We start from the raw sequence: 72,089 nt of genomic DNA, 5'->3' as shown, positions 1-72,089 counted from the left end.
TAGATGACAAACTCAAGTTCCTAGACTCACTGGTGGATCTCAGGGACAGACATGTAGGAATACCTTGGATCATGGGAGGGGATTTCAATATGATCAAATCTCTTTCTGAGAAAAAAGGAGGAATGAGGATCCTAAGTAAATACTCTTTGGAATTTCAAACCTTTATAGACAAGATGAACCTAGTAGACATTGAAACGAATACTGGCCTCTTTACTTGGAATAATAAAAGAGGTGGAGAATCTCAAGTAGCCTCTAAGTTAGATAGATTCATGATCTCAGAGGATCTGATGCTAACAAATAAGGAAGTAATAGCGGAAGTTCTCCCCTTTGGAGGCTCAGATCACTGGTCGGTTCAACTGGAGATCAAAGGTATGGGCATTCTCAGAAACAGACCTTTCAGATTTGAAAATATCTGGCTCTCCCACCCAGATTTCTTCAACAATATTAAAAATTGGTGGACAAAAGATTTACAGATTCAAGGAACAAGAATGTTTCTTCTTCATAAAATATTAAAGCATATCAAACTCAGACTAAAGGATTGGAACATAAATGACTTTGGCAATATTTTTGTGGAGAAAAAATCAGTTGAAAATAAAATGAAGGAACTCAACCAAGCTCTAATCAAGGAAGGATTTGATAAAGACAAAAGCAATCAAGTGGATAAATATCAGCATGAATGGGATAATCTGTGCAAACAGGAGGAAGTCTTTTGGAGACAAAAATCTAGAGTCCAATGGCTAAAGGAAGGGAAGCGTAACAAAAAAAAAAAAATCATAGGTCCACCATGGCAAATAGAACGCATAACAGAATATCTTCAATCAAGAACAAAGAAGGGGATCTTCTTACCTCCCATGAGAATATTGAAGTTGTGTTAGTTCAGCACTTCCGAAGCATTACTCAGGAAAATAATTTTTACAGAGAACAATTCATATGTGAGGTAACTAGAAATATACCAAATATGGTATCCAGAGAGGATAATTTCAATCTAAATAGGTCAGTTTCTAAAAAGAAGGTAGATGATGTCCTCAAAGAAATGCAAAATGGAAAAGCACCAGGCCAAGATGGTTTTAATGTGGATTTTTTCAAGGCATGCTGGAATATTGTCAAACAGGATATTGTGAATGTGGTGGAGGATTCCACAGTGAAAAGAACCATTTTGAAAGTGCTAAATACCTCCATTATCTCCCTTATCTCTAAGCAGAAAGATGCTCAAACTCTGGATAAGTTTAGACCCATAGCTCTTTCTAATGTGGTTTACAAAATAATATCCTAAGTAGTGGCAAATAGAGTTAAGCCTTTGCTTCCTACCCTAGTTTCAGGGGAACAATCAGGCTATGTGGAAGGCAGACAAATTTTAGATAACATCATTCAAGCTCATGAGGTAGTTCACTCGTTAAAAATCAAAAAGTAGGCCAGAATGATCATGCAATTAGATATAGCCAAAGCTTATGACAAAGTAAACTGGATCTATATGAAAAGGGTACTTATTGCCTTTGGTTTTGATCATAATTGGGTCAGGTGGGTAATGGCCTTAGTTACCTCCTCGAGCTTCTCTATTTTGGTGAATGGCTCTCCCTCTGAGATTTTCAGTCCTTCCCGAGGCCTCAGACAGGGAGACCCACTCTCTCCATTTATTTTCATTCTTATGATGGAAGGACTTGGTAGGTCCATCAAGTAGGCTAAACTTACAGGCAATATTAAAGGCCTTCTACTTTCTGAGAATGGTCAAGCTCTTACCCATCAACAATTTGTAGATGATACAATGCTACAAGGAATCCCCACTGTCAAAGACGTTATAGCTTATAAACAAATTCTGAACGTTTTTGCCATTGCCGCAGGTATGGAAGTTAACCTCTCTAAATCAAAAATCTTTTTCTTTAATACCAATATGGCAATCCAAAGGGATATTTCCAGAATTCTTGGTTTTCAAAGGGATGTCGTTCCCTAAAAATATTTGGGAATCCCTTTAACATTTAAACCATTGCTCAAAAGCATTTGGGAACCCTTGATGAATAAGTTGCGGGATAAAGTTAGTAAATGGACCTTCAGATCTTTAAATCTTGCAAGCAGGTTGGTTCTCACTAAAGCTGTTCTGCAAGCCATCCCTATTTTTATGTTATCTGCCCTCCCAGCTCTGAAAGGAGTCCTTCAACAACTCAGAAATATACAAAGAAATTTCCTTTGGGGTAAGGAGGAGAGGAAGAAGAAATGGGCCTTAGTGTCTTGAGAGAAAATTTGGAGACCCAAAAACCACTGAGTGCTTGGCTTGGACGATCAAGAATTACTCAGCAAGGTTTTAGGGGCCAAACTATGGTGGTGCTGGGTTCAGAATCCAAAGACTCAATGGGCAAATATCTGGAAAGAAAAATATGCTATATCCTGGCAAACTAGTGATCTCATAAGAATGTCAGGAAACATTAAGGGCTCATACATCTGGAACAAAGCCTGGGAAAATAGAAGATTAGTTCAAGACAATAGTTTCTGGGAAATTAGAGAAGGGAATCAAGCTCTCTTTTGGGAAGATAAGTGGCAACAGGAACCAATACTGTTAAAAGAGAACTTCCTCGATCTTAAACATGAGACAGATTCACAAGGCTTAATTAAAGTAATGGACTTCTAGGATAATACTCAGCCGATGGAGAAATGGAGAATCTGGAAGAATATTGATTGCAGAAATAATATCCACTTGAAAAATAAAGCAGAGGAGCTAAGGAAAATGGTGGAACAAAGGATGATCTTAGTTTCTGAGGGGCAAGACCAACTAAGATGGGGCAATAATAAAGAGGGCACCTTTAATCTCAAAGAAGCCAAAGGCATTCTCCTTGAGCTGAATCCCCAGGTTCTGGACAAAATCTGGAAGAAGCTTTGGAGGCACCAGGGGTGGATGAAAATCAAACTCTTCATGTGGTTGGTTTACCACAGGAAAATCCTGACTTGGGACAATATTAGGAAGAGAGGTGTTCTGGGGCCTTCTAGGTGCCTTCTCTGTGGAGAGCAAGAAGAAACAATGGAACATCTTCTCAACAACTACTATTTCACCTCCTGGTTATGGGACATATTTGCCAAAATCTTTCAACAATCTGACAGGGACAGAGGAAGCATCTTCAATACCCTCATTAGTTGGAGGGGAAATTTCTCAGATCATGAAATTCTCAACTCAGCATGGACCCTTACACCAAGCTTTATTATATGGAATGTTTGGAAGGAGAGGAACAAAAGAATATTCAAGGAGGAAAAAAATCCCCCATATCTCCTGTTTGAGACTATTTTGAAACAACTTAAGGAGACAATGGGCTCCATAGTTTGCAACCACCATAATAATCCTCCCTCAGATTTGGAAAGGAAAATTCTCAGACAGCTAGGGCTGCAGGAACTAACTCCTCAAGGTCTTAATAGAAAGGTTACAGTAAGGGATAGGGAGCAGGATTTCTGGCATCCTCCCCCAGAAGGATATCTAAAATTCAACATTGATGGAGCGTCTAAAGGAAACTTGGGAACGGCTAGTTATGGGGGAGTACTCAGGGATGCCAAAGGAAGTATTATCTCCATTTTCCATTGTCACCTAGGTATAGCTACTAATAACATGGTTGAACTAATGGCTTTGGAGCAATTCCTAGATTTTCTAAGTCAGGATAATTGCTGCAATGTGATAGTAGAAGCCTACTTAGAGCTAGTTATTAACTCAGTGAAAAGAATTAATAGTGGAACAACATCGAAGAAAGTCTCCAAACACTAGAAATTAATCAGGGTTTTCCAGAGAATTCCAGATCACCTACAAAACTTGTGCACTGTCAGCTTCCAACATGTTCGTTGAAAGGCCAACAAACTGGTATATCTGCTAGCCAATCATGGGGTCAACAGCACAGAGTCAAAGTTTCGATGGGATGGCAGGAGTTGAGACAAAGCAGATTAAAAAATCTTTGCAGTAAACAAGAGAAGGAAGATATTAGAGTGTTCAGACACAAAGCCATGGAGGCAAGCTCTTAATTTCTTGGCCTTCACATGTGTTATCAGCTTCAAGCTAACAGGTCCTTGAGGAGGGGACGAACACTGATGAGTGATAGATACCTGAGTAGCAGTGAGATAGTCAGCATTGTTCTTCAGGGAATGCATGTTCAGGCTAGAAAGATGAGTAGACTTGGAAGGGATCCCTATTTCATCGGCAGCCGGAATCTTCATTTTTTTGGGTCTCGGAGAGAAAAACCGCTTCCTTGGCGGTTTTTGGATGTTCGCACAGCTTTAACAGGGAAAGTGGTTTTAGCAATTTTGCAGCGATCCCATACATCTTCCCACACGTGGCAGAGGGAGGATTTGGAAAACCACCCTTTATCGCACATTAACGTCTGGTTAACTTGGGCAATGCGATATTATGGTCAACCTTTGGATCCCGCTGTTTGGATCAATGGTCTTGATTGGTCGTGCAGATTTGAGGAGCGCCATGTTAAACCTCGGTCAGCTTTGTTGTGTGATATCTTCCAAGACTGTTGGTTTAGGTGTCAGAATACAAGGCTCAGATCAAAGAATCTATTCAGGGGTCTGTTGGGCGGATGTTGTAGATCTAACCCAGAAATATATGATAATGGAAATAAACCCAGAAACAATAAGATAGAAATAGATATAAATGCTTCTTTATTGATATCAAAACCCTTATGGTAGGGCAACACCATACATTCGCTCCTTAAGGAAGGAGAACACTCCACAAGCCATATGCATGTTCATACAATAATCCTTGACTATCTCCCATGTGGAGTCTCTAGCCTCTATATAGGCCTCATACATACAATACCATGGATCATTACCATGGTTCCCTCATACCATCAAACTAATACCATGGGCCCATTACATTATTATTAACTACTTGTGGTCCCTTACATGATATGGGTTAACCACCTTATTTATTACTATGGCCCATCCCATTATTACATTATTACCTTGGGTACCTCCATTGGTACCCCATATTATCCCCCCTAGGTATATAACATTCCACCCCCCTAAGCATGTTTCGTCCCCGAAACATGGGAAGAACACAAATAATAAGATCTACTCAAAGGAGTAGTCCACTGGTACCATGCATGTGCATCTAGCCATCCAAGAGAAAGGTGAACCCTCGATCTCGCTGGTGCCTCACTCGCTTGAGATGGAAGTTGACCATGGCAGCTCTTCTGTGCTGATGTGTAGTAGGTGGATCTTCGCTCCTCGCTATCCATCATACAGGGGTTGTTGTCCTTGTGGCTAATTGGTTGCCATCTTGTTGGTTGTTTTCTTGCGTGGTGATGTGGGTGATGATATGTTGAAGTTTTAACCCACAGTGTCTTTTTCTTTAATTCTCCCTACTGTGGTGCTTGTTGTGGTGTCTTATTTTCCAATATGACTTCAACCACTGAGCCCTCCTCTAATGTATCATCACCTGTAACCTTTTCTTCTTCAGCCTCTGTTTGTGTTTGATTGTTGATCATCAAAGGCTCATCATCTGATAGGTCAGTCCCTGGAACATCTTCTGCTTCCGCCTCCATGTACTCTACCTGTTTATTGATGGAAATATCCTGTAATTTAATTTTCTTCTTTTTATACCAGAGCTTCAGGAATTTCCTCTGCACATTGATATTGATTGTACCCGCAGATTCCATCCAAGGATATCCCAAAACAACATCCATATTATCCATATCTGAAGCATAAAAATCACCATGAAACACATACTTATCCATAGAAAGCTTCAAATCCTTATAAACTTGAACATCCTCATCATCAACCTGTGTATTTTCAATTTGTTTTGCTGGAACTTGCAATTTGTTTGCCAAATTAACATTGATAAAATTATGCTTACAACTAGGATTGATAGAAACAATGATCTTCTCTTTCTGAATTAATCCATGAACCTACAATAAGGATATACCAGTAGGAAATAACCCCACATGTTTCTCTTTATCTTGTTTTCTAGCATGAGACCATCTGTCTAAAACTAATTTTTCAAATTCTTCATCGGGCAAGTGGAACACTTCTTTTGGTTAAGTAATCCCCACCATGTGGTTGCCTCATCTCTAAAGTTCTGCACTATCCACCATTTCCAATTGTTGTTCCATAACCACTTATGTTTTTTTATGTATTCTTCAATAGTAGGACCATTATTTTTTCCTGTAAATAATAGAACCTTGCTAGAAGCCATGAAGAGGGTTTTGAAAAAAAAATGGTGAAAATTTGAATTTGTCACAATTCTGTCAATATTGCTCAGAAACCCTATTATGACCTGTTTTTAGAAATGGAACAATCATTCTGCATCTACCCATGTGATAGAAATCTTGATCCAGACACTAAAATTTCAAATCTATGCTGCAACTCTCCCGCCGTCAACTAAAATTTCTGAAAAAAGATCTGATTTTAAATCAGCGATATCTCCTTCATCCGGACTCCGATTTGACTGATTTTTTTTTGAAATTGGGTATTTTTTCACAAAGAATCCAGATCTTCAATTATATTTTTCAGATCTTGTGCCAAGACGTCCAGATCTGCACCGCAAATTCGCTGCCCCGAAAAATTGTCTGCAACCCCACTGATTTTTAAATCAGCGATATCTCCTTCATCTGGACTCCGATTCCCCCGATTTTTTTTTAAAACGGGTATTTTTTCACGTAGAATCTAGATCTGTAATTAGATTTTGCAGATCTTGCACCAAAACGTACAGATCTGATCTGCAAACTCGCTGCCCCCGAAATCCTACAAAAATTTAAAAAAATTCTCCACTTTTGCGCCCAAGAAAGTGCTCTGATACCACTTGTTGTAGATCTAACCCAGAAATATATGATAATGGAAATAAACCCAGAAACAATAAGATAGAAATAGATAGAAATGCTTCTTTATTGATATCAAAACCCTTATGGTAGGGCAACACCATACATTCACTCCTTAAGGAAGGAGAACACTCCACAAGCCATATGCCTGTTCATACAATAATCCTTGACTATCTCCCATGTGGAGTCTCTAGCTTCTATATAGGCCTCATACATACAATACCATGGATCATTACCATGGTTACCTCATACCATCAAACTAATACCATGGGCCCATTACATTATTATTAACTACTTGTGGTCCCTTACATGATATGGGTTAACCACCTTATTTATTACTATGGTCCATCCCATTATTACATTATTACCTTGGGTACCTCCCTTGGTACCCCATATTATCCCCCCTAGGTATATAACAGCAGAAGATATCGCAGGCTTCTTAGAGCGAGTTGTAATGGCAGAGCACCCAATTTTTGGGTCAAGATATACGATTATCTTCCGGGCATGTTGTGCAGGGAGGATGGCTTAGAGAGATTTCAGGCGAACCATATGTGTGATGTTTATTCTACATTGCGGACCCGAAATCAGTTCAGTTGGGTGTCTATTTTTTCATCGGGTCCGTTTTTGGAATCAAAGAATATACCCTTCTCTGACCCGATATGATTCTCAACAGTTATTTCTTTCCAAACAGTTCGGTGGGTTGTGGCATTGGTGTGGTTTTTCTGGTAGTTAATGGGCCCTTGGCTTGGCTCCCAAGACCTGAGTGGATGGTTAATGTTTAACCCTCAGGCCTCATTGGGTAGTTGTTTTATATGTAACTTGTGTCTTTGTTTATAATGAAAAGAAGGTACGACTCTTGCTTTAGCAAAAAAAATATAAGTCAAGAAGCCAAGTTGTGGATGATAATAAAGATGTCCTTATTGTTCTACAAACCCTAAATCAATCAAAGGAAAAGGAAATACAAGCAATCAACCTTTTATCATATTGTTATTAGTAGAAAACTTGTCTTTTCATCATTTTATATTAGAATTTTGATCTTCAATAAATCTGATATCTCTTATAGTAATGAATTAATTAGGATTGAAACCACAATACCTTGCAAAAATGTGTGTAATGGATTGTAGAGAAGTTAAAGTATGTGGTTTGATAAAGGATTTTCACATAATACTGGTAGTTTACCTAGACATTTCATTGCTATTGGATGTAGTTGTGGTAGATGTTTTAGATTCTTGGGGAATGATTTTTATCTTATAAGTGGTTTGCTACCTTTCAAAAAAACATTCAAATGGACTTATCTTATGCTACCAATCCTACTTGTGAAAAATGCTTTGGCTCATGTCCAGTCTGAAGCCGACAGGGCTAACAACTTCATTGATCACATTCAGCACATCCGCTAGCGGGTCCATGAAATATTGGACAGAGCCAATGCTAAGTACAAGTAGCGTCATGATCAACATTGGGTGCCACACAAGTTCGAGGTGGCAACAAAGTTTGGTTACATTTGTAGAAGGAACGCCTCATTGGGCCCCACCGTAAGCTTCGTCTGCTCCGATATGGGCCTTACACCATCACTAAATTTGTAGGGGACAATGCTTTCGAGCTCATCATTTCACCATTCCTTGGCCTGCACCCAGTGTTCAATGTGGACTGCCTTCGACCATACTTTCCACCATTACTGGACACATCAGACATTGTAGAACAACTCACACCAACTTAGTTAAATCTTAACTGCATGGAACAAGCCACAACTAATCGGATCATGGACACGTAAATCAATAACACTCGCTGATAGAAGATCCAATTGTATCGAGTTGTCAAATTTTTCCAACTCTTGCACCAAGGCAAGCAGCTCACTAGGGACCAAGTTCAGCAGAAGTTTCCCCATCTCATGGAGACACTCAACGCAATGGGGACCATTGCTTCCTAAGGGCGTAAGAATGATCCATGTGGATATTGGTGATCACCCTCCTATTCCACTTGGACCTCCATCGTTGTTTCTTTTCAGTTTTCTCAATTGTAGCACAACTTACTATTTTTGGAAATGTTTCGGGTCCTAAGCTTAGGGAGTCGTTTTGAGGGACTAAGAGATGTTTTAAGGTAAAATGAAATACCGAAAAAGTCCCAATCTAGTTTACTAATTTGTTTTCAGACTCCTCTTTGAGATCATCGAAACAAGGTATTATGATAGCCAAACACAGATTGTATGCCAAAGTTACGACCCTGAGAATTGATGTACCAGTTTAACCAAACGGGGCCCACAATTTTGGTGTTTCATCTCCTAGGGATAAGTTTTGGATGTTTAGGGTTTTCCATTGTTTCTCAATAATAAATAGGCCTTTGAGCCTCACTGTAACACAGTTCAAAGGCATGTAGCCACCACATCTCTTCTCAAAGATAAATTACCATCATCCGAGCCAGTTTATTTATATTTCCATATATAAGCATATTTCAGTTCTTTGATATTAATGAAACGAATTTTTATTTCCATTGCATCTTTGTGTCTATTTGTATATTTTTACTTTATTGCATTCCTCCATAAGCCCAGATCAATTAAGTAGCCTCCATTTTGTAATAGATATTTTCTTAGCTGAATAGCAGCTCAAGAAGGCGGGGGTGAGAGGAGCAACTAGAAAGAAACTCAAGGAAGGATGCCCGAGAATGGACCACTCATTGTATAATCAGACCCATTTATACAAAGTTATGTACTAATGGAAATTATGGGGCGATCCTTTGTCCACTCTATGTCTACTTCTATAAATTTGTGTTAATCCTCCATGATCAAGGAAAACTGTGTGCATGCTTATCTGATTTGAGTGAATGTTGCAACATGAAGTCACTAAGAAATCATGTATACCACAGAGGGAGGGATCCACTTCTAATTATTGTCAGATTTGTTAGCCTCCTGCTACAGCAGGTATTCATCTTTCATGATCGACATTTTTACATGCCAAATATGGCATACTTTGCATGCTGCAACGTTCCATATTTGTTACAGAAGCCAGATAATTGCTCAGGAGGATGTGCTAGTCTAAGTGTCGCTGCTATGTTCCATTTTGATGAGTTGATCCATTTTTGATGAGTTTTTCAGTTAAGGGAGGGCCAAATAGCTTAATATTGGTCTCCCTAGGTTTCAATTTCCTGTTGTAGAATATAGAGAATAATTATCTGTCCAAACAGCTTAATCTTGGCAGATATGTAGATAGGTAGTGAAACAAGGGTGCTCAACCACTTAATCTGAGCCCCTGGACGAAATAAGTGTAGATGTAGATAGGAGGACAGCAAGAAAAAAAGAATGAAAAGCTGGGTATGCTAGTTCAAGTGCACCCAAACCAAAAGAAGAGAAAATGCTAGGCAAGTAGGCTGGGTAGGTAGTTTTGTGGTTGCAGAATCATGGCTTGTGACCCATTTCATCTTTCCAAGTGTCATATCTATTCAGATCACAAGTGCAAAGCAATTTTCCCTTGGAGGACTTCAAGCGAGGCATGACTAACTCCCCCTTCTTCTTGTTCCCCAAATCATTCACTAGCCTCTCCAACGAGGTCAAGATCTGCTTGATATCTCTTAAGCTTCATCATTTGCCATATCATTACCTAAGTAAAGATCTGCTTTGCTTAAATATGCTTATATTTCTTATACAAGTCATTTTCCCCTTTAATGGCCTAAGATTTACATACTTAGCATTCTCTAATCACATTTCATATTTCATATTAACTTTATTATGTAACTCCCTATCTATCTCCCCTCCCCCTACTAAAACTATGTTAATAACTGCCCTATATATTGATCCCTTCCTCTGGTTGAAATATAACCATAAGTATGCTTGGCAATTACTAAGTTCACTTAAAACTTAGTAAGAACCCTCATGTCGCTCAAAAAACCATCTTCCTAAGGTGTTTGGACTCCTTCCAAAACACAAAAACCCCCTTCAACTGCTATTGGACTCCTTCCGATGCATCAAGAACTCTTCCAAAGCTTTAAAAAGCCTCTTTCGATCACATTAACCCTCCTCCGATGAGTTTTCCTCTCCTCCGGCGTGATATCGTTGTCGGAGGTCGCAACATTCATTCATCGGCCCACCCCCTTTTATACCTTCCCGATATCACTTCGCCGATGCAATTTCGCGATCGGTAGTCGCAAGTTTTTGTAACTACATACAACTGCCCCCTCTCTCATCCGCCAATGCGATATTACTATCGCATCCAAAAGCATACCGCATCGCAATTCATTCATTTCCGCAATATTTCCCATTCTTCGCGCAGCCGCATGCCTTATCGCTCTTCCGATATTGGCGATCGCTCCTGTCGCATCACATATATAAAAGCCACTATCCCTTGTCTTGGCCGATTGCCGATCTCCGAGTTAATCCCCGCCGTACTGCCACATCACCCTGCCACGTCACTGCCATATTGGGACCCACTACTGACGTCATACTGACATCATCACTAAGGAAGGCGCGAAGGGCGCAAATTGTAGCAAAAAGAGCCCGAAATGAAAAACTGAGGCAGTTTTCGATGCGCGATTAGCATCGCGCATCACTAAGAAAAAATGACCAAAATGGAAAGCATCATATCGCTCATCTACCAAAAGGCCCGAAAATTCGCAGTTTTCACAGGATTTCTTCATTTATGTTCGTATTCAAATCGGCCAGTGCCTATAGCATTCCAAAAGCCACATAAATCATTTGCAGCAGCCATTCTTTCCTTGAAAGGGCAAAAAAGGGGCGATTTGACAGTTTCAAACACGTCGAGGGAGAGAGAAAATGGCCCGATTCAAGTGTCAAAGAGTATCAGAGGAAAGATGAAGCCTTGATTAAATCAAAGAATATCAGTAAAGCGGCATAAGGTATCAGATCGAAGCGGGCAAACATTAAAGGCCCTCAAGCAAAGTCAAAGAAAGCGGTAAAGCCATTTAAGGGCTCTCAGATCACAGTTAATGCACATCAAAGCCACTCAAGAGTAGGGGATCAAAGCCCAAAGCACAGTTATGGCTAAATGAACTGCACAGAGCCATAAGAACAGATTTCGACTCATTTTTTGAGGCAGCTGCCCTATCGCAGCACTTAGATGTCTTCTTGCATTAATTCCATGACAATATTAGATTAAAAAACTCATTTCCCTCAGATCTGTTTAAGATCTGCTGTAATGGATATTTTTAGATATTTCCCAATATAAACCACCCTAATTCATTGTTTAAAGGGTTGGTTGGTTGATTTGCTCCACTAGAGACTTGCTCTGTGTTACACAGTAATTTGTCACTGTCTCCCTGTCAGTCACCCTACTGTCACAATAATCAAGTTCATGCCTTTTGAACTGGCCAAAAACCCACTTTTCCAAAGTTTTCCTCATCAGCGCGTCTGTTTCTAAAATATCCGCGATGACTGGCGCTTCATAACAGACCACGTGCGCTGCCAGCGCGGAAGCACACGACTTTTCCGCGCTGATCGAATTTCATGACCAGCGCAGTCCCTGTTCGTATCTACCCGCGCTGACATAGCCTTTTCCATTATGTCTTTGCGACGTCAGCGCACCAGACCAGTTATGCACCCGCGCTGATCCAGTTTTGGCGAATTTGTTCCAACAGCTGGCCTTCCAGATAACTCCAGACTTGGTTGTTGGCCTTGTGAGTATCGACTCCCTTCTATGGCATGTCTATTCGACCCTTTGCAACTACTTCCCTTAAGGATAAGCTCATCTTTCCACCCTTTTAGGAGGCTCCTTCTCCTATATAAACTTCCACCATTACCATGAGCAGCTAGTTTTGAATAGCTTGGATTGTGTAGAGCTTATAGTGCTCAGATTGCTGCTACTATAGGTATTTGGTGTGATAGGTGTGGAAGTGCATGATAGCTTAGGGAAGGTTGTGTTGTGTTGCTTGTGTGAGAGAGAGAGTTTCTTGTCTTGGGAGAATCATTTCCAAAGGTGAATGCTTGAGACACTTGCTGACTGGCCCCTCCTGAGAAGGATACCGACGTCAGAACATTTGGTTGTACTCTTCTCTGCTTGATTAATAATAGATGACTATTATTATTGTTCCATTCTCATTTGTCTATGCAATGGTTAAATGTGAATTACATCTTTTCTGACTGATGTATGGTTTCTTTTATTAGATTTCACGCTTGTGTTTGTTTCCTCTTCGTGTGTGCAGGTGTCTATTCGCGGAGATCGCGGAGGATCGTGACCAGCCAGAGCGAAGGAGTGAAGGTGGCATCTCTTCATCAAACAACAGCACTGGAATCCAAGTAGGTGCTCTTTACCTCTTGTTTAATTGCAATTAGGAACTTGCATAGTAGCATTGACTGATTGTTGCTAGACCCTTGCTAGGCTAGTAGGGATCTCCTCTATCCGTAGAGGGGATTTACCTCTCCAAAACTCTGTATACTTGATGTTTTCATTAATCAAAGACTGCTGAAAAGCTTGGAGGATGGACTGTCTGCTGTGCTATTAATGTGTTGAAGAATGAATATGGAATTCTTGTGCTGCAACACGACTCAATAAGTGATTTCTATCTCTGTTTTCCACTGATTTATGCTCATGTCATACATGTGTCGCCATCTAAATAGCAGATAAAAAGATTAGCTTAGAACTTGCTTAACTGCACTCTACGCTCAATTTCTGTTGTTTCTTTATGTTTTCCTCTGAATTGGTAATGAATATGAATTCCCTTTGGCTCATATTTCCCCTAATTCACCCATGTTTGACAGTTATCTAGGGATTCTTTACTGCTCCTAGATAGAGTTCATTGACCTTCCCTCTGTTAAGCTGAAAGAGAGATTCTTAATTGCCTCTCTTTTCTTAGCCTTCAATCCATCTCCATTTAGCTTGAAAGTTGTTTCATGTGTATCTATCTTGCTCCATATTCCTCTTGTGACCAAGAAAACGCACCAGCAGTCCTACTCCATGACTCCATGCCTAATGATTTGAACTTTATCATGCTATGCATTACCTCTCTACTTGAAAGCTTCATCCTTCCCACCAAAACTCAAACAAAACCCCTTGTACTCAATAACTAGCCTAAAATCATCATCAACAAAGCTAAATCATTAAGAGAGAGCCCTCTCTGATTGCAGGTGGGCTAGAACCTGCAGTCCAAAGATTGGTTTGTGGTTACTTCGGTCGTATCCCTTAAGGAGCTTTGGGACAACCTGAGTGATAACATAATGGTGACTCCGCTAGGGAACATCCTCAGATAATCTCACAAATCAATGATAAAGCTCCGCTGGGGAAGAATCTGACCTTCAAAAGTTTCTTTCTAACCCATTTTCTTAGAAAAATCCCCCAAAAAAAAGTTAGAAGCTGACTCCTAAGAAGAAAATACATAATACCAAGTCAAACCCAGACCCAAATCCACCATCTGTTTTTGAAAATCCGAATTTAATCCCAAGAAACCTCAGGAAATTAGAGCGAAAAGAAGATTTTGCTGATTCTAGTCCTGAGATAATTCGGCCAAGCTGTGTTCCCACCCCTGTCAAAGTTTTATTTCGTTCAACCCCTAGTTCCCCTTGCTCTTTATCCACCTCTCCAAGCACCTTTTCCACACCTTCATTCACTGCGCATAATACCACTACTACTCCTATTATCCCAGTTGTTCCAGCTGTTCCATTTATCGTGGTTGCTCCACTTATACCCGTTAATATGGCTAATAGATATGCACCCCTACATCTTCCTACTAACCTCGGGGCTATGCCTCAGGATTACCAGACTAAAATAACTTATTTTGATGGCACAAGTGCCTGCTCAGCCCCTCAGCATACAAAGAAAATGCAGGATTACTTTGAAAGCTATGAGATTGATGATGATAGCGTGAGAATGAATATTTTCGTCCAAAGTTTGACAGGTGATGTCAGGACTTGGTTTAGATCACTCACAGCCAATTCCATAGCAGACCCAGAAGCCTTATACCAATCATTTATCATAGATGGGAGAAAAGGAAAGACCCCTTGCACATACTAGCAGAATACGATACAATTAGAAGAGGCCCTCAAGAGTCTGTTTTGGACTATTGTGCAAGATTCAATAATGTTTACAATGCAATACCACAGAACTTAAGGCCTCCACCTGACCTTGCCTTATATAAATTCCCTGATGGTTTCGACCCAGATAGGCCTACCAGTTAAAAGAAAAATCCCCTAACAGCCTTGCCGAAATGCAAAATGTGGCTGTCACTATGGAGGCAAATTTAATTGCCAAAAGAAACAGAGCCAGAACAGAGAGAAGAACAACCTTTAAGGAAGAACCCTCAGCCATAGACCAAAATCTGGATGCTCTTATCAGTGGAATGCATAGGCTGGTAGATAGAGTGGAAAACGTTGAGAAAAAATCATCTTGGGACAGGTAGCAAACCAACGCTGTTAGGAACTCGAACTTCAGAAGGAATCAAAACCCAAACGCTGGAAGAGTGAGCCCAGATCATGAAATAAGACCTCCTTTCCAAGAAAATTACGCTGAGACATCAACAGCTAATGAGCCCATGGAAGAAACTCACATAAACCTAATGGGTTTGAAGAATGAGCAACATGTCTTCTTAACTAAAGAAGACCAAAATAACGATAATATGCATCAATTCCAAACTCAAACCCAAGAGTCTTTCGACTTTGAACCAACCTATGACCCAGCCGTTTATGAGCTAAACAAGCAATATAAGCTAAGAACCAGAATGATCGATGTGCCCAAGCCCATCAAACCAAAGGAAAAACAACAACCCGATAAAATCAAAGGCAAGGTTGTTACAACAGAATATGTTGAATGACCTGTCCCAAACCCACAACACGTAACCATAGATGATATAACTGTCGAACAGCCTTCTAAAAAACAGCCTGTCGTGCCTTTTTCCTCAAAGGAAAATGTGCACAGTGTTCCAAAAAGCATGCCCATAACTGAAAAAGCGCAAGCGATCACTCTCCATGACACTGGCAAATGACAGCAAATCGCTGATAATTCAAATGAAAAAGAAAAATCTTCCATCATCAACACCAAGACTCCACTAGAAAGGCCATTTAATTTAGAGGCAGAGATTGGAAAACTTAAGATATCCATTCCCCTCTCAGAACTTGCCAAGCATGATGTTTATAGGCAGCAAATACAAAGATGGTTACAAATGCCAGAGGTTAAGGATGATGTAGATGTTTTAGATGATACCCCAAAGCTGCTCTTTGGCCCATAAGTCAATGGAAAAATAGTCAATGGAGCAGTTTTGCCATTTTATATCAGTTTGCATATCCATGATAAAATTTTACATAATGCAATGTTTGACTTAGGTGCATCACACAATCTTATGCCCAAAGCGGTAATGGAAAGACTAAACCTTGACATAACCAGGCCATACAAAGATTTATTCTCCTTTGACTCAAGTCAAATCAAGTGTTTAGGTGTAATCAAAGACTTGTGTGTCTCCTTAGTCCAATATCTTAATAAGACAATCCTCATGGATGTGGTGGTTGCTGACATTCCACCAAAGTACGACATGCTCCTATCAAGATCTGGGGGAGAAAAACTCCAAGGATCACTCCAATTAGACCTATCTTACACCACTATATCAGTCTTTGGGCAACCAAAAAGGCTATATAGAGAAACACTCATGAAATATATGGTGAGTAGCGAGGATAAGCCACAAAACTTCCCCATCTACTCAATCCATACTGATATGGATTCATTTATTTTTTTTAATAATGATAGCCGCCCTTTAACTGATGTCAAGCCTTTGGCTCTAGAACAACAAGCACACATCAATGAAGAATCGGTTGCACATACCCATGAGGCTGTCACAACAGCTAATGCAACCAGCACACAAGAAGCACCTTGCCAAACACAAGACTCAGGTCCACCCAATCCTAAAATGATTAAAACTCTCAATACTAACCACAAGCAAGAAATCACATGGTATTTAGAGTTTGATGGTTCAGTCAACAAGTTAGGAGCAGGGGCTGAAATATGGATCCACAACACACATAACAATCATGCACAAGGTCATGCATATAGACTGAATTTCAAATGCACCAACAACATGGCTGAGTATGAGGCACTCCTCTTAGGCCTTAAGCTACTCAAAGCATTAGGAGCTGCCAAAGTGTCTATTTTAGGTGACTCTGACCTAGTAATCCAACAAATGAAAGGCAACTTTGTCACTAATGACAATAGAATGAGGGCCTATAGGACTGCTGCCATAAGTATACTCAATGCATTCACTAAATCCAAGCTTGCCAAGATCTCAAGAGATCATAACATTCATGCATACAGCCTAGCCACTTTTGCTAGTACGTGCAAGCTTCCCTTTGAGCCAAGTCACCATTTCACTGCCGAGATAAAACATAGGCATGCTGTCCCAAATAATGTTAAAGACTGGCAAGTATTCAAAAATGATGCCCAGATTAACAATTTCCTCACTCTTGAGCATGAGTTCTCAAATATTAACATTGACATGGATGCTATGACGGATGAACAACAACAAACAAGTGAAAATCAGCAGGTTGTAACAGCGGTAATAGCCAAACAAAACCTAAACCCAACTATTGCTGACAATGCAAACATAAGAGAGTTGAAACAAATGCATTTGGAGGAAATAGCCAAAACAGAGGTCGAGATTATTGATCTAAAGGATAGCTTTCTCCCTGCTGGCGTTACTCCATTAGAAGATATGTTTGATGCTAATGAAGTCCCCAAAAAGCCAAAAATGAAGCCCTTAAATGCCGCTATAGAAGAACATAACATTGGGACAACAGAGAAGCCCAAAATAATTAAATTGTCCAAAAATCTGCCACCTGATCAAAAACCAAAATATGTTGATTTGTTCAAAGAATTCCAATATGTATTTGCTTGGAGCTATGAAGACTTGAAGTCCTATGACACCTCAGTGATCCAACACACCATTCTCTTAAAACCATATCAAAAACCCTTCAAACAGAAACTAAGGAGAATCAATCCTGTGCTTCTCCCTTTGATTGAAAAGGAAGTGAAAAGAATGTTTGAAGCAGGTATCATAGCACCCATTAGATTTTCTGAATGGGTATCCAATCTTGTTCCCACAAGAAAGAAGACAAGTGAGATTAGACTATGTGTAGATCTAAGAAATTTAAACCAAGTCTCCCTAAAAGACCACTACCCATTGCCAAAAATGGACCACATCCTACAAAGAGTAGTGGGGTCATCTAGAATCTCTTTGCTAGAAGGCTTTTCAGGTTTCAATCAAATACTAGTTCACCCGGATGACCAAGACAAGATAGCCTTTACCACACCGTGGGGAACATTTAAGTATGTGAAGATGCCTTTCGGACTTAAAAACACTGGTGCTACCTTTCAAAGGGCAATGGATATTGCATTTGCCAAGGAAATCCATGATTTCCTAGTTGTCTATCTTGATGACCTTACCCCTTTCTCCAAATCTGATCAAGAGCACCTAAAACATTTGAGGCAAATATTCATGACATGTAGGAAATATGGAATTTCCTTGAACCCCAAGAAGTCTCTCTTTGGCCTTGAAGAAGGCAAACTTCTTGGCCATATCATATCAAAGGACGAGATTAGAATTGATCCTGAAAGAATTCAAGCCATCCTTCAAATCCCATTTCCAAGAAATATAAAAGAGTTGCAAGCATTCATTGGAAAGATCAATTTCCTAAGGAGATTTATCCCAAATCTAGCCGAGCTGATAAGATTGTTAAGCAACATGTTAAAAAAGGATGCCAAGGTAAAATGGTCTCTCGAAACCAAACAAGCCTTTGAGAGTATCAAAATTGCCTTAACCCAAGCTCCAGTCCTCACAAGTCCACAATTTGATAGGGACTTCATCATATTCTCATTTGCATCTGAGCACACCATAGATGTTGTCCTTTTGCAAAAGGATGATCAAGGAGCTGAAAAGTCAATTGCATTTTTTAGCTGAGCCTTAAGAGATGCTCCTTTGAAGTACCAAATCATGGAGAAGTAGGCCTATGCCCTTGTTAAAGCAATCAAATATTTTTGAGTTTACATTTTATATTCACATGTGATTGCCTATGTCCCAAATGCTGTTGTAAAAGACATATTAACCCAAGAGGGGCTAGAAGGCAAAAGAGGCAAGTGGATTGCTAACATCCTTGAGTATGACATAGAAATAAAACCAATCAAGCTCATAAAGGGACAAGGTTTAGCCAAACTAATGTCTGAAACAAAATTTCAAGCCTTAGACATTAACCAACTGGAAAATGAACAGGAGTTGGCGACTCCACAGATCAGTGAAACCTTTTTGCAATTCCCATGGTATGCTGATATATGCTTTGTATTTTTAAACCTGTTTGCTCCCCCAGGATTGTCCTGAACCAAGAAAAGATTTGTAAAAATGAAGGCTTCAAAGTTTTGTGTCATAGATGGTGCATTATTTTGGAAAAATCATGAAGGCATATTTCTTAATTATTTAACCATGAATGAAACTAACAATGTCATGAAAGAATTCCATGCAGGGGACTCTTGAGGACATCTCTATTGGAAGTCCACCGCTGATAAAATTTTAAGGGCTAGTTTCTATTGGCCCTCTTTATTTGCAGATGTAAAGAAGTTTGCTATCTCATGTCATAAATGCCAAATCTTTGAGGACAAAAGAAAGCTGTTGCGTTTGCCTCTTAAGCTCATCTCAACCGAAAAGCCTTTTCAACAATGGGGTCTTGACTTCATTGGAGAAATCCACCCCTCTTCCTCAGGCCATCACAAGTGGATTTTAACAGCCACTGACTATTTCACCAAGTGGATTGAGGCCATTCCATGTAGGCAAGCCAATGATACCACCATTATCCAATTCCTTGAGTGCAATATCCTTTCTAGATTTGGCTGCCCTGAGAAGATGATTACTGACAACGCTTCTGCCTTCAAATCCAAAAAGATGATCAATTTTTGCCATAAAATTCACATTACTTTGGGCCACTCCACAGCCTATTACCCTCAAGGTAATGGCTTGGCCGAATCATCCGACAAAAGCCTCATTAACATCATAAAGAAAGTGCTAGAAGAAAACAAGAAGAATTGGCATAAAAAGCTCACAAATTCCCTATGGGTAGACAGACTTTCAACAAAAAAATCCATTGGGATGAGCCCTTATGAGCTGGTGTATGGCATGGAGGCCAGATTTCCATCTTCTTTGGGCATTTCCATTATCAAGCTGTTACAAGAGGTCCAGGCAGAACCAAATGATATTCAAAGAAGAATAAATCAGACCATTCATCTCCAGCAAACCAGAGAGCATGTGTATGACAGAGTTCAAATTGTGCAAGAGAGGCTAAAGAAAGCATTTGACAAAAGAACCAAGGCTGAGGATTTCTGTATTGGCGACAAAGTTCTAAGGTGGGATTCACGAAGAGAAGACAAGGGAAAGCATGCCAAATTTGACTGTCTATGGAAAGGCCCATTTGTTATCAGTGTTGTGCAAGGCAATAACACGTATTTTCTCAAATCTACAGATGACGACACAGTGGAAGACGGCCCTGTAAATGGTTGAATGTTGAAACATTATCGAGATCCCTTTTAAGGGATACAATGCCCCTGTGTATATATTTGTATATTAGTATTTGTATATATGTCAGTGCTTTCCTTTTTATGTTTGTATAAGCAATCTGATTGCTTGGAACGAAGCAACGCTGTTATATCAAATCAAATTCAGTTAGAATTGCTACAATCAAGCTTTCCACTTCAGTCAATAGTATCAAAACAGAGGAGCGTTTTTTAGGTTTCGTATCAGCACCCTTGGTCAAAGCAAAAACAAACGAAATACATCAGTTTTGATCCATGTTTTGACACTATTTCAGAAGGCAGGTCTCAAGCAAAAATGTATGTAATATCAAGCACGCAGAAGAAAGCAGGCGACGCTATATAGTTCACAGTAATTCAATTAAGGAGAGCGCTGTTCAGATCTCAAGATCCCAGTTTTTTAACAGCCAACAAAGAATTGTTTTGAGTTCCACAGCAACAATAGAAGATTAAGGCAGTCTGACCTGCTGTTCTTGGCTTTTCACAAGGAAAATGCATCCCCAAGTGGAGCCACTATTAGCCTCCTGCTGCAGCAGGGATTCATCTTTCATGATTGACATTTTTACATGCCAAATATGTCATACTTTGCATGTTGCAATGTTCCATATTTGCTACAGAAGCCAGAGAATTGCCCATGAGGGTGTGCTAGTCTAAGTGCCACTGCTATGTTCCATTTTGATGAGTTGATCCATTTTTGATGACTTTTTCAGTTAAGGGAGGGCCAAACAGCTTAATCTTGGTCTCCCTAGGTTTCAATTTCCTGTTGTAGAATATAGAGAATAATTATCTGTCCAAACAGCGTAATCTTGGCAGATTTGTAGATAGGTAGTGAAACAAGGGTGCTCAACTACTTAATCTGAGCCCCTGGACGAAATAAGTGTAGATGTAGATAGGAGGACAGCAAGAAGAAAAGAATGAAATGCTGGGTATGCTAGTTCAAGTGCACCCAAACCAAAAGAAGAGAAAATGCTAGGCAAGTAAGCTGGGTAGGTAGTTTCGTGGTTGCAGAATCATGGCTTGTGACCCATTTCATCTTTCATTCAGATCACAAGTGCAAAACAATTTTCCCTTGGATGACTTCAAGCGAGGCATGACTAACTCCCCCTTCTTCTTACTCCCCAAATCATTCACTAACCTCCCCAACGAGGTCAAGATCTACTTGATATCTCTTAAGTTTCATCATTTGCCATATCATTGCCTAAGTAAAGATCTGGTTTGCTTAAAGATGCTTACGTTTCTTATACAAGTCATTTTCCCCTTTAATAGCCTAAGATTTACATACTTAGCGCTCTCTGATCACATTTCATATTAAATATTAACTTTATTATGTAACTCCCTATCTATCTCCCCTCTCCCTACTAAAACTATGTTAATAACTCCCCTATATAATGATCCCTTCCTCTGGTTGAAATATAACCATAAGTATGCTTGGGAATTACTAAGTTTACTTAAAACTTAGTAAGAACCCTCATGTCGCTCAAAAAACCATCTTCCTAAGGTGTTTGGACTCCTTCCAAAACACAAAAACCCCCTTCAACTGCTATCGGACTCATTCCGATGCATCAAGAACTCTTCCAAAGCTTTAAAAAGCCTCTTCCGATCGCATTAACCCTCCTCCGATGAGTTTTCCTCTCCTCCGATGCGATATCGCTGTCGGAGGTCACAGCATTCATTCATCGGCCCGCCCCCTTTTATACCTTCCCGATATCACTTCGCCGATGCGATTTCGCGATCGACAGTCGCAAGTTTTTGTAACTACATACAGTTGCCCCCCCTCTCATCCGCCGATGCGATATTACTATCGCATCCGAAAGCATACCACATCGCAATTCATTCATTTCCGCTATATTTCCCATTCTTCGCGCAGCCGCATGCCTTATCGCTCTTCCGATATCGGCGATCACTCCTATCGCATCACATATATAAAAGCCACTGTCCCCTATCCTGGCCGATTGCCAATCTCCGAGTTAATCCTCGCCGTACTGCCACGTCACCTTGCCACATCACCCTGCCACGTCACTGCTGTATTGGGACCCACTGCTGACGTCATACTGACATCATCACTAAGGAAGGTGCGAAGGGCGCAAATCGCAGCAAAGACAGCCTGGAATGAAAAACTGAGGCAGTTTTCGATGCGCGATTAGCGCTAAGAAAAAATGACCAAAATGGAAAGCATCATATCGCTCGTCTACCAAAAGGCCTGAAAATTCGCAGTTTTGACAGGGTTTCTTCATTTATGTTCGTATTCAAACCGGCCAGCGCCCGTAGCATTCTAGAAGCCTCGGAAATCATTTGCAGCAGCCATTCTTGCCTTGAAAGGGCAGAAAAGGGGCGATTTGACAGCTTCAAACACGTCGAGGGAGAGAGAATGGCCCGATTCAAGTGTCAAAGAGTATCAGAGGAAAGATGAAGCTTTGATTAAATCAAAGAATATCAGTGAAATGGCAAAGAGTATCAAATCGAAGCGGGCGAACATTAAAGGCCCCCAAGCAAAGTCAAAGAAAGCGGTAAAGCCATTTAAGGGCTCTCAGATCATAGTTAATGCACATCAAAGCCACTCAAGAGCAGGGGATCAAAGCCCAAAGCACAGTTATGGCTAAATGAACCGCACAGAGCCATAAGGACAGATTTCGACTCATTTTTTGAGGCAGCTGCCCCAGCGCAGCACTTAGATATCTTCTTGCATTAATTCCACGACAAGATTAGATTAAAGAACTCATTTCCCTCAGATCTGTTTAAGATCTGTTGTAATGGATATTTTTAGATATTTTCCCTATATAAACCACCCTAATTCATTGTTTAAAGGGTTGGTTGGTTGATTTTCTCCACTAGAGACTCGCTCTGTATACTTGATGTTTTCATTAATCAAAGACTGCTGAAAAGCTTGGAGGATGGACTGTCTGCTGTGCTATTAATGTGTTGAAGAATGAATATGGAATTCTTGTGCTGCAACACGACTCAATAAGTGATTTCTACCTCTGTTTTCCACTGATATATGCTCATATCATACATATGTCGCCATCTAAATAGCAGATAAAAATATTAGCTTAGAACTTGCTTAACTGCACTCTATGCTCAATTTCTGTTGTTTCTTTATGTTTTCCTCTGAATTGGTAATGAATATGAATTCCCTTTGGCTCATATTTCCCCTAATTCACCCATGTTTGACAGTTATCTAGGGATTCTTTACTGCTCCTAGATAGAGTTCATTGACCTTCCCTCTGTTAAGCTGAAAGAGAGATTCTTAATTGCCTCTCTTTCCTTAGCCTTCAATCCATCTCCATTTAGCTTGAAAGTTGTTTCATGTGTATCTATCTTGCTCCATATTCCTCTTGTGACCAAGAAAACGCACCAGCAGTCCTACTCCATGACTCCATGCCCAATGGTTTGAACTTATCATACTATGCATTACCTCTCTACTTGAAAGCTTCATCCTTCCCACCAAAACTCAAACAAAACCCCTTGTACTCAATAACTAGCCTAAAATCATCATCAACAAAGCTAAATCATTAAGAGAGAGCCCTCTCTAATTGTAGGTGGGCTAGAACCTGCAGTCCAAAGATTGGTTTGTGGTTACCTCGGTCGTATCCCTTAAGGAGCTTTGGGACAACCTGAGTGATAACAAGATCAATCGTGATCCACATATATGATGACTTGTGCATGAAACAAGCCCTCTATGTTGAAATGGTGAGGCTCAATATTGCTTTATGTTGAGCAATACTGCAGATTCTATTGAGATATTAATCTCATTGTTTGCTAGGTGTCATCAAATTTGATTTTGTTGTTTGCTAGGTGTCATATATAGTTTAAATTAACTTCAATTTAGTCTAGTTCTACTCCAGTCATTTATTGTTGATGTTTTCAATGTAATCTATTTGGCAGGGAAAATTTTAGAGGTTAATATTCGCAGATGGACTATTTTTCCAGGCTTTTTCCAAAAAAAAACTCGCCAATTCCCTTTTTCCCTAAAAATGATTCACCCAAATTTTATAAGAAAAAATATTTTACTTTAAAAATCACCAAAATTTTATAAAAACTATATAAAATCATTAGAAGTTTGAATACCTTTACTAAAATATCACCAAGCATTGTATAGTTTTCATGTTATGGATTAGTAAGATTCGTCAAGGTTTCTAATCTTTTAGATAAATTTTCACCTATTTGGCTATTTTGAATATTGAGAAGAGCAATCTATGTTCCACGCTTTCCTTTTCATTCTATGTCATAATATCAGAGCACCAAGTCACATAAGACTCCAGAGAGAGCAACATAGACCAAAAATTCGAAAAGTCAATAAGATGAAAATGATCATTAAACGAAGAGAACAAAATAAATCATTATCTCAACTAATCATATGGAATTTTTTTATTTTTTTTTAAGATTATGCCCAACACACCCATGCTCATGCTGACCGAAGCAAGTGCGTTGATCCACTGAAACTTAAGAGAGTCGAAAAAAGAGCGCTCAACCGACGGGTGCAATGACGAGAGGTGCGTTGAATTCGTTAGTCAAAGATAGGCTCCTCGTAACGACGACACGTATTATCCATAAAAACCCGCTACGCAAATGACAAGCGCGTATGAGAAGGCTCTACAACTCTGTTGAATCCAAGGGCGTATTAATCTGTTGAATCGGTCGTTGCATCTGTTGACTGCTACGTAGGAAGTTTCACTTTTTTTTAAACCTTACAAAGCTTTAACGTGAGCTTTTATTTGTTTGAATTTTTTTTAAAAAGGGTTATCGTTAAAGGGTTCTTTAAACATAGTTAAAATAGTTTTACATTTAAAACAAAATATTGAATGGACTTTCATTTGAAAGGAGACGAGTTGATTAAAAGAAGGAGTTTATTTTTTTAAGTTAAAAAGAAACCACTTGAAACTGTAAAAAAAACAAAAGAGTTTTATTAAAAATAAAAATGGGTAAAAAAATGGATTTGAGATAAAGTTTGTAAAGGTGTTGTATTTTTTTAAATATTTGGTTTTTTTTTTTTATTTGAAAAGGATATTTAAAAAAAAGAGGTCACACATATGTATTTGAAGAAATGGCTTCTTCCATCGTCTTGCCACAGACCCCAACTATGTTTTGGCAAAAATTACAAGTTTTGGTCTTTAAAATTGAAGAATTTTTTGCAAGTCAAAGAATGTTGGGATACTGTGTCAAATGGTTGCGTAGAATTGACCCAAGAACAATTAGCAACCATGAACAATAATTAGAGGAATGTCGTTGCAGAACTAAGAAAGAAGGAGCATGTAGCCAAATGTTGGATACAAAACTCAGTGGATAACTCTATCTTCGACAAGATAACCAATTCATCAATAACAAAAGAAGCTTGGAATATTTTGAAAGTATTGTATCAAGGTAATGACACAATGAGCACAGTTAAATTGCATACATTGAGAGCATGGTTTGAAACCTTGAAGATGATTGGCATAGAGAATTTGGATCAGTTCATGACTAGAGTCATGGGAGTAGTCAATCAAATCAAACTCATTGGTGAAACCATTAGAGATCAAAAGATTGTTGAAAAACTCCTTCTTAGCCTACCCAAGAAATATGACATGATTGTAACAACCATTTTGGAATCCAAATATTTTACATCTTTCTGAGTATAATATTTGATTGGATCACTTCTGGCACTTGAAACAAGGCTCAACTTGGTAGAAGATTCCATGGAACAAGTTTTAAAAGCACAACTCTCTTTTGGAAGAGGCATAGCTAAAGGATATAGAGGCGACAACAAGTGAGGCGGAGGCAGGTCATAACATCATCACGCAACAAACCAATGGCAACCTCCACAAAACCAAACTCAGTGAAGCATAACATGGAGCAAATTTAATGTCCAATGCTATTACTTCAAGAAATTTGGGAATTATGAACATGAATGCAGAAAGAAACAGTTAGATCAACAAAGAGGCAATGTGCATCTCTCTAACAATGAAGAAGAATCCTCAGAAATAATGTTTATTTCGTGCCATCTTTCTGAAGACACTCATAGTGAGGATCTTTGGTTGTTGGACAATTGCTGCAACAATCATATGACAAGTAACACAAATATGCTTTCTTATTTGATGCTTCCATAACATCAGAAATTACACTTGGAGATTGTTCCTATATTAAAGTTGAAGGGAAAGGTATTGTCCTTATTCTTACTAAAAAGAATCATCACAAATACATTCCTGATGTTTATTATGTTCCACATCTTAAGCATAACCTTATTAGTGTAGGACAATTGATGGAACATGGTTATGATGTAATATTTCAAGGGAACACATGTTATATCTATGACAAACCTCCGAATAGAAGATTGATTGTAAAGGTTAAAAAATACAAGAATAGGATGTTTCCATTGACTCTTAGAAGTTGAAATCTATCATAGTCTTTAGTCCACAATGTGTCAAGAACAGATGAGTCTCAACTATGGCATTATAGGTATGGCCACATTCCATTCAAGAGTCTAAGTCTGCTTCAAAAACATTCAATCATCATTGGTCTCCCTGTTATGAATGAAAAAGGTTGTAATTGCAAAATTTGTGTTCTAGAAAAGCATAAAAGAGATAGCCTTCCAACATATTCCTCTAGAGAAAAATATCCTTTAGAGATAGTCCATAAAGATCTATGTGGCCCAATGCAGACACAGTCAATTGGTGGAATTCTTTATTTTCTTACATTCATTGATGATTATAATAGAAGATATGGGTGTATTTTCTCAAAAATAAATCAGATACTTTCTCACAATTTAAAGAGTTCAAAGCAAAAGCAGGAAATCAGAGTGGAAAGCCTTTGAAAGTACTCAGATACGAAAGAGGAGGAGAATACAACTCTAATGAATTCTAAAAAAAAATCAACAACAAGGAATCATCATGTAGAACACAACAAGATATACTCCACAATAGAATGGAGTAGAAAAGAGGAAAAACTAGTAGATCGTGAACATGACCAAATGTATGCTTCGTGAGAAGAAGTTGTCAAATAACTATTGGGTTGTAACAATTTCAATGACAATGTATGTTCAAAACAAATCTCCAACAACTAGTCTCCAAGATACAACACCTCAAGAAGCATGGGATGGAAAAAAGGTAAATGTATTTCACTTTAGAATTTTTGGATTAGTAGCATTTTCACATGTTCCTCAGCAGCTAAGAAAAAATATTGATGATATGAGTGAAAGATGTATTTCCGTAGGCTATAGTGAGCAGTCAAAGGCCTACAAACTTCACAATCCAGTTACCAAGAAGTTTTTTTTTAAGAAAAAACGTTGAATATTTTGAAAATAAATATTTGTCTGATCATGTTGATGAAGCTCCAAATCAAATTTTTTATCCACCACAACCAGCAAGATTGCAGGTTCAAGAAGAGCCAGACCATTTTAAAAATGGTACATCTTCAAGCAGTGAATCCACCATTGATTCAACATCTTCAAGAGACAATCAAAAAATAAGAAGCATTAGAGAAATATATGAACAAGAGCATGAGTTTGACCAACAAAACATGTTTGCATTCATTTCATCTCAACCAACCCATTTTGAAAAGTCGGTTAAATAGAAACATTGGGTTGATGCAATGAACCAAGAAATTGTTGCCATAAAGAATAACTAGACTTGGGAATTAGTTGATCTCCCAAGAGACAAAACCAGAATTTGTGTGAAATGGGTATATAAGACCAAGTTCAATGAAAAAGTAGAAATTGAGAAACATAAGGCAAGATTAGCTGCAAAGGATTCTCACAACAATTTGGCGTTGACTATGGTGAAACCGTTTCTCCAGTAGCAATGTTAGACACTGTTAGAACCATTTTATCCACGACAGCTCAACACAAATGGAAAGTCTATCAACTTGATGTAAAATCTACGTTCCTGAATAGTATATTGCAGGAAGAAGTTTATATATAGCGTCCTCTTGGTTTTGAAGATCCAGGACATGAGCATAAGGTATATAGATTGAAGAAATCCTTGTATAGCTTGAAACAAGCTCTAAGAGCTTGGTATAGTCACATCGACACCTATCTCATAAAAAGTGTTTTTTGTAGAAGCATCCATGAGCCAACTTTGTGTACCAAAAGTCATAAGGTAAAATTCTTATTGTATGCCTTTACATAGATGATCTTCTTTATACAGGCAATATGATGTTAGAAGACTTCAAAGCAGCAATGCAAATAGAGTTTGATATGATTGATCTAGGGGCCATGAAATACTTCTTAGACATTGAAATTCAGCAAGCTACCAATGACATCTTGTTGGTCAACAAAAATATGTCACTGACATCATCCAAAGGTTCAAAATGACCAATTGCAAACTAGTCGATACACCTATTTCTCAAGACACCAAGTTGAGCAAAGAATATATAGCACTACCAGTTGATCCCATATTGTACATTAGTCTAGTTGGTAGTTTGTTATATCTCACTGCAACTAGACCTGATATCATGTTTACTGCTAGTTTTATCTCTAGGTTTATGCAATCACCTAAGATTTCTCATTGGAAGGTTGCAAAAAGGATCTTAAGGTATATCCTAGGGACCATAGACCATGGTTTGTTCTATACACATTCTTAAATTGTTCACTTCCAGGTTATAAAGACAATGATTATCCAGGGAGTTTAGATGATCACAAAAGCACCTCAAGGTATGCTTTTCATCTTGGAACCAATTTGATTTCATGAGCATCCAAGAAACAGTCAATCGTTTCAATATTTTCTGGAGATGCAAAATATGTAACAACAAATTCAGCATCTTGTCAAGCAGTGTGGTTGTGAAGATTATTGAAATATGTTCAAAAGGAGCCAACTCCTATTTACTGTGACAAAAGTTCAACAATTTATTTATTCAAAAATCATGTTTTCCACAAAAAGAACAAGCACATTGACACATGTTTTAATTTCATGCATGAGTTTGTTAACGATGGGGACATAGTACATTCTTTTTGTGGTTCCAAAGACCAACGCGTAGATATTTTCACAAAGCCATTAGGCAAAATGGTATTTGAATTTCAATGAGAGAAATTACGCAGTGTAAGTGTCTACTTGTAACAATTGAGATTAGGAGGGGATGTTGAGAGATTAATATCATTGTCTGCTAGATGTCATCACATTTTATTATGTTGTCTACTAGGTGTCATAGACAATTCAATTTTACTCTAGTTTAGTCGAGTCCTACTCCAGCCATTTATTGTTGATGTTTTCAATGTAATCTATTTAGCTATTTTGAATATTGAGAATAACAATCTCTACTCGACGTTTTCGTCTTCATTCTTTGTCAGTTTCAATCTAGAAGTAAATCTTGGGTTGAGTGTTGGCAATAGGTTGAGATCAAGGTGTTGATTAATGGAGAACCATCCCCATCAACATCCCTCGGGACTTCGTGCCATCGAGAAGTTGTTTTAACGCATTACCAGAAGGCCTCCATTGCCTAGTGCTCCACCTTCCATTCAAAAGATAAAAAAGGTTGGGATCCGTCAATGAGTGGCAGACAATCCCAGCAACTAATGAGTCTGCAAGATAAAAACATTCTCGTTGATTGAAGTCCATCTCTTGGCTCTCAACCATCAAGCCATTGGGAAGTTATGTAGTGTTGAGCAAACTATGTTGTGAGCCGATCCAAGAACTATCGGGTTGATCCGTCATTTGACGGGCTTGATAGAGAGGAAGTTTTCCCATCACATATTGTATCACTTATGAGAACCATAAGAAGATTGTGGTAATAGAGATTGAGACCCAATAATGAAGTGAGATCCAAAATTCCACTACCGAGATCTATTAGTTGTTGTAAGCAGGAAAGGTGATTGCTAGTTAACGTAAATCATTGTCAAGCATTATAAGGCCATCAAATCAAGAGTGTAAGTGTGATTGATATAATGGGGAAGTTCCAATAAGCAAGCACACAAGATATTAGTGCTTTTTTGTGTAAGTTTTGTGTTATAACTTATGACTATGGTCGTATGCCTAGATGTGATAAACCCTAGGTGTTAAGGACTATACGTTTGAGGAATGCATGAAATTGTACATTGAAACTGAGGCCCCAGTAAGGCATTGGGGGTTGTGTTGTGTTGTGGAAATGGTGTAGAATTACAACTCCTATGGGAAGTCAACATAAAGTACTGACCCATAGTCTTCATTGGGACAAGATTCCACCTAGGCTGAAAATAACTTGCTTGCGAATGGGCAGTAAATGCGCAGAGGCTGTATATGCCCACCATTGGATTTTGACAGATTAGTTATCCAACAATGAGCATATAGAACCACACTCATTTACTCCTCATTGCCAAGCCAATTATTTATTGCCATCAAAAAATTAAAAGAAAAGCTAAAAATCATTACATCTCTAAAGCAAACACCGTCATATTTAAAAACGAAAAGCTTTCATATATATGATTTCTCTACCAAACATTCAGTGACAATAAAAACCACCTATACACATGACCTTCCTCCATACTTAGTTATGGATCAAAATTTAAAATTGAGCCAACAAAACCTTACGTAATAACAATAGTAACTCATCCTACATGTTGGATCCTAAATACTCGAACCCTATGCAAAAGCGGTGCCATGATTGATCTAAGTTTCAATCTACATAAAGTGAGATGTTGGCTATCTTTTTAATTTGTTCAAGGCCAACAACATACCACTAAAGGTAAGTGGTAGCCAATGGAGTGGCTCTAAGGACAATGTCCATCACTAAGGCCCATTGACATAATGCAGGCCATTCCTTCTCAAGAAAGACACACAATTTGAGATATGAACCCCATGTGTAATGATAAAAAGGCACCAAGAAACTCAAAGATCCAACGGTCCTAAGAGTCAAACGGTCAACGGTTGTGTCGGTGGGTTACTCCACATATGTACGGAGATTCTGATGAGGACAGTGGCAGTTGGAAGAACAGTGCCCTCGGGTAAGTGAAAGGGAGAGTTGGTGCAAAAAACATAAAATATGGCATGCATAAAAGATGAAAGGTTTATCATCTTACAGTGATCATTAACTCGTTGGAATTATTTTTACGGTACTTTCAGGCACACAATATTTACTTCACAGTATTTGCAATTTATTTTCGTTTACTCTAACTGAGCATGTTGTGTTAATGGGCCTACTAACATTTATTGTTCTCCGGACTGGCTGAGCCCCGGCCAATGGGTTTGTTTAAAGCAGTATATACACAAAGTATATAATTATATTCCCATCATCACGATGGACCAATATGAGCTGAGAATTATTTCTGCATTTGCCTGAACAAATGTCAAGTACTTTGTCTTCCAACGACAAAAGACAGGATCTGTTTATCTCTGAAAAAGGGAGCTCTATATGCATGACTGATCAATTATTCCACTTTCATGTCATGTGGCAGCTAAAACATCTACGTCGTTCCAGAATGCAATAGCGTGAATAGCATCATGCACATGCATGCATAATACCTTAAATTTCCTGAACTGGGTTGTTGATTTGAAAGAGCAAAACTATCGTTTACAGGATTCTCATCCCTCAAAACAACTGGAACGGATAAACGCTGAAATTCTTGCTTAATTTACTTTTCTTCAAATATAGTTGCTCGAGTCCGCTCTTCTGCCTTCGCTCCCTGTGACCAAATGCAATCTCTCCATTCATAAGATATTTAATATTTAAATGAAATCCTCCGTGTAAAACTACTTTGTCTTATTTTTAAGATCATTATTTAATGACATTAATTGGGTGGTTTTGCAATGAGCATTGTCATTGCGTCGGAGTCGGTGCCATTCATTCTATGAAAAATGGCACTTCACTCATCTTGTTTTATTTGTTTATCCAAAATTACTACATAACCATTGCTAATTAACTTGCCAAAAAAAACTACTAATTAAATATGTGAGTGAAAAGTTTTTTTTTTTTTTTTTTTAAATCAGGGATAACTAGCTTGGGTGATCCGGAGTTAACTATAATTATTAGATGTATATTACTATGTTTATAATTATTAGATGTATGGACACATTTTATCATTTACAAGTGGCACTTCAATATTCTTATTCTCATTATACGGTTAACCACAATGAATTTTAAAAGTTTAATGGTCAATATATAATTTAATAATGAATTTATTTTCATTATCTTATATAAAAAATATTTATTTTATTATTTTGGTTGTTTAGTGTCATATCTTTGAATGATGAATAACATTAATAAGGTTTTAAGAGCAATTCAGAAGGGCCACACCATGAAACTAAAATTATAAAAAAGAAAAAGAGAATAAATTTTTGAAATGGAAAAAATAATAATAATTTTAAGTTCAAAATATATATTTAATTTTTTTTTAAATGTTGCATTGAATTTTTTTATGTGTTTTTTAATAATAATTTTGATAATAATAATATTATTTTTTAAGAAGAGTTTTTCTGTAGAAATTACATAGTACGAAATTTTGCCTAAGCATTTCGAACCAGCCTCTCGTTCATTTTCTCATCTTAATGATGAAACACACTAGCTAATTCTAAACATCACATAAACTTGAATTCAAAAATATTATTCATATTTTTATAATAATAATAATATTTATTAATATCAATTACAATTATGATAATTATTATATTGATTCAAATTAATTTTGACTTATTAAAAATTAAAATATATATATATATATATATATATATATATATATATATATAATTTGCTTCAAATTTTATCAATTATTTTTTTAATTTAAATTATAAATATTAAAATTATTATTTGTATTTTAAAATATTTTAATATTTTAAATTAAATTTTATAAACTCAAAATATCAAAGAATTTAGACTTCTGTGATCCATAACGTTTGTTTAGAAAAATCTTTGGCGAAATCACATAATTGATCATTTGTCGACGCGTTTCGAACCAACTAGTGTGGTTCATCGTCAGGACAAGTTGAAGATACAGATCCAGTATAGCGAGTTAAATAGTCCAAGCAGAGACTCCAACGGCTAAAAAGACTAACGGCTATATTTCAACGTAAGGACCCAGTCAAACCCCTTTAACTAAATTAATATTAATATTCTTTATAATTATTATTATACTACTAGAGCTAAGTAAACTGGTTAAAAATTAACTAGATCAGAGATTATTAATCTATTTATATATTTAATATATAATTATATATAATATTTTTCAATACCTAATATAATACTATATTTAATATTTAGTTTTTAAATTATTAGAAAACTATAATTTTTACTAAAAATTGAATTAGATCAATGGTTAGTTATCAAACTAAATCATTTATTTATTTAAAATAATATATATATATATATATATATATATATATATATATATATATATATATAAGTATATATATAAATTAATATATTACCATACCTAACATTCTAATAATATTATATTTAATGTTTGAATATATATATATATATATATATATGTGTGTGTTTTTTAATTATATATATATATATATATAAATATATCAATTTAAAATTCTTTAATAACTAATCATTCTAATAAAATTTTTATTTAAAGTATAGATATTAAAATATTATATCAATTTCTATTTATATAATTAAAAAACTTTTTTTAAAATTTTTATCCTACACTATCTCTTAAGGTTAGTTCAATTAACTAGAACTAACAAAAAATCAAAATTAATCAAATGAATAAATGAAAAGTAATATTGATTAGTTAAGAAAAATGCATATTTTAATTATACATGTATTTATAGCATAAGGATGTTAAAAATATAAGGTTAATAAAAAGTAAATAATTACCGTACAATCTAAGGATAGTTCAATCATATATTATGTTAAATATTCCCAGGTTGCCAAATTTAATAATCTTCGAATATAAAGGGAAAAAGAGGGGACTAAATCAAGATCATAAGGGCGATAATTAAAAGGAGAACAAATCAAATCAAGAGAAAAGCAAGCAAATAAACCACAAACACAGAGGAAACAAATCTTAAGGAAAGGAAACAAGAAACACAGAGACCATACCAAGCAAGGACCGCGGAGGCTAGGAAGATAGGGCTGGGACCCAGCAACTGCTGATCTTCCAGCCATCATCCCTATTAAGATTATTCGGCCTTTTTTTCGATTTCCAGGGCCTCCCTAAACTTGCGATGGTGAAACTGAGCAACTCTAGCAATGACTTGAGCCTCTTCGATACATACATGATGCATCGTCTTCTCGGCATGCTCTGCCAAGGTTGAGGATTTGGTCCTACCATGCCTCAGGTCGGCTGAATGCTCGCTAATCCTTTGATTGATAGAGCGTCCTGTCTCACCAATATATGGAATCCCACAAGAACAAGGGATGACATAGACGCCCTTCATGTCTTTAGGGTCAATAGGATCTTTTACAGACCTGAGGGAGCTACGGATAGTATTAAGAGGTCTAAAGGTTGCGGGCACATCAAATTTTTTCAGAATCCTCGCAATCCTATCCGTGGTCCCTTGGATATAAGGAAGGTTAACTCCCATGACACGATCATTAGGATCCCTACGAATTGACGGCTCCTTTTTAGCCTTGAGGAAGGCCTTTTGACCCAGGTGCCTATCATAACCATTTTCCAAAAAGACATCAAGGAGATGAGCCTTCTCCTTTTCCAAGCTCTCTTCATCAGAGATTCTAACAGCACGGGTGGCAAGAGTGCTTAGAACACCTAACTTTTGAGCTGGGAAATGATGGGAAGAAGCATGCAAGTATTGCTCAGTATGCGTCTTCTTCCTAAAGACTTGATGAGAAAAGGAACCATCCGCTTTCTTAGAGATGAGAACATCCAAGAACGGAAGACAACCATTGTCTTATTTTTCCATTGTGAATTTTATGGCGGCGGACTGGTTATTAAGATGATTGAAGAAATGATCAAGCTCATCAGGACCATGAGACCAGACAACACCAGTGTCATCAACGAACCTTTTCCAAAGCTTCGGAAGGAGACGAGACGAGGCCAAAGCCTTAGACTCAAAATCCTCCATAAAGAGATTGGCGACTACCGGGGACAAGGGGGAGCCCATGGCAACCCCACAAGTCTGCTCATAGAATTCTCCTTCAAAGCTGAAAAAGGTGGAGGTAAGGCAAAGCTCAACCAATTTCGCCGTATCATGGTCGGTGAGCTTATAAATCACCTTCATGGCCTCATTGATAGGAATACAGGTGTAAAGAGAGACCACGTCGAAACTTACCAGAATGTCCTCGGGCTCAAGCTTAATCCTTTTAAGATCATCAATAAAGGAAGCTGAGTCTTTGACGAAGGACTCAGTCTGACCAACCAAGGGCCTCAATTTAGCGGCAAGGAACTTGGCTAGGAGGTAAGTCGGACCACCTATGGTGTTGACAATGGGTCTCAAGGGGACCCCCTCCTTATGGACCTTTGGAAGGCCATAAATCCTAGGAGCAATGGCGTTTCCCTCAATAAGCTTCTGGGATAGAGGAATAGTGGAATTGCATGATTTGATCGCAAGAGCGAATGCTCTGGATACCTTCTTAAGGGGATTCTTCGACAACTTCTTGTAACTTCCACTATTACAGAGATGATCGAGCATCTTATTTCTGTAATCACTTCTATCCATAATGACGGCAGCCCCACCTTTATCAGCTTTCAAGACCACGATTTCACGATTCTTGTTCAAGGCCTTCAAAGCCTCAAACTCAGTCTTGCTGATATTGCTACGGGGAGGCTTAGCTCTCCTAAGGGCCACGGCACAATCTTGCCTGATCGTGTCTTTAATCTTATCCGGAAGGTTCTTAATGCCAAATTCTACATCACAAATGATGTCATCCACCGGGATTTTCCTGGGTGCTAAGGCAAAGTTAAGACCCCTTCCTAAGAGACTAAAGACCGCAGGCGGAAAAGAAAAACTAGACAGATTTAATACCTTATTGCCCTGACTCGAAACACTCTCAGAACTACCCTTGTTTCCAATACTATCAATACGACTACTATTCCCATTTACAGCTCTATTTTTACGACCCTCTTTATTAATCTTAAAATTATTAAATTTACAAATCATGTTATCAGTGACCAAACCATAATCATCTTTATTACCTTTCTCATAATATTTACTAAGGCAATCTTCATTAATATTATTAACAAGCCTATCTCCAATAGTATCATCGCCCTTATCTTTACCTTTAGTATTATAACCCTCTTTATTATCATACTTGTTGGTCGCTCTAATTGTTTTCACAATTCGAGCTCCACATAAATTGTCAACCCGAGAAGGTCTTTTTATTCCAAAGGTAATAGCGCACTGTATGTGCTCAATTTCAAAAGCAGTTCAATGTTGTAGTAAAAGAAAGTCACACACAATTGTTAAATTCAGTAATCTATCAATTCACAGTCTACTTAATTAAAGCTGAAGTCAATTAACTTATAGCAGACACGATTTCTCTGTTACAGCAAAAGGAAAATAAATGTATAAAGAAAGAAATCATTCAACTATAGCAGGAACAGGACCCTATTCCTTGGTGGGAACTTCAGCACCTGCTGCCTGGCACTAATCACACTGCAAAAGAAGTAACCTTAAGAGGTCAAGACCCTATTCCCAGGAACAGGAATCTTCAGCACTTGGCCTCTCTGTTCTAATCACACTGCAAGTAAAAGAAAGCAATCAATGGAGCAAGACCCTATCCCTCTGTACCGGGATCTTCAGCACATGCTCTCATCATCCACTCGTGCAATCAATACATGTAGCGCTAAGAAACAGAGTATCACAAACCATGTAACTAGTGTTTCAGCAACAGAACTAAACACAACGCAAATACATAAGAAATGAACAACTACAGGAATGAAGGGGTGAATCTTGTGAGGAAGGCGGGCCCTTTCCTTCTCACAAGATTCCCCAAGAGAAAGAATTAAACTGGAATGCTCAAAACAGGTCTTTATTCATCTGTCTAGAAAACTGGTACATACAAAAGAGGAGACTAGCTCCTGTCTCACACGATGCTGTTCTCAAAATTACAATTTGATTGATTCCTTCTAATGATGATGTCTCCTCTTTTTAAAGAGGAGGCATCATTTACAATTTTACACAAGAGCGAAGATCTCGATTCTGTTCTAAACAAAACTATTCTGTTCTTTCTTAAAAAGAGATACTGTTACAACCGAGACAACAAAAATGCTATCTTCAAGATAATTCAGGTAACCGTATCTTCTGGCTGCTGCTATTATCCACAAAAAGTTCTTCCAGAATCGCAAAAACGCATAGCGGGAGTTGCGTGCTTTGACGGTTGTTTTAGCAACTGCGTTGGCTGTTTCAGCAACGGGGCAGCTGTTTCAGCAACGGAGTTGACTGTTTCAGCAATGAAGTTCAGCTGTTTCAGCAACGACCACTCATTCCCAATAAGGCATATATTATCTGCGATCTTTGACTTTTGTTAGCAACAATGCACTTCAATAATTGATAAAATATAAGAGTATTATGGAATTAAATGTAAGACAGATTAATCATATAATAAAGAGAAGGTTTCCATATACCTTAGGATATAGTGAATGAAAAAGACATTGGAGCTTATGGTTTTGAGAGTAAAATGATATGAAAGTATATAACAAAATGATACATATTGGAGTCCTAACATACCCCCCAGCTAAAAATGTTGCATGTCCTCAGGCAACCCCTTCGTCTGAATCAGAGTCTGAGTACTGGGACTAGCAATGCAAATTACTCAAGCAGTAGCTGGAGAAAGTGGCGTCTGTAGGAGCTCGGAATCCGCTGTTGAGCTGTAACCGTTGCCATGCCGAGGCTTCCTCTTCGTCAGTCAACAGGTAATGATTTTGATATTTCTCTGATGGCAGCCATAAGATTGGAAAACGGAAATGATACCCAATCCAGTTGACTCCGCAATGCTGAATGCAATTGACATACTTAGGGACTCTATACAATGCAGCGTGAAAATTGAGAGGGTTAAGAGGATGATAATCCTGTCTTTCCTTATCTGATTGCTGCCAAAAGAGATCATTGGCCTTCAGTGCAGCAGGACCCTTCAGTCGAATATGCTCTTGACAATTAAAAAGGATGGAAGCCTGTAATTGTTCTATGTGCTCGCTCATACCTGGCTTCTGCAAGAATTCATAATACTGTGCTATGAACATGGCTGGGATTACCGGCTCTGGCCTAATCCACAGGAGTTTATTCTCCTCATTATGACTGCTTGTATTGAACGCAGTCTGCCAAGTGAGCTGATTAGACAAAAATGAAGCGAATGCCCTTATTTGTATATCACCTGCAATTGGAGTAAGATTAATTCTTCTTTCTTCAGGCATGGCTTCATTATGCAAGTAGAGTTCGCACAGCAGATGCTGGTCGCTTTCAGGGGCCTCCTTTAAGGTCTCAACAAATTTTTCTGAAGTCAGTACTTCATGTGGTCTACCATGTGCTATTGATTTAATTTGAAAGTAAGCTAATCGTTCAGCAAGAAAAAGAGCATAGTTTACAGAAGGTTTCCGTGTAACCATCAACTTTCGCACCAATGAAAACATCAGGGCTATCCGTTCCTTAGACCGTCTGGCTTCCTTCTTATATTCCCTGTGCTCTTGCAGTAATTGTTCCAAGTTCTCCCAGTTAGTGTATACAAAGTTTTGCCATTGCAACTTATGCTGTTGTAATATTATATCCTGGTTCTCGGCATGTTCCTTCTTCCATCTGTTGAATTGTTCCAATGGGTCCCATGGCCGAGTCTGTGTCTTTTTAACAGAAGTAGTAGGCTTGGGCACTATTTCCTCTGTTTGTGTGGCTGCCTCAGAAGAAATGCACTGAGGCATTATTTCTTCTGTTGGAATACTTGCACCAGTAGTGTGCTGAGGCAGTGTCTCTTCTGCCGAAACAGCTGTTTCAGTGGTAGTATGCTCTGGTGATGTTTCCTCGGCTGGAATATCTGAATCAGTAATCATGTGTTCTGGCAATGTTTCTTCTTCTGGAATATCTAAATCAATAGTGGTGTGCTCTGGCAGTGTTTCTTCTGCCGGGATTGCTGCATCTGTCCCCAAGGGATGAGATATCTCTTGTTCGGTTTCTTCTTCTTCTTCTTGCACCACAGAAGGTCCTACTGGTTCTTGTGGAGCAGTGGGGCATTCCTCCTGTGTTCCCTTTGTCATAATTGTCTCAGGGAGTGAAATTTCAACTACTTTATAGCCTGCATTCTGATAAATAATGCCACACTCTTTGCACATATATTCTATACATGTCTCCCTGTTCTGCATTGAGGCTACTTGTGCTAATGTATGGAGATTGAGTTCTTTTTCAAAAGCCTCTCGAGCCATGGCTAACTCAGCTTTGTAGGCTTCTATTTCAGACTTCAGGAATTCATTTTCCTGCAGTAGGGATGCCATCGTATGTGGGCCTTGTATGCTAGTTGTTTCTGCTGGAATATTTTGCTGGTGCACAGTGGTGGCTGGTTGTTGCACCACAATGGGTGCCTCTGGTGTTTCATCCATCATGCCAGGAATGGATTCTTGTTTGTCAGAAACTAGTTCTGATACCACAGTAAATAGTCCTCGTGCTCTGTCTGGAATGAATCCTTGTTCCTCAGCTACTAGTTCTGACATTTGAATCTCTGGGCATTTCCGACTATCATCTTGCTTGTTGTGTTCTTGTGACTCAGTGACTGGTTCTTGTGGAACAGTCACTGGGCATTCTTCAGTATTGATCCGCTCTGTGAATTCTTCTGCCTCAGTGACTGGTTCTTGTGGGACAGTCACTTGGCGTTTTTCAATATCCTGCTCTGTAAATTCTGCTGCCTCAGTGACTTGTTCTTGTGGGACAGTCACTGGACATTCTTCACTAACAATCTGCTCCGTAAATTCCTCTGCTTCAGTGACTGGTTCTTGTGGGACAGTCACTGGACATTCTTCACTAACAACCTGCTCTGTAAATTCCTCTGCTTCAGTGACTGGTTCTTGTGGGACAGTCACTGGGCATTTCCCGTCATCAACCTGCTTGGTGTATTCTTCTTCCTTAGTGACTGGTTCTTGTGTTACAGTCGCTGGGCAAGTGACTGGTTCTTGTGGAGCAGTCACTTCTTGATCCATAATCATTGTCGTATTATCCCGAGGTACTGATTTTTGTGGGACTGTGTCTTCGGATGAAGCCGGCTGAGGAGTTCGGGATGGGGATAAGGGTTTCAATACAATAGTGGCAGGGTTAGGGAAAATGGAGGTAGATTCTGCCTCAACAGTCTTTGTCCTCTTTCTTTTTGGTAGGAAGGCAGCAAAATCGCTGCCTTTCCTTTTTCTTGAATGGGAGTGCTTTTTCTTCAGGACAGGGTTTTGCGGAGAGGTAGGAATTTGGGATGTGGACCTTGTCCGTGGTTTGGAACTTGTGACTGCTGGGGTTTTCCTTTTTTTCTTGATGGGTGAAGAAGGGGGTGTTGGAGAGTCGTCACTAGGGACAGGAATAATAGAGGGTGTTAGCTCTGCTAACTGTGGCGAGCTCGGGGTTGGGTTGACGGGAGAATTCAGGGTTTCCTCCTGTTGTTCTTCATGAGGATTTTCAGACAATTGGGACGTTTTCTCTTGTTGAGGAGTTTCGGGTGGGGTTTGCAAAGGGACTTCAGGTGGGGCCTGCGAAGGAATTTCAGGTAGGACCTGCAGAGGGATTTCAGGTAGGGCCTGCAGAGGAGGATTTTGCTGAGCAAAACCCCTCTGTATTAACAGCTGACATAGGCGATGATGGGTAAGGGATGTCATGGGAGTTTTGGCTTGCTTACAATAATACGACATGTTCTTAATACAACCAAGCAGATAATAAGGGATATTAACCAATCTTCCATTTCTCAAATGATTCAGCAGAACAAAGTCGTGGTTGTACACTACCTGATAACGCCCTTCGCATGTGAGGTAGTGTTTGACGAATTCTGCCACTGATGGCCATGGTTGAGGAAGTGAATGCAGACTGACCCGGCGGCCTCTAGGTTCCACTTGCTCGTCCGGGCGCAAAAAGTCTTGTTGGGCGTTAAGAACGACCGTCTTCCTGCTGAACCAGCGAATGCCCTCAGCTGGCAACCCTGATACCTGAACTATGTCATCCTCTGTCACTGAAATGCGAACCCCTCGGACCGCTGAGAAATTGCCTTCAAAGTTCTGTGCAAATTCTAATACTTCTTCTGCGTTAAAATCTCCCAACCTTTCAAAATATGCTGTCCACCCTGCTTGTTGGAAGATCTGATATGCTTCCGGAAAGAACTGTAGAAGACTTATGGAGCCGGGCTCACTTCTAATGGCCGCCTTTCCCATGGCTAAAGCTCTGAGTTTTTCCGCAGAGGCACAATTCAGTATTCTCAGACCCTGATCAGACTTAGTTGTTGCAACAATGGCCGCGAAGTCTAAATGACGGCAAAAATGGATATGATAACAGGCGGCAGGTTGGTGCATGCGAAATAATCATTCCATTTTTGGAATTCCCCCCCCCTACGTATGGTATAATTATGATTGGACGTGGGGAGATATGCAATCATTATGAAATGAAATCCTCTCTTTTAATATGATTTAACCGAATTACATAAAAACCATATACCTTATACTTTACCTTTAATTAATAATTCGAAGTGTTGGTTGCAATAGCCTTGCGTGATCATGGAAGGGTCTGCGGATTGAAGGTGTAACTGAGTCTGGCATATGCCAAATAATTTTCACCAAGAGTATCGTGAAGAACCAGAAAGCTTCTGTAAGAACCAGAAGGGATATTACTTTGATGATAATCAATTGCTGAAACTGTTGTTTAAGCAACTGAAAAATGAACAATGCATTGCTGAGGTAAGTGTTTCAGCAATCGGAGAAATTGATAATGTATTGCTAAACCAGGTGTTTCAGCAACGAGTGGAATCAATGATATGTTGCTGAAACAGGTGTTTCAGCAACGGGGAAAAATCTGGGGTTTTAGCACGGGAAAAATCTGGTGTTACGTTGCTGAAACAGGTGTTTCAGCAACGGGAAAAATCAGAGAATTGGGATAACTGACTTAGGTCTGTGAATGGTAAGGGATTATTTCAGCAGTAAGGGGTGGAAAATACTGACTGAAGGAGGATGTTTCAGGAGTGGTGGGAGTGATAGAAATAATGTGGGTATGGGGGAATATTGCTTTTTAGGAAAAAGGGGGGTAAAATGAATGGGAGAGCTTCTTGATTTAAAACTCCAGATCTTCTCAGGATGAATCTATCCTCCTTATTGCCTTTCCAGGATCTGCAAAATTCCATTGTAATATGCCAATCCTTGACAGGAATTATTAGTGCTAAATCTAATCTACTACTAAAAATATAGTGCAGAAAATTAAGTGCTGTGAGGAGCAGAAGACTCCCCTGGAAAAGATAATGAATATCAGTCATGCAAGCAGTCTTGAAATCTTCTTTAGAAACAGGGCGTTCGTATAAACGGAGCCTATGGCCATTGACTAGTAGAGGTGTTTTAGCATCATCAATTGTTACAAGTCTTACCGTTCCGTTTGGAAAGACATCTTCTACTTCATATGGTCCAAGCCAACGTGTACGTAGCTTTCCCTGAAAATTTTCAAACCGAGAATCATACAGCAAGGCCCAATTACCTTTTTGGAACTGCTTGTGTTTGATAATTTTGTCATGCCATTTCATTCTTTGTTGCTGAATCATGTTTGTTTGGTGAATGGCATCCAATCTCTTTTCATCCAACTCCAAAAGTTGCTGCAATCTAGCTGTCTGCACATCATTCAAATCAAGATTAACAGCTAAGGCAGTCTTTAAAGTTTTAATTTCAAATTCCACAGGAAAAATAGCATTTTTACCGTAAACCAATTCATAGGGAGAAAAACCGGTAGTGTTTCTCCAAGTAGTCCTGTAAGCCCATAATGCCTCAGGGAGCCTTTGGGACCAATCCTTTCGGTTGTCCTTGACTGTTTTAGTCAGAATGGCCTCTAAAACTTTGTTTGTGCTTTCCACCTGCCCATTGGCCTGGGGGTGGTATGGTGTGGTCATTCTATGTTGAATATGATATTTGTGAAGAGTAGATTTGAAACCATGAGAATTGAATGGAGGTCCTCCATCAGTAACTAGCTCTCTGGGGATTCCAAATCTAGTGAAAATATCTTCAAACAAGAAAGACAAAACAGCCTCTTCATTGGCTCTAATAAGTGCTTTGGCTTCCACCCACTTAGTCATATAGTCTGTGCAGACTAATATATAGGTTCTTTGATTGGATGGAGGGTTAATGGGTCCTATGAAGTCCAAGGCCCATCTTTCAAATGGTTCAGAAACTACCTGGGGGTTTAGTGGCATTTGGTCTCTATGATTGGGTTGACCCATTCTCTGGCAGCTATCACAAGCCCTTACATACTTCTTTGCATCCCTGAATAATGAGGGCCAATAGTAGCCCATCCTCAGAATTTTATGCGCTGTTCTTTTATCAGCAAAATGGCCTCCGCAAGGACCATCATGACAAGCTTTGAGTATGTCATACACTTCATCTTCTCTAATGCATCTTCGAATCTCCTGATCAAGCCCAGTATAGAAGAGACATCCGCTGATCCAGCTATACCTGGCACTTTGTTGAACAATTCTTCTTTTTTCCCTATATGACAGGTGTGCTGGTAGTTTTCCTGCAACCAAGTAGTTAGCAATATCTGCATACCATGGAGAATGAGCAGAAACTGCAAACAAATATTCGTCAGGAAAACTATCATCCACTGGAATATTATTATCAGTTTTTAACCGTGAAAGAAAGTCAGCCACCACATTTTCTTTACCAGGCCGATCTATAATTGTAATATCAAATTCCTGCAATAGTAATAGCCATCTGGTAACTCTAGCATTTGTGACAGATTTTTTCATTAAGTATTTAATAGCTGAATGATCAGTGTGCACAAACGTAGGATAACCAGTAATATAGTGTCTGAATTTATTAATGGCATAGATTACTGCAAGGAACTCTTTCTCGGTAACTGTATAGTTAAGCTCAGCAGAGGTCATGTTCTTACTGATAAAGTATATAGCATAAGGAAGATGATTTTCCTCTTGTCCCAGGACTGCTCCAATAGCGTTGTCTGAAGCATCAGAGGATATGTGAAATGGAAGATTCCAGTCAGGCCCCCTCAAAATAGGAGCAGTAGACAGCTGATGCTTCAGTTCTTCAAAAGCTTTTTGACAAAGACTATTCCACTTGAATTCAGCATTTTTCATAAGCAATACAAACAATGGAGAAGCTATTTTAGAGAAATCTTTAATAAATCTCCTATAATAACCAGCATGTCCTAAAAAACTTCTCACATCAGTTTGAGTTTTAGGAACAGGAAGATTCTGAATGACTAATATTTTAGATGGATCTACCTGAATACCTAGAGCTGAAATAAAATGTCCAAGCACTATTCCCTCACTCATCATCATGTGACATTTTTCGGTACTTAAGGAAAGGTGAGCTTGAATACATCTTTCTAGTACTTTCTCAAGGTTTTGTAATCCCTCTTCAAAAGACACACCATAGGGGGTAAAATCATCCATAAATATTTCCATACAGTCATTCAGCATATCTGAGAAAATTCCTATAACAGCTCTTTGAAAGGTTGCTGGTGCATTGCATAATCCAAATGGGAGAACTCTATAGGCGAAAGTTCCCCAAGGACTGGTGAAAGTGGTCTTGTCTTGATCCTGGGGCGCAATTTTTATCTGATTATAACCACTGAATCCGTCTAGAAAAGAGAAGAATTTCTTCCCTGCAAGACTGTCCAACACCTGATCAATGAACGGTAAGGGAAAGTGATCCTTTTGGGTAGCTTTGTTTAAAGCTCTATAGTCAACACATACCCTCCATTTCCCGTTTTTCTTAGGAACAATTACTAACGGGGAAACCCATTCACTGTCAGATATGGGGTATATAAACCCTGCATTAAGCAATTTTTGAAGTTCTTCTTTAACAATTTCTCGTAAATTAGGATTCATCCGTCTTTGGGGTTGACAAACAGGTCGGCATCCTTCTTTAATGTAAATTCTATGAGTACATAATTCAGAAGAAATACCTTTCATGTCCGTGTAATCCCAGGCAAATGCCTCCTTATATTTGTGTAATAACTTCATTAGCTGCTCTGTTTCAGTGTCTGTTAAATCAGGATTTATGTTTAATGTCTTACTGGGCTCAATCTCAACTGTTACGCTCTTAGATGGGATCGTGTTTAAAGTTTGAGATGAATCTTCAGGTTCAATCTTTTCTTGCATATCAGTTTCAAAAATTGCAGTCAATTGGTTGTGTGTTTCAGCAATAACAGAAGAAGGTTCACAAATAAAATTATTGATTATTTCATCTTCTGTATTGTCCTTAAGAGTTAAAGCTTGTCCTATAGTTAGAATCGGCTGAACATCATTATCATCATAATCCATCCATATAGAATCTTCATTATTAACTACTGGCGTAGCGTGAGGATAAAGAGTTAACTGTTTTGTTTCATAACCATTAGAAATTGTCATTGAACCAGATCTGCAACTTATAAATGCATCAGCTGTGGCCAACCATGGCCTTCCTAGAATTAAGGGATGTCCCCCCAGCTTTGTTTTGGTTTGCAATACAACAAAATCAGCTGGATATTTCCAGGATTCAACTGAAATGAGCAGGTCTTCGACAACCCCTTCTGGTTTAATTGTGGAACGGTCAGCTAACTCTAAAATGGTGGGTGTATCTCTGATTGTGTTATTCAGCTATAACAATTGTGAAGTTTCCAGAGTCATTATATTAATTGCTGCACCTAAATCTACCAAAACCCGGGGGATTACTGCTTTACCAATCTGAACTGTAACAGTAGGATGGCCAGGATCACCGTATTTTACAGGAGGGGTTTTTCCAGACATTAATGCAGACAAGTCTCCCATCACATGTACTGTAAGGGGATCCTTGGTTTTCCTACCAGGTTTCTTCACACAAATATCCCTTAATGTTTTGGCATAAATTGGTACATCTTTTAATGCTTGTAAAAGTGGAATCTTAATATACAAATTTTGCAATTCCCCCATAAAATTAAAAGCAGGTGTTTCAGTTGTTTTGGTTAAAACCAAACGCTCGGGGAATGGAGGTTCTGTTGATTCAATATTTTTGTTAGAAGGTGGTTGAGCTTCTTTTTGCTTTTCGGTTTCATTTTTATCTGAATCAGTTATATCATCAATAATAGGCTCTACTACTCTTCCAGATCTCAAATGAATATCATTACATTGCATAGTAGGGGATATAGACTGATTCTGAATTTCAATAACTTGCACAACTTTATTGTTGGGGTTAGGATTTGGTTGCGCGGGTAGTTGGGGTCTCATTTGGTTGTTTGGTGGGGCATTTGATGGCAGAGAGAGTGATTGTTGGAATTGAGGCATCTGATTTGGGTATGGAAATGATTGATTATTCCAACTTAGGTTCCAAGGATTGAAAGGAGGTGGTTGCTGTGGAGGCCAAGGAGTCCACATTGAAGGATCAACAAAGGGAGGGTTTTGCATTTGCATGGGTGGGAAACTCATTTGATTGAAAAGTGGATATTGCATTTGGTTGAAGGAGGGGTAGCTTTTTTGGCCAAAAGCTGAATGATTATTCCAACGATTAAATGGCATACCAGAATTCGTACCTTGCCCTTTAGATGGCCATTGTCTTCTTTGAGTTAGCAGGTAGACGGCTTCAGCTTCTTCCTCTGTTGGCTGCATCGCTGCTTTTATCCCCGGTAGAGATGGACATTGTTCTGTCTCATGATCTTTCTCACAAAGGGTGCAAACTGGTACTTTTTCTCTTGGGCACTCCCTTAGTGGATGTTTATCTCTACATTTCGGGCAGTAGACAGCCAGAGTTGCTTCTGCCTCAGCCTGCTTCTTCTTAACCTGCAAAGTGTCAATCTGCGAAGCAAAAGAACTTAGCATTTCGGTTTTAAATTCTTCAAGCAAATTACCTATCTCTGCTCTTGTTGCTCCTCCATTGGCTGATTTCTGTACCCTTGAATAGGTGGAATCTCTTATTCTGTTTCTTGCAGCTCCCCTAGAACATCTTTTAGCAAGTTCACAAATCTCATCATATGATTCTTTAGATATATCTCCCTTAGCAAGCATATTTAACATATTTAAACAATCATCCCTTAACCCTCTAAGTAATATTGTTTTACGAATTTCCTTACTTATATCTGGATGATCTGATCTCTGTATGTTGTATTGCAATCTTTCGATGTAGTCCTCCAAGCTTTCATCCGATTTTTGTGCCATATTGAATAATTCATCCTTCTTCTCTCTTGTCCGGCAGTAGTCCTGATATTTAAGCAGAAATTTTTGTTTCATTTGCTCCCATGTTGTGATTACCTAGCTCCCAAGGCTCATGAACCATCTCAAGGCATTCCCTTTTAAGGTGGCTGGAAATAGTTTCAACTTTTGAGCATTAGTAACATAATCATAGCTTCTGCATAGAATATCAAATTCAAAAAGAAACTCGTCAGGATCCTCAGTAGATAAACCATGAAAGTTAGGTAGGGCAGACAATGGGATATTTTTCATTGTTCCTGCAGGAAGATCACTGATGGGAAATCCCAAGGTAGAAAGAGAATTTTCATCCCTTCTTTCTTCTTCAGGACCCGTACGTCCTCCTCCAAAGAGGAGATTATCATTGTTGTCTTCCATTGTTGGTCCTCCTACTGCACTTTCTCGATCGTCAGAATCCTCTATTGGTTCTTCAATATTTCCTACCGGTCGTCCAGCGCTTTCTACTATCTCCTCGATATGTTCTTCTATTCTGTTACTTTCCTCTGACTCTTCAGCGCTGACTGCTGATTCTTCTGTATTTTCAGGACCCACAACTTCTTCTGTATGTTCAGGACCCACAACTTCTTCTGTTCTGTAATCTGACTGAGGGGAACGCTGAAATTTTGACTTTCGAGAACTCAGTCTTTGTGATGATTCAGCCTTTGATACGATTTCGTCAATAAACGTTTTTCGTCCTCCCCAGCCCTTGCCACCTGCGCGGTTATTTTTCTTCTGGTTTCCTCGTCCTCTCATACAATCTGCACATTAGAAAAAAATAGATAAATGCTTTTTGAAATCTATAATTACCTTCCCCGGCAACGGCGCCAAAATGTTGGTCGCTCTAATTGTTTTCACAATTCGAGCTCCACATAAATTGTCAACTCGAGAAGGTCTTTTTATTCCAAAGGTAATAGCGCACTGTATGTGCTCAATTTCAAAAGCAGTTCAATGTTGTAGTAAAAGAAAGTCACACACAATTGTTAAATTCAGTAATCTATCAATTCACAGTCTACTTAATTAAAGCTGAAGTCAATTAACTTATAGCAGACACGATTTCTCTGTTACAGAAAAAGGAAAATAAATGTATAAAGAAAGAAATCATTCAACTATAGCAGGAACAGGACCCTATTCCTTGGTGGGAACTTCAGCACCTGCTGCCTGGCACTAATCACACTGCAAAAGAAGTAACCTTAAGAGGTCAAGACCCTATTCCCAGGAACAGGAATCTTCAGCACTTGGCCTCTCTGTTCTAATCACACTGCAAGTAAAAGAAAGCAATCAATGGAGCAAGACCCTATCCCTCTGTACCGGGATCTTCAGCACATGCTCTCATCATCCACTCGTGCAATCAATACATGTAGCGCTAAGAAACAGAGTATCACAAACCATGTAACTAGTGTTTCAGCAACAGAACTAAACACAACGCAAATACATAAGAAATGAACAACTACAGGAATGAAGGGGTGAATCTTGTGAGGAAGGCGGGCCCTTTCCTTCTCACAAGATTCCCCAAGAGAAAGAATTAAACTGGAATGCTCAAAACAGGTCTTTATTCATCTGTCTAGAAAACTGGTACATACAAAAGAGGAGACTAGCTCCTGTCTCACACGATGCTGTTCTCAAAATTACAATTTGATTGATTCCTTCTAATGATGATGTCTCCTCTTTTTAAAGAGGAGGCATCATTTACAATTTTACACAAGAGCGAAGATCTCGATTCTGTTCTAAACAAAACTATTCTGTTCTTTCTTAAAAAGAGATACTGTTACAACCGAGACAACAAAAATGCTATCTTCAAGATAATTCAGGTAACCGTATCTTCTGGCTGCTGCTATTATCCACAAAAAGTTCTTCCAGAATCGCAAAAACGCATAGCGGGAGTTGCGTGCTTTGACGGTTGTTTCAGCAACTGCGTTGGCTGTTTCAGCAACGGGGTAGCTGTTTCAGCAACGGAGTTGACTGTTTCAGCAATGAAGTTCAGCTGTTTCAGCAACAACCACTCATTCCCAATAAAGCATATATTATCTGCGATCTTTGACTTGTGTTAGCAACAATGCACTTCAATAATTGATAAAATATAAGAGTATTATGGAATTAAATGTAAGACAGATTAATCATATAATAAAGAGAAGGTTTCCATATACCTTAGGATATAGTGAATGAAAAAGACATTGGAGCTTATGGTTTTGAGAGTAAAATGATATGAAAGTATATAACAAAATGATACATATTGGAGTCCTAACAATACTCTTTAATAAGGCAATTCTTATTAATATTACTAATGCAATTCTTATTAATATTACTAACGTAATTCCTATTAATATTGTTAACGTAATTCTTATTAATATTACTAACACAAATCTTATTAATATTACTAACATAATTCTTATTAATAATAACATAATTCTTATTAATAATACCATTACCTTTAATATTATAACCCTTTTTATTATTACTATCACAATCGTTAATAAGATAATTCTTATTAATATTATTAACACATTTCTTATTCATATTACTAACGCAATTCGCATTCATATTACTAACACACCTATCTACGTTAATAAGGCAATTCCTATTAATATAATTACCATAACAATCTATCATAGAATTTCCGCCCCCACCATTCAAGTTAGAAACATACGCATGACCTGAATTGCAACTTACGGCCTCATCTATTAACTTACCAAAACCGTCACCTACCGCGGTGCTCTCAAGGGATAACCGACCTCCATCCTCCGCAACCTGCTCCTGGGAACCCGCAAACTGAATAGAACGCGCCTGTGGCTCATTGAAACCGTCCCAACTGGAGCCTACGGGGGCTGAAATGCCCGGAACCTTCACACCTGCGCATAACTGATCTACCTGTTCTTTCTTTCCGGACGCATCATCAACAACCACCGCGGAAACACTGGCCGGAGAGTTCTGAGACTCGACCAGAGGGAGCTCGACCGAATCCGCAGACCTCTCATCTGATACTACAGCTAAACTTGTCGGATCTTCCTGACCAGCCGCGTTTAGAACTTCTGAAGACTGGTTCAGACCCATTGTAAACCCTTGGGACTGTTCAACCACGATAGAATCCTCAGCGTTCTGGCCGTAATCAGCCACAACCTGCGGAGGCCGCCATCCAATGCTGAATGAGGAAAGAGCAATAGGACCAACACGCAGACTTTCCACGACATTGTCCACATCAGAATTGCCCTTCAGCCGATCGGAGCCTGAGGAGGGCGGTTCATGACATCCCACATACGAGCTGTTTAGAACCCAGGACCTCAGAGAGGCGACCTGCTTAACCGAGATCCGACTCCCTGAACCCTCATCGGAAGAACGACCTGAGTACAGATCTGAGCAACCAGAGAGTTTATTAAACTTGGCAGACTGCCTCATCCTCAGCAATTCTTCCAATCTCATGGACTTCAAAGCCGAACATGCATCAATTCTGGACCAGAGAGAAGCCGGGAAATTATTTGACAGCTCCAGATGAGCAGCCAAAAGAAGCCTGGACAGATGATCCAAACCCTTCCTTACCCTGCAAATCTCAGATCTAACCAACCCTAAGCTAGCCTTCAGAAAAACACCCTGATTCCTAGGCACATTCAGGCTATGCTTAATCCTGGCAAAACCAGGAATAACCGAAGAGTCTCTGCACCGCTTAAGAAATACTAGATCAGACTTCAACTTTGTGACCTGCATGCGTGTCCGCTCGAAACGATGAACCTTTTTAGCAGCGGCTTCTCCGTGCAGGGAAATTATCAAGGAATTTAGACTTCTGTGATCCATAACGTTTGTTTAGAAAAATCTTTGGCGAAATCACATAATTGATCATTTGTCGACGCGTTTCGAACCAACTAGTGTGGTTCATCGTCAGGACAAGTTGAAGATACAGATCCAGTATAGCGAGTTAAATAGTCCAAGCAGAGACTCCAACGGCTAAAAAGACTAACGGCTATTTTTCAACTTAAGGACCCAGTCAAACCCCTTTAACTAAATTAATATTAATATTCTTTATAATTATTATTATACTACTAGAGCTAAGTAAACTGGGTAAAAATTAACTAGATCAGAGATTATTAATCTATTTATATATTTAATATATAATTATATATAATATTTTTCAATACCTAATATAATACTATATTTAATATTTAGTTTTTAAATTATTAGAAAACTATAATTTTTACTAAAAATTGAATTAGATCAATGGTTAGTTATCAAACTAAATCATTTATTTATTTAAAATATTATATATATATATATATATATATAAGTATATATATAAATTAATATATTACCATACCTAACATTCTAATAATATTATATTTAATGTTTGAATATATATATATATATGTGTGTGTTTTTTAATTATATATATATATATATATATATATAAATATATCAATTTAAAATTCTTTAATAACTAATCATTCTAATAAAATTTTTATTTAAAGTATAGATATTAAAATATTATATCAATTTCTATTTATATAATTAAAAAACTTTTTTTAAAATTTTTATCCTACACTATCTCTTAAGGTTAGTTCAATTAACTAGAACTAACAAAAAATCAAAATTAATCAAATGAATAAATGAAAAGTAATATTGATTAGTTAAGAAAAATGCATATTTTAATTATACATGTATTTATAGCATAAGGATGTTAAAAATATAAGGTTAATAAAAAGTAAATAATTACCGTACAATCTAAGGATAGTTCAATCATATATTATGTTAAATATTCCCAGGTTGCCAAATTTAATAATCTTCAAATATAAAGGGAAAAAGAGGGGACTAAATCAAGATCATAAGGGCGATAATTAAAAGGAGAACAAATCAAATCAAGAGAAAAGCAAGCAAATAAACCACAAACACAGAGGAAACAAATCTTAAGGAAAGGAAACAAGAAACACAGAGACCATACCAAGCAAGGACCGTGGAGGCTAGGAAGATAGGGCTGGGACCCATCAGCTGCTGATCTTCCAGCCATCATCCCTATTAAGATTATTCGGCCTTTTTTCGATTTCCAGGGCCTCCCTAAACTTGCGATGGTGAAACTGAGCAACTCTAGCAATGACTTGAGCCTCTTCGATACATACATGATGCATCGTCTTCTCGGCATGCTCTGCCAAGGCTGAGGATTTGGTCCTACCATGCCTTAGGTCGGCTGAATGCTCGCTAATCCTTTGATTGATAGAGCGTCCTGTCTCACCAATATATGGAATCCCACAAGAACAAGGGATGACATAGACGCCCTTCATGTCTTTAGGGTCAATAGGATCTTTTACAGACCTGAGGGAGCTACGGATAGTATTAAGAGGTCTAAAGGTTGCGGGCACATCAAATTTTTTCAGAATCCTCGCAATCCTATCCGTGGTCCCTTGGATATAAGGAAGGTTAACTCCCATGACACGATCATTAGGATCCCTACGGATTGACGGCTCCTTTTTAGCCTTGAGGAAGGCCTTTTGACCCAGGTGCCTATCATAACCATTTTCCAAAAAGACATCAAGGAGATGAGCCTTCTCCTTTTCCAAGCTCTCTTCATCAGAGATTCTAACAGCACGGGTGGCAAGAGTGCTTAGAACACCTAACTTTTGAGCTGGGAAATGATGGGAAGAAGCATGCAAGTATTGCTCAGTATGCGTCTTCTTCCTAAACACTTGATGAGAAAAGGAACCATCCGCTTTCTTAGAGATGAGAACATCCAAGAACGGAAGACAACCATTGTCTTCTTTTTCCATCGTGAATTTTATGGCGGCGGACTGGTTATTAAGATGATTGAAGAAATGATCAAGCTCATCAGGACCATGAGACCAGACAACACCAGTGTCATCAACGAACCTTTTCCAAAGCTTCGGAAGGAGACGAGACGAGGCCAAAGCCTTAGACTCAAAATCCTCCATAAAGAGATTGGCGACTACCGGGGACAAGGGGGAGCCCATGGCAACCCCACAAGTCTGCTCATAGAATTCTCCTTCAAAGCTGAAAAAGGTGGAGGTAAGGCAAAGCTCAACCAATTTCGCCGTATCATGGTCGGTGAGCTTATAAATCACCTTCATGGCCTCATTGATAGGAATACAGGTGTAAAGAGAGACCACGTCGAAACTTACCAGAATGTCCTCGGGCTCAAGCTTAATCCTTTTAAGATCATCAATAAAGGAAGCTGAGTCTTTGACGAAGGACTCAGTCTGACCAACCAAGGGCCTCAATTTAGCGGCAAGGAACTTGGCTAGGAGGTAAGTCGGACCACCTATGGTGTTGACAATGGGTCTCAAGGGGACCCCCTCCTTATGGACCTTTGGAAGGCCATAAATCCTAGGAGCAATGGGGTTTCCCTCAATAAGCTACTGGGATAGAGGAATAGTGGAATTGCACGATTTGATCGCAAGAGCGACTGCTCTGGATACCTTCTTAAGGGGATTCTTCGACAACTTCTTGTAACTTCCACTATTACAGAGATGATCGAGCATCTTATTTCTGTAATCACTTCTATCCATAATGACGGCAGCCCCACCTTTATCAGCTTTCAAGACCACGATTTCACGATTCTTGTTCAAGGCCTTCAAAGCCTCAAACTCAGTCTTGCTGATATTGCTACGGGGAGGCTTAGCTCTCCTAAGGGCCACGGCACAATCTTGCCTGATCGTGTCTTTAATCTTATCCGGAAGGTTCTTAATGCCAAATTCTAAATCACAAATGATGTCATCCACCGGGATTTTCCTGGGTGCTAAGGCAAAGTTAAGACCCCTTCCTAAGAGACTAAAGACCGCAGGCGGAAAAGAAAAACTAGACAGATTTAATACCTTATTGCCCTGACTCGAAACACTCTCAGAACTACCCTTGTTTCCAATACTATCAATACGACTACTATTCCCATTTACAACTCTATTTTTACGACCCTCTTTATTAATCTTAAAATTATTAAATTTACAACTCATGTTATTAGTGACCAAACCATAATCATCTTTATTACCTTTCTCATAATATTTACTAAGGCAATCTTCATTAATATTATTAACAAGCCTATCTCCAATAGTATCATCGCCCTTATCTTTACCTTTAGTATTATAACCCTCTTTATTATCATACTCTTTAATAAGGCAATTCTTATTAATATTACTAATGCAATTCTTATTAATATTACTAACGTAATTCCTATTAATATTGTTAACGTAATTCTTATTAATATTACTAACACAAATCTTATTAATATTACTAACATAATTCTTATTAATAATAACATAATTCTTATTAATAATACCATTACCTTTAATATTATAACCCTTTTTATTATTACTATCACAATCGTTAATAAGATAATTCTTATTAATATTATTAACACATTTCTTATTCATATTACTAACGCAATTCGCATTCATATTACTAACACACCTATCTACGTTAATAAGGCAATTCCTATTAATATAATTACCATAACAATCTATCATAGAATTTCCGCCCCCACCATTCAAGTTAGAAACATACGCATGACCTGAATTGCAACTTACGGCCTCATCTATTAACTTACCAAAACCGTCACCTACCGCGGTGCTCTCAAGGGATAACCGACCTCCATCCTCCGCAACCTGCTCCTGGGAACCCGCAAACTGAATAGAACGCGCCTGTGGCTCATTGAAACCGTCCCAACTGGAGCCTACGGGGGCTGAAATGCCCGGAACCTTCACACCTGCGCATAACTGATCTACCTGTTCTTTCTTTCCGGACGCATCATCAACAACCACCGCGGAAACACTGGCTGGAGAGTTCTGAGACTCGACCAGAGGGAGCTCGACCGAATCCGCAGACCTCTCATCTGATACTACAGCTAAACTTGCCGGATCTTCCTGACCAGCCGCGTTTAGAACTTCTGAAGACTGGTTCAGACCCATTGTAAACCCTTGGGACTGTTCAACCACGATAGAATCCTCAGCGTTCTGGCCGTAATCAGCCACAACCTGCGGAGGCCGCCATCCAATGCTGAATGAGGAAAGAGCAATAGGACCAGCACGCAGACTTTCCACGACATTGTCCACATCAGAATTGCCCTTCAGCCGATCGGAGCCTGAGGAGGGCGGTTCATGACATCCCACATACGAGCTGTTTAGAACCCAGGACCTCAGAGAGGCGACCTGCTTAACCGAGATCTGACTCCCTGAACCCTCATCGGAAGAACGACCTGAGTACAGATCTGAGCAACCAGAGAGTTTATTAAACTTGGCAGACTGCCTCATCCTCAGCAATTCTTCCAATCTCATGGACTTCTCTCTGGTCCAGAATTGATGCATGTTCGGCTTTGAAGTCCTCTGGTCCAGAATTGATGCATGTTCGGCTTTGAAGTCCATGAGATTGGAAGAATTGCTGAGGATGAGGCAGTCTGCCAAGTTTAATAAACTCTCTGGTTGCTCTGATCTGTACTCAGGTCGTTCTTCCGATGAGGGTTCAGGGAGTCGGATCTCGGTTAAGCAGGTCGCCTCTCTGAGGTCCTGGGTTCTAAACAGCTCGTATGCGGGATGTCATGAACCGCCCTCCTCAGGCTCCGATCGGCTGAAGGGCAATTCTGATGTGGACAATGTCGTGGAAAGTCTGCGTGCTGGTCCTATTGCTCTTTCCTCATTCAGCATTGGATGGTGGCCTCCGCAGGTTGTGGCTGATTACGGCCAGAACGCTGAGGATTCTATCGTGGTTGAACAGTCCCAAGGGTTTACAATGGGTCTGAACCAGTCTTCAGAAGTTCTAAACGCGGCTGGTCAGGAAGATCCGGCAAGTTTAGCTGTAGTATCAGATGAGAGGTCTGCGGATTCGGTCGAGCTCCCTCTGGTCGAGTCTCAGAACTCTCCGGCCAGTGTTTCCGCGGTGGTTGTTGATGATGCGTCCGGAAAGAAAGAACAGGTAGATCAGTTATGCGCAGGTGTGAAGGTTCCGGGCATTTCAGCCCCCGTAGGCTCCAGTTGGGACGGTTTCAATGAGCCACAGGCGCGTTCTATTCAGTTTGCGGGTTCCCAGGAGCAGGTTGCGGAGGATGGAGGTCGGTTATCCCTTGAGAGCACCGCGGTAGGTGACGGTTTTGGTAAGTTAATAGATGAGGCCGTAAGTTGCAATTCAGGTCATGCGTATGTTTCTAACTTGAATGGTGGGGGCGGAAATTCTATGATAGATTGTTATGGTAATTATATTAATAGGAATTGCCTTATTAACGTAGATAGGTGTGTTAGTAATATGAATGCGAATTGCGTTAGTAATATGAATAAGAAATGTGTTAATAATATTAATAAGAATTATCTTATTAACGATTGTGATAGTAATAATAAAAAGGGTTATAATATTAAAGGTAATGGTATTATTAATAAGAATTATGTTATTATTAATAAGAATTATGTTAGTAATATTAATAAGATTTGTGTTAGTAATATTAATAAGAATTACGTTAACAATATTAATAGGAATTCCGTTAGTAATATTAATAAGAATTGCATTAGTAATATTAATAAGAATTGCCTTATTAAAGAGTATGATAATAAAGAGGGTTATAATACTAAAGGTAAAGATAAGGGCGATGATACTATTGGAGATAGGCTTGTTAATAATATTAATGAAGATTGCCTTAGTAAATATTATGAGAAAGGTAATAAAGATGATTGGTCACTGATAACATGAGTTGTAAATTTAATAATTTTAAGATTAATAAAGAGGGTCGTAAAAATAGAGCTGTAAATGGGAATAGTAGTCGTATTGATAGTATTGGAAACAAGGGTAGTTCTGAGAGTGTTTCGAGTCAGGGCAATAAGGTATTAAATCTGTCTAGTTTTTCTTTTCCGCCTGCGGTCTTTAGTCTCTTAGGAAGGGGTCTTAACTTTGCCTTAGCACCCAGGAAAATCCCGGTGGATGACATCATTTGTGATGTAGAATTTGGCATTAAGAACCTTCCGGATAAGATTAAAGACACGATCAGGCAAGATTGTGCCGTGGCCCTTAGGAGAGCTAAGCCTCCCCGTAGCAATATCAGCAAGACTGAGTTTGAGGCTTTGAAGGCCTTGAACAAGAATCGTGAAATCGTGGTCTTGAAAGCTGATAAAGGTGGGGCTGCCGTCATTATGGATAGAAGTGATTACAGAAATAAGATGCTCGATCATCTCTGTAATAGTGGAAGTTACAAGAAGTTGTCGAAGAATCCCCTTAAGAAGGTATCCAGAGCAGTCGCTCTTGCGATCAAATCGTGCAATTCCACTATTCCTCTATCCCAGGAGCTTATTGAGGGAAACCCCATTGCTCCTAGGATTTATGGCCTTCCAAAGGTCCATAAGGAGGGGGTCCCCTTGAGACCCATTGTCAACACCATAGGTGGTCCGACTTACCTCCTAGCCAAGTTCCTTGCCGCTAAATTGAGGCCCTTGGTTGGTCAGACTGAGTCCTTCGTCAAAGACTCAGCTTCCTTTATTGATGATCTTAAAAGGATTAAGCTTGAGCCCGAGGACATTCTGGTAAGTTTCGACGTGGTCTCTCTTTACACCTGTATTCCTATCAATGAGGCCATGAAGGTGATTTATAAGCTCACCGACCATGATACGGCGAAATTGGTTGAGCTTTGCCTTACCTCCACCTTTTTCAGCTTTGAAGGAGAATTCTATGAGCAGACTTGTGGGGTTGCCATGGGCTCCCCCTTGTCCCTGGTAGTCGCCAATCTCTTTATGGAGGATTTTGAGTCTAAGGCTTTGGCCTCGTCTCGTCTCCTTCCGAAGCTTTGGAAAAGGTTCGTTGATGACACTGGTGTTGTCTGGTCTCATGGTCCTGATGAGCTTGATCATTTCTTCAATCATCTTAATAACCAGTCCGCCGCCATAAAATTCACAATGGAAAAAGAAGACAATGGTTGTCTTCCGTTCTTGGATGTTCTCATCTCTAAGAAAGCGGATGGTTCCTTTTCTCATCAAGTCTTTAGGAAGAAGACGCATACTGAGCAATACTTGCATGCTTCTTCCCATCATTTCCCAGCTCAAAAGTTAGGTGTTCTAAGCACTCTTGCCACCCGTGCTGTTAGAATCTCTGATGAAGAGAGCTTGGAAAAGGAGAAGGCTCATCTCCTTGATGTCTTTTTGGAAAATGGTTATGATAGGCACCTGGGTCAAAAGGCCTTCCTCAAGGCTAAAAAGGAGCCGTCAATCCGTAGGGATCCTAATGATCGTGTCATGGGAGTTAACCTTCCTTATATCCAAGGGACCACGGATAGGATTGCGAGGATTCTGAAAAAATTTGATGTGCCCGCAACCTTTAGACCTCTTAATACTATCCGTAGCTCCCTCAGGTCTGTAAAAGATCCTATTGACCCTAAAGACATGAAGGGCGTCTATGTCATCCCTTGTTCTTGTGGGATTCCATATATTGGTGAGACAGGACGCTCTATCAATCAAAGGATTAGCGAGCATTCAGCCGACCTGAGGCATGGTAGGACCAAATCCTCAGCCTTGGCAGAGCATGCCGAGAAGACGATGCATCATGTATGTATCGAAGAGGCTCAAGTCATTGCTAGAGTTGCTCAGTTTCACCATCGCAAGTTTAGGGAGGCCCTGGAAATCGAAAAAAGGCCGAATAATCTTAATAGGGATGATGGCTGGAAGATCAGCAGCTGATGGGTCCCAGCCCTATCTTCCTAGCCTCCACGGTCCCTGCTTGGTATGGTCTCTGTGTTTCTTGTTTCCTTTCCTTAAGATTTGTTTCCTCTGTGTTTGTGGTTTATTTGCTTGCTTTTCTCTTGATTTGATTTGTTCTCCTTTTAATTATCGCCCTTATGATCTTGATTTAGTCCCCTCTTTTTCCCTTTATATTCGAAGATTATTAAATTTGGCAACCTGGGAATATTTAACATAATATATGATTGAACTATCCTTAGATTGTACGGTAATTATTTACTTTTTATTAACCTTATATTTTTAACATCCTTATGCTATAAATACATGTATAATTAAAATATGCATTTTTCTTAACTAATCAATATTACTTTTCATTTATTCATTTGATTAATTTTGATTTTTTGTTAGTTCTAGTTAATTGAACTAACCTTAAGAGATAGTGTAGGATAAAAATTTTAAAAAAAGTTTTTTAATTATATAAATAGAAATTGATATAATATTTTAATATCTATACTTTAAATAAAAATTTTATTAGAATGATTAGTTATTAAAGAATTTTAAATTGATATATTTATATATATATATATATATAATTAAAAAACACACACACATATATATATATATATATTCAAACATTAAATATAATATTATTAGAATGTTAGGTATGGTAATATATTAATTTATATATATACTTTTATATATATATATATATATATATATATATATATATATAATATTTTAAATAAATAAATGATTTAGTTTGATAACTAACCATTGATCTAATTCAATTTTTAGTAAAAATTATAGTTTTCTAATAATTTAAAAACTAAATATTAAATATAGTATTATATTAGGTATTGAAAAATATTATATATAATTATATATTAAATATATAAATAGATTAATAATCTCTGATCTAGTTAATTTTTACCCAGTTTACTTAGCTCTAGTAGTATAATAATAATTATAAAGAATATTAATATTAATTTAGTTAAAGGGGTTTGACTGGGTCCTTACGTTGAAATATAGCCGTTAGTCTTTTTAGCCGTTGGAGTCTCTGCTTGGACTATTTAACTCGCTATACTGGATCTGTATCTTCAACTTGTCCTGACGATGAACCACACTAGTTGGTTCGAAACGCGTCAACAAATGATCAATTATGTGATTTCGCCAAAGATTTTTCTAAACAAACTCAAAATATTTTAGAAATTGCCAACATGAGATTCCACCATAATAATAATAATAAAACAACTATCTTAATATACTATCACATTCAAAATATTTTAGAAATTGTGCAACATAAATTTCACCATAATAATAATTAAAAACCTGTCTTCATATGTTATCACATTCAATTAAATTTATTAAAAAACTTGAAAATTTACGAGTTTTATTCAACCAAATTATGGGCGAAATTTGATCCGTCTCTCTCATAGAGGGATCTCAAGAGAATACATGAGGGGTAAGTCCCTCTTGGAAGCCCATGTTCCCATGATGCATGTGCAATTTTTCAAAGTTGGTTTGATACTTCACCTTCATTTTTGAGGTGGGAAGACTAAACCAAATGGCGGATAGGTAGTATTCTAGGAGATATAAACGAAGCTAATAAGCGCGTGTTTCTATGTATGTGTGATGAATTTTGGTGATATAAATGAATCTAATAAGCCTGTGTTTCGATATATGTGTGATGAATTTTGGTGAAGTATAAAGATGAATTTTGATTATTTAAAAAAATATAAATTAATTTTACTGGTTAATTTAAATTTCATAATTGATTTAGATTTTTAAATACAAATTTAGAATAATATTTTGAGCTTCACTTTTTTATTTATTACTTTTTTTTTTTTTTCATTTTTTATAACCATTTTTCTATCACAATGATAATCATATTTGATAGTTCGAAAGCTTGACACATAAATTTTTAAATATGATAAATTTGCAAGATAAAACTCAAATTAGTTTTCATCACAGAAGTTTCAATTCTTAAATTAAAGTAATAATTTTGAATTTTGAATTATTTTTCTTAATTATGTTGTTTATTTCAATAATATATTTTTAAGATTAACATGTTTATTTTGAAATGAGATTTTCAAAATTTTAATTTAATTATCAATAATTATTAGGCCGATAGTAGGGATTCAACATCCACTAAATATTCTAAAATATTCTTAGTAGTAGCATCAAGAGTACTTTTGTCTTGCCCCAAGGGATAGTAGTTCCTAAGTATGTTGCCAATTGGGAGGTCACTTGATGGGGCCAGCCCACGTGATCCCTCCGTCAACGCATTCCACTTGGTGGGTGTACAAACAGATAATAATGTTTAACATAGATTTTTTTGATATATGCAAATTGTTTAACCGTGTTGAATTAAATGAGGGTTATGGTGATTAGTACGATGGTTTTTGTGTGTTGGACATCTGTCCCTCCTTGGGATTCCACGAGCCCGCCTTGGTATAGGGTTTCACCACCTTCGCGCTCATTCGGTTCATTCGTTATTCTCTTGGTCGTTTGTGTTGTGTGCTCTCGGCAGCCTCTCGCAGCTTCACTATGGATTTCGTTTTTGTTTATGGTTTTTCCGCCTGATTCTCTGAGCTGTGTGCTCTTGGTGGTCTTCGCGGCTTCAATGTGGGTTTCGTTTTTGCTGTCTTGCTTTACTGGTTCGGGACTCGACCTGGAAGTTTTTCCATTCGTCCGACAAGGTTTGAAACCCTGGTAAGGTTTGCTCCCTTCGTGGTCTCCTTCTCGAATGTCGACTGTTATGGTATGCTTGGTATCCAACTTGGTATGTCTCCGTCTCTGTGCGTCCTTGTCTCGGTTCGTTATCTGTGCTTTCCACGAGTCTTATAGTCGGTTGTTGGTTGTGTTGTTCCTGGTAATGTTTCTCCAGCTCCGAGTTCAATTCCTCTACGAGCCCGGCAGAACTGAGGTGGCGAATTCCTTCGGTTCCTCCGCCAATTTATCTGGGTAAGTCCCCTGTTCTATGCTGGATATATGTGCTCCTTTTTTCTCAGTTGTCTAACGTCTTCGGCTCCTCGTGAGCAGGGAAAAACCTGGAGGAGTGGTTGCAATTATGGCTTGCCTCCGTCAGGTAACCAGATATGTATTGATTGTTTTCTTCAACTTTCGATTCCCCTTTGTTCCATTTCACAAGAACTCATTTCATTTGTCGTTTCTCTTTGCAGGTAGAGCCACCCGAGGGTTTTGGCGCATGGAAACTCGGTCGTTCCAATTGACCACGGGTAGTGTCGTTCTGTTCGTTAGTTGTTTTCGCTTGGCTTTAGTGTTACAACTGTAGGGTCGGTATATCTTTGGCCTTCGAGCCGTTGTCTGTATTTGATTCTTCTGTAGTTTGTCACTATCGTTGGGTTATGGTAATGAGTTGAGGACTATGGGGTTTGGCTTCCGCTTCTTATAAGTATGAGTCATATATTTATGAATTGGGTTCGTTCCTTTGTTTCGAACAGAATGTAAATGAGCAAAGAATGGGATGACTGTATTTATGTTTTCTATGAATTCAACTCTGGAACTGATTTGGACTATATTTATAAATTCACATACCTGGTGTTTACAGAATTTGTTTGCTTATCTGGAATTGCAATTTCCGACTTCGTATCGTTTGTTCAAATAAATGATTTTATGTCTAACTGTTTGGTTGAGTCCGGCTGTAATCTGGGCACTGTCACTTCTCCTCTGGTTTCGGTTATCTCCTCTTTCGCTTTATAACCTGTAGTGGTATAACAACAATCTCCATGAAGTAATTTTACACAAATTATTATACACAGTGTTTGGGATGTTGTAGGGATGAATATGCACAGAAAATTTATATTTTCCTCCTTTTTATTTCTTTGTCAGTCGAACCCTTACATTGTGCTTTGTCCCTCTTTTTAATATCAGTGTTCTCAAAATGTCACTAATTGCTGTTAGTTATGTTCAATTGGTTACATCAGTTATTCCTCATATGGAACTTTTCATGGTTGTCTAGCATATTTTATTTTCATGTTTTTATAACAATAAATTAAATGTCTGGAAACAATGACTCTAACTAATTCCTATTGTTCCTAATTACAATTTACTACATTAACTTAGGCAACTAAATAAAAGAAGGAAATAATAAAAAAACACAAGTACGGTATCAATTCAGTGAATTAACTCCTTCGTCCCCTTCAAAGACCATATCACCTTCACTATTGTCTTTGCCCTCTCAGCCAGATGCTCCTGCATCATCACTGGGTAAAATCTCTTCAAGGCCCTTGGGGTTAGGCCGCATCAGATAACTCCCTTCCGGTGGATTTGCCAAATTATTACTTGTGTATAGAGCAGCCACTCAGTGATAGTAAACCATAGTTAAAAACAAAGGTACTTATATCCTTTTTGTCCTTGTAATTAAATAAAATAACTAAAAAAATATATTGAATAAACATATGTAATATTAATATGAGTTATAGTTTTTTTTAATGTAGTATTAGTAAACCATGATATTGTATCAAAATCTATTTACAAATGAAAAATTTTCATTAAAAAATAATGTAAATCTCTATAATTTTTTTATTTTTTATATATATTTTTAAAATATATACTTGTTGAATTCATATATTAATATTTTTAAATAATAATAAAAATTTAAAATTATATATATAATGTGATATATTATCAAACAAATATTTTTATATTTATTAAGATTTATGGTTCAATTAATTTATATAACTATATTTATTTAAAAATAATTCAAAACATCTCAACAATATAAAAAAGTATAACTATATGAAAAGAGTTAACAAAAAAACCTTGAAAATAGATACTAAAATCACAACTCTTAACGAATGCATTTCTCATGGTGTGCCTCACCCTTATGTTACATATGCCGTTACGTGTTACTGTGACATAACTTTCATTTTGTTGGACTTTGGATAAACTTCGATGCCTTATTTCTGCAGAAATTAGCGCATTTCTTCTATCAATATTGTGTTCCTCTGAAAGGCTGGAAGTATGTGAATATCTAATCCTTGTGCACGCCGTAGTTCAGAATTTTTTTATTGAACATCATAATATAAGAAAAGCATTCACCGAATGACAAACATTCATCACATTATCAGAAACCAATTGAGAAAACTCGGACAAGAAGAACATGAGTCATTACCTGTTCCAATCACAAGCTGGAAAACAGAATTACCATGGAGAAGCTCATTGGGAAATCTCTACAATCAGAAGAACATAATTCAACTCCGACAAGAACATGAGTCATTCCCTGTCTCAATCACAAGATTGAAAACAGAATTACCATGGAGAAGTTCATTGGGAAAACTCTTACCAGAAGAACATGATTCATTGCTGGTCTTGAGATGAAGAAAATAATTTTGATCTTTTTCCCCATATTGGAATATGTTGGGATTTCTTCTCTACTTTTCCGAAAATGCTACGAACAACAATGTTTCTCTCCCTTATTGATTTCATGGAATACCAATGCAATCCCCTTCGATTATTCCTTCTTCGACAACACGTTTGAGCACAACTATTTCATTCCCACTATCTCAAATACATTGGGATGGAAAATATATCTCCCCAAGTCACTTGGAAATTATCTGTTTCATTATGGCTCCTTTTTCCTACTAAAGGGCATTACTTTTGCCACTAATTTGACTTCTCACATGGCAATGATTCACTGTTTCTCAAATCCCACGATTTGTGATTCTCCTCAATGTAACCATCTATGTCTTATGTGTCTAAAGAGTTTTCCTTCTTCCAATTGAAGTTTGATTTGTACATTGTTTGTAAGTTATGACATGAAGACTAGATGGTTTCTACAAAGTTTAGTATCCATTAGGTATCGGGTTCAAATCGAATGGGAAGAGTTTGAGAGTGGGAGCCAATTATCAAGGATAAAAACTCTTACCTAGTCTAAGGTGGCGGGTGAGGGGAAAAGGCTCTTATTACAACACTGAGGAACTTGAGGAAGGAAAAAAGAAATGATTCATCTAAGGCACATTAAATAAATATGGTATTTCATAAGTGAGTAGATCCATAGGATCATCTACATATACTTAAATGTGTACTAGGTCCCTTAAAATGACGAGGCGGCTAGTCCACTTTAATAACTATCTCTAAGAAATATCCTTCCACTATAACCCTTGTAATCAACACAACTATTAGAGAATAAATGTGGCAAAATAACCCCCCTGAACACACACCAATAATTCTGCCTTTTTCGGGGTTGTACCCTAACACCCTAAAGTAGATAGATAGGTTACCATCTATTAGGCCATCTCTATTAGATAAGGCTTGTTACACGTGAAATTCACTTTAGTGCACCTCATATGATTTTGGAAAAATGTGAACTAGCATATGAGTAGATTATTTATACTATTGTAGCATGATCAATCAAAAGTGTGACTATCTCTATTCTCATGTATTGTATTGGGCCATGCTTAAATGATTTATCAACAATGTTTGACCAAGATTATATCTACATACCATTTTTAGTCACTCATGACCCATCCTCTTAGACACCATTCCAAGATATCCCTTGCTTTTATGGCTTAGCTAACTTCCTCTTGATGGAATTAAGTTGAAACCATGTCAGTTATTTATGACTCGGGTCAACATGCAAAAGTCTTGAGATAAATCTATGAGGGAAAACAATCCAGGGCGACATGTAGGCTCTCTTACTTCTTTGTATTTAAAAGTAATTTTCATGTTGTAAAGGTTAGTATACCTATGGAAGCACATGTATCTTATTCTTAAGAATGGATAGCACACCACACTCTCCCGCTCCCCCCACACCCCCCCACCACATCATGTTATATATTTCTCACCCTTTGGCAATTGATTATTGGAAATGACCTTAAAATTTCTCATGTAGTTTTACATTTCTCAAGGTACTTTCATATACTCTAAGTAGTACACAGATCCCAAGGAATTAATCATGTCATCCAAGACATTTATGGGCTATTTACACATCCATGGGTAACCTCTTAACATTATGATGCAGCAGCATTAAGCTCAGAAGAATCATTGTATTTTAGTAGACATAGGGGGGTCTTGTGTTTTAAGGAAGTTGGTTTCCTAAGTGTTGAATTAATGTAATTATTAAGGTTTTGAGTGATTTTAATAAGAGAATCTATAATAGGGATTTAATTAAGTCTTGTGAGGCATATTTGTAAATGTTCTCGAATGTAGGAGAACATGAGAGAATCATGATAGTTGAGAGATTGAGAGATTTGAGAATTAATTGTAAATCTTAGATTAGGAGTTAGTTCATGATTTTGTGGATTAGAGAGGATCCTTAGAGATAAGGAAGAGATTTTAGGATTTTGTTGAGAAGGATATGGATCTAAACCAGGAATTGGTTGTAGAATCCTTTTGTATAAATGTAAGCCTAAAAGGCATAGTCAGGGGTTAGCTGGTGAGTCAGTCAGGTCGAGAGTTAGATAGGTTTGATTGTAAGCCTACGGGCAGGTAGGAAAACAGAGGCCACTGATTAGAAGATCAGGCCAAAGAGAGAGAGACTCTTATGTAAATACTTGTTTATTAATACAAACAACTCGATTTTGAGTTCATATGTGTGTATTGAGTAATTGAAAAATAGATTGTGTATGATCTTGAGTTATTCTGCGTAACATAAGTTGCAGGTGTAGAATTTGAAGGTGAAATACAGAGAGGTGTTATGGCTTTACACATACTGATGGTACAGGAGGAAGCCTTTAATTTTACAGTAAGGTGAAGGGAGCATAAAGAGCATGCAAAGTTAAGCTTAGGAGGAAGTTGTGATGCAGGACATCTAAAAACCAGAAAACATGAAGTAAACCCAAAACCACTGTGAACTTTTAGAAACCACGTAAAGGTCAAATAAATGAAGTGACGATGAATGGGAACCATCGGATCCTTCAGATCAACAGATATTAATGTTAGAAGAAAATGGCAGAGGAATAGATCTGGATCGTCAAATCGATAGATCCATTAGATCGACGGTGACAACAACCAAGGAGAATATGAGTGTACAGACGTCTAGATCGTGGCTAAAGTCCCGCACTCGATCCTAGCCGTTGAACTCATTTTCACACGCTTACATCACAGTCAACTGCAGGGGGTTAAGGTGTTTTTAATCCATGTGCTAGATGAAGACCTGCACGCCATAGATTTGATGACCTCGTATATCCAACGGATATCAGGTCATAATGTGATCGGACGTTATTCTCATAATGGACCCGAACTTTTATAGATTAATGATTTATAATCCTTATCATCTTCGTAAGGTGAGGTAAACGTTGCGCAAGATTTCATGTGATATCATTGTGGACCGTCGAATCAAATGGGTTTTGATCTACGACGCATGATCACCGAGCAGCTCTGTGGATCGGGGAAGAAATCAACCGTCGAATTAAAGGTAATATCGACAATGGAGATTGAAGCCAATAAGGCTTGGGAAAGAGCGGACCCAAAAGTTTATCAACATGATTTTAAATTTATTTGGGTTACAGAGGATGGATGGAGATCATGCGACATCCGTTGATCCTATGGAGTGAAATCAACGGTGGAGAGTGAACCCGATAAAGGCAAGCATCAGTAAATGTGCAAAGGCCGAGGAAAGGTGAAAAGGTAAGTTTACGTGTGTTTTGTGTGTATTTCTATTATACAAAGGTTATAATAGAAATAAAGTGGATTAATGTATTTTGGGTTAAATCGAGTTAAACCAAAGTTTAACCATGGGATGGTTAAATGAGCAGATGTTAAGAATTAACCAGAGGGTTAAGTAATAAGGGTTAAGGATTAATTAAAGTTTAATGAAGGTGGAGTATAAAGTCCCGATGGAAAGGTTAATGAAGGTTTAGTCCATAGAAAGTCAAATGAAATGTTTCCGCATGAGATTAAATGAAGGGGCCTTAAAACTTAATTAAGAACATTAAACCTTGATTTAGGAAGCTTGTCACCATGGATCAAGTGATTAAGGCTTGGGACTAGTGACACACAATTTTATTTGCATAATGTGGGTATTGTCGGCTTAGGCTGGCATCATTTTGGTATCAGAGCAGAATTATGGTGGAAATAGTTGATATCAGAACATACTAAGGAAATTTTGTGTAAAGGGTCTTTGAAAATTTAGAACAGAGTTATGTTTTAAGATGTGTACGCAAGCAAGAGGAGATCATATTTTAATCTGACAAACAGTAGGCACACAGAGATAAAGCATAGTATAATATTGGGAGTAATGTAGATGCAAGGGAACAGAGGACAATCCATTCAAAGTGCAGGTGAATGGTAGAACACAATCATGCAGAGATATTGAAGGTGAGATGCTATGTTTTTATTTTAATTTGATTTGATGACTGGAGAGTGTGTGGTCTTTGTATTAATGCACAGGTAGCAACATAAGAAGGTGATGAGATTGCAGCAACCTAGAGCAAGGAGTGCTCAATTGGTTCCAAAGGAAAGAACTAGAGAAATGCTAACAGATTGAGCTCAGAGGAGAGAAGCTTAGTGAGGCATATGTAGCAAGAAGGAGACTTGTTACTCCAGAGGTATTGTCGCAACTCACAAAGGCAATTCCAAAAAATATGTGGGTAGAATTGCTAAGTAATGAAGGAAGTTCGTAAGAGTTTCTAAGTGAAAGAAGAGGTGGTCAGAACCAAGTATTTCATTGTGATTGAAATACAAGAGGATAGTTGTGTTCTTAAAAGGTGCAGATGAATTGAAGCCTAGAAGGAGAAGAGAGAAGTGCTCAAAAGAGGTTCCAGAGATAGAGAACCAAGGGCTTTCCAAAAGACCAAGTACAGAGGAAAGCTTGGTGAGGTAAGTGGTAGTAGGGAGGACTTGCTGTTGCAGAGGCTTTAATGCATCTCATAGTAAGTGAGTAAGGAGCTCATGAAGATAGAGAAGGAGAAGATGACTACTGATAGTCATAGCAGAGCTTCTGAGGAATACCACAACAGAAGAAATGTGAAGGAGGATACCAAGGCAAATGGAAAGAGAATGAGTCAAGAGGAGCTTGACAAGGAAATTGCAGAGATAAAAGAAAAACTCGATGGATTAAGGAGGATACTGGAGGAAAGCCACAGACAAGGTTGGGTCTTGAGGAAAAAGGAAGTAAAGTGGCATAAGTTACAAAGAAGGCTAGAGCAGAGGCAAGTAAAGTGGCTGATGCAAAAAACTCAGAGAAGCTAGGATGGAAATGGAAGTTTCTATTTGTGAACCAAAGCAAGGTGAAGTTCTGGATGAAGAAGAAGGAATTATTGATGATTTTCTAAACTATTAGACAAACACAGACCAGTAGGAGAATGTAAAACCTTATATTGTTGAATCTAATAATTTTGATGTGATTACAGGTTTTGTAAAGGATGAGCAATATTTTGAAGTTGTCAAAATTATGGAAGAGTGTCTTTCAAAAGATAAAAACTCTGAAGTAAAGAATGATGGAGAATGTCTCTTGAATGAGAAAAGTAGTGAATGATTGCAGCAGAAAGAATTTAGTAATACATTGATGTTTGAAGCTCTAACAACATAGGGAAACTTTCTTGTGAAAGGAGATGAAATTCAGTCTGAAGAACTGATATGTGAAGCAACAGTTGAGACTGTTGAACCTTGTAATTTTCAAACTGATAAGTTGTGTATCAATGCAGGAATCATAAGTAACGATGAAGTATGTATGAAGTGTCATAGAGAAATTGAGTTGCTAGAGTATTTGCTAGGAAATTCAGATTATGACAGTGTGATTGTAGAGGAAGGAGTTCACTACAGTGGACAAGAGCAGAAAGACATCATTAGATCAGATGATATGGATGGGAGACTAACTGATAGTATTGGGAGTACATTAGAGAATTCTTTAAAGAGGTTGAATCAACATACTGAGGTGTTGGTAGAAGAGGAGAAATGAGAGCAGCATACTAAAGTGTTGCCAAAGGAAGAAGAGACATTGAGGCCTTATGTTTTTTATTTTAATAATTTTTTTGTGAGTTCAGGTTTAGTTGTAGATGCTGGAGGAAATTTGGCACAGGTGAGCAGCCAAGTAAAGATGGTAGAAGAGGACTATGTGGAAGAATTTAATCCATGGAACAGAGATGTTCAATTGTTGGAGAAAATGCTGGAAAGTCAAGATTCAATGCAGAAAGAGACAACCATGAAAGAGAGTAAGAATGAGAGAAAAAGTAAGAATAAGAGGAAAAAGAGTAAGAGTAAGAATTCAACATCTTCAAAGAGAAGAACAGTAGTTTGAAGAGTTAGTGGACTGTTACACTAAAAAATGTCACCTTGACTACTTACAGTTAGTATGGCTCCAATCAACAAGTCATGCTACCCTCTTAGGCAAGTCTCATGCCTCTGTTATCCATCTCAAACTCAAAGAAGAGAGAAAGTCTTGTAAAAATCATGTTTATCTATGGGGTCGCAGGTTCTCTCTAGCCTTACCTGCGGGGACGCTGACCATGTTCACAAAATATGCGTCCATGGACGCTCTGTATGTTAAGGGACAGGTGCGTCCCTCTGTAAAAGGCAAAATGCGCGAGTTTTATCTTGAAAAAGTTACTTGTGGTTACTTCTAGAACATTCTAGAGGTCGGTTTGATGAAATGGATGCGCCTCCAGTTGGTTCATGTATCTCTATTAAGGGGGAACTTATCCCATCAATAAGGGAGCTATCCCACCCATAGAGGGGGATGATCCCATTGATAGTGGACCTGAATAACCTCTTTACAGCACTATAAATGAAGGCATTGAGCCAGAAGGAGAGGAGGTTGGAGCTACACTTTTTCTTTGGGTAAATGCTGCAGGATTTAGGTCTTCCATTAGAGCCTTTGTGAGGAGAGATTGTCTTCACTTGATTCTACTTGGGAGAGGGTGAGCTTTGTCAAAGTAGAGGAAAACCCTTGATGGACCCTGGGAGGAACTTGCACAACACCAAGGCCAGGTTGTAAGAGTTTCTTTGTTTCGTTATTAATACAAACTGGTTTATTTTTCTCAATAGCTTGTGTTAATGAGTTATTTCATGTGTTCCTTGGTCTGCATGTTGAATATATGTTTTATTATATGAAATGCAAGTGCTTGGTAATTGTTTGATTGTTTGTGGTTGCAGGAATTGACTTGAAGGAGGAGCTCATCCGGATCGTCAAGAACGGACTTCAACAACAGCGTTTTGGAATAAGGTAAGCCTAAACACTTGTAGTTTTCATGTTGTAAAAGGTGTATTTAGAGAAAGATCACTCCATTTTGTCTTGTTTGTCATTAGAATGTCTTAGACTTCTAGGAAGGTCAGTCGTGTCCGCACCCTTGACAGATTCCGTGTGACAAATTGGCGACTCCGCTGGGGAATCCATTAATGAGAGAGTCTTTTCCTTTATATGAACTTTGCTTTGAGAAAATCATTTTTATTTTCTGGTTTTTGACTGTGAGAATTAGTATTTGGGTGGCTTAGCTGTAGCTTTAGTTGGCTTTAGTTTTTCTTCCTTTTTCCAGAAAGACGCAGTCTCTGTGTGCTGCACAGTGCGTCCTTGGACGCGCTGTTGTCGACTGCACAGTGCGGGGCCGCACCTGTGACAACTGCTGGCCTGCGTCTTCCTGTAAAAGTTAAGAAAATTCCATTTTTGCCTTAAATTACTTTTAGATTTTGTTTTTTCTTAGTGTTTTCTGCCCAGATCCTTTAGTACCCTGTCAAGAATTCTTACCTGAACTGGTTTTGTGAGCTTTGAGTGTTTTAGTGGTTTTCAACGAAGTTTAGACCTAGGGTTTGATTTTTGGTAAGGCTTTGTAGTGACTTTGAGCTTAGAAAGTTGTCCAGCCTTAGATATCTCTGGTTAGTCAACCTTCTTAGAAGTTGAGCCTGCCGTAAAGTCTCCTTGTTTGAGCAACTTGTCATTTGAGTTGTTTTGGGTCAAATTTCGAATTGCTTGTTTTTAAAGTATTGATTTCCATTTTCAAAAAGAACAAAAAGATTAGAATTTTGTTTTGACTAGTTTTTGGTTCTGCAATAAGCTAGTCCTTGATTTGATTGTGATCAAGTAAAACACCTTAGAAATAATCATTGTTAGTTTTGGCCTCGTTAAGATTGCTTAGAGTAAATTTGCCTTTAGTTTG

This window comes from Pinus tabuliformis, chromosome 1_1, assembly GCF_031772625.1.
Source record: "Pinus tabuliformis cultivar Carrire ecotype Pingquan chromosome 1_1, CPIR1, whole genome shotgun sequence".
Taxonomy (NCBI): Eukaryota; Viridiplantae; Streptophyta; class Pinopsida; order Pinales; family Pinaceae; genus Pinus; species Pinus tabuliformis.
The sequence above is the reverse complement of the archived record's forward strand: the minus strand, read 5'-3'. Positions refer to the sequence as shown.